General features: G+C 45.4%; 1 long non-coding RNA gene across 3 annotated transcripts; it reads right to left on the reverse strand.

Annotated features, from left to right (window-relative positions):
- Window positions 1-15,989: 15,989 nt before the first annotated feature.
- LOC308462776 lies at window positions 15,990-56,341 on the reverse strand. 3 transcript variants are annotated; one of them, XR_013979342.1, is made up of 3 exons: window positions 56,177-56,341; window positions 46,771-46,963; window positions 15,990-16,172 (listed from the first exon to the last, which is right to left on the reverse strand). It is a non-coding gene; the product is annotated as an uncharacterized lncRNA (long non-coding RNA). The 3 variants fall into 3 exon arrangements; XR_013979343.1 differs by having other exon boundaries at window positions 46,604-46,963; XR_013979344.1 differs by lacking the exon at window positions 56,177-56,341 and adding an exon at window positions 49,032-49,150 and having other exon boundaries at window positions 46,604-46,963.
- Between the last annotated feature and the right edge of the window lie 15,748 nt (window positions 56,342-72,089).

Raw genomic sequence — 72,089 nt, forward strand, 5'->3', positions numbered from 1 at the left:
CTCCACTACAGATGTGCAATTAAATACTAGTATACTGAGTGCCATAATACACAGTGGTACCTCAGGTTACATACGCTTCAGGTTACAGACTCCGCTAACCCAGAAATAGTACCTTGGGTTGAGAACTTTGCTTCAGGATGAGAACAGAAATCGTGCTCCAGCGGCGCGGCGGCAGCAGGAGGCCCCATTAGCTAAAGTGGTGCTTCAGGTTAAGAACAGTTTCAGGTTAAGAATGGACCTCTGGAACGAATTAAGTACTTAACCCAAGGTACCACTGTATCCAACTCAAACGACATCTCTTTTATTTTCCCACAGGAAAGCTGCTTTCCCCAGTCCCTCCCACCTTTAAACTAAACCTATAAGAGTTCTTCCCTTCCCTGTAAATGCATTTTTTGTTCTTTTATGGAAATAAGGTTCCACGTTGATTAATGTATTCTTTTTGTGCACTTCCTTATCATTTCCCACCCCAGTAAATAATCTTATTGAACAAAATGAAAATGTAGGTCCAACGAGCAGGATAAAACACAACGCACATATCAAAAACTGATTTTTCTTAACAAACAAACAAAAAATTCCTTCCAGTAGCACATTAAAGGTAAAGGTAAAGGGACCCCTGACCATTAGGTCCAGTATTGACTGACTCTGGCGTTGAGGCGCTCATCTCGCTTTATTGGCCGAGGGAGCCGGTGTACAGCTTCCGGGTCATGTTACCAGCAGGATTAAGCCACTTCTGGCAAACCAGAGCAGCACACGAAAACGCCGTTTACCTTCCCGCCGGAGTGGTACCTATTTATCTACTTGCACTTTGACGTGCTTTCGAACTGCTAGGTTGGCAGGAGCTGGGACCGAGCAACGGGAGCTCACCCCGTCGTGGGGATTTGAACTGCCAACCTTCTAATTGGCAAGTCTTAGGCTCTGTGGTTTAAACCACTAGAGACCAACTAATTTTGTTATTGGTATGAGCTTTCGTGTGCATGCACACTTCTTCAGATACACTGAAACAGAAATCTTAATTGCGGAAGATCTTCACGGGGTTAACAATCATACAAAAATCATGCAAAATCATGCAGAAAGTAAGCCCTTCTGAAGATATCCGTGCTGGTTTGGGAATGGTGTGGCAAAGAACAATCGTCAGTACAAGCAATTGTTGCTGCACCCATTCTTCCATTCCATCAGAGTTCCTTCCTTCCTGTTCATTTCCTCTTTATTCCCCCCTCCCCCGGCTTTCTAAAATCCTTTGTTACCTCCCACCCTCTCCTCTTCCTATGGCATTTCAGAACAATGGGAATAGCAATGTTTTATGTGATTAAAAAACCCCACCACACTACAGTGGTACCTCGAGTTACAGACGCTTCAGGTTACAGACTCTGCTAACCCAGAAATAGTACCTTGGGTTAAGAATTTTGCTTCAGGATGAGAACAGAAATTGTGTGGTGGTGGCACAGCGGCAGCAGGAGGCCCCATTAGCTAAACTGGTACCTCAGGTTAAGAACAATTTCAGGTTAAGAACGGACCTCCGGAACTAATTAAGATCTTTTTTAAAAAAAAACCACAACTTATTAAATTCAAAATTAAAACAAAACATATTATCCAGAAACATATCATCTTTATTTTTCCCCCATTTTTCCTCCCTCCCACACAAACCCCACCCCCACCCCCACCCCCCGGGCTTCCCTCAGTTCCAGTCTTTGATTTCTCTGAGAATGCTGTTTTCTGCATGTTACAAAGCTGTATAGATCCTCAAACTATTTAGCTGGTTATTATCAATAAAAAGTTTGTGAATGTTTATTTAAAGCCAGCCAAGGAATCCAGTTCGCTTTGTTGCATCTTAAAATACTTTGTAAAGGGTTCCCATTCATCCTTAAAGTCACAGTTCTCCATGTCCCGTAGCTTATATGTCAGTTTTGCCAGTTCTGCACAGTCCTCAATTTTTCTTGCCATGATTCTTTAGTTGGGCTTTCTTCAGTCTTCCATCCTAATTAAGTTCTTAACCAGAGATACCACTGTATGTTTTTTCTCCTAGCTGCCTGAGAACAGTGGCTACTAACCATGGCTGTGATGTTCTACCACATCTGCCAGAGGCAGTAGGGCTCTGAATCTCAGTCACTGAGATTCACAGGCAGGGAGAGTGCAGTTGAGCTCAGGTGCTATTGCTGGTTTCCCACGAGCATTGTTGGCCACTGTAACAATGGGTCGCTGGCCTGATCCTGCAGACTCTTCTTATGTTCTTCATAAATTGGTAAGCTTCTTCTGCGAGAGGGACGTGGGTGGCGCTGTGGGTTAAACCACAGAGCCTAGGACTTGCTGATCAGAAGGTCGGCGGTTCGAATCCCCACAATGGGGTGAGCTCCCGTTGCTCAGTCTCTGCTCCTGCCAACCTAGCAGTTCAAAAGCACATCAAAGTGCAAGTAGATAAATAGGTACCCCTCCAGCGGGAAGGTAAACAGCGTTTCCGTGCACTGCTCTGGTTCGCCAGAAGTGGCTTAGTCATGCTGGCCACATGACCCGGAAGCTGTATGCCAGCTCCCTCGGCCAATAAAGTGAGATGAGCGTCGCAACCCCAGAGTCAGCCACGACTAGACCTAATGGTCAGGGGTCCCTTTACCTTTACCTTTACCTTTACCTTTAAGGAAAAGCGGGACATTCCAGGATCAAATCAGAAACCAGGACGGCTTCTCTAATCAGGGACATCCCTGGAAAACAGGGATGCATGGAGGGTCTGTGTTTGTGTAGCACAATAAAGTCGGAATGGAATTACTTCCACTAGCTTTCCAGATCAGCATCTGTATCAATCTGTTGCACTATATTGTTCATAATAAACTCCCAGAATCAGGAGAGGTATGAAATGGGCAGAGCAATGGCAGGCTCTACACAGACGCAGTCTCTGATTGCTTGGAAAAAGCCCTGGAGAGGAGACATAGACGGATTGGGGAGGTGAAGACCTTTAGTCTCAGCAATTGATTTCATGGAGTCATATCTACAGGAAATGAGCTTCTGTGCTCATTAGGCCTGAAACTCAGCCAAGTCTGTGAAGATAGTGTTTTTTGCTAATAAAAAGGTAACTCCAACTTTGAACTGTGTAATTTGCTGAACAGCTCACTCTGTGACACTGATGTAGGACCACATCTGATAGTCCCACAGCACTTCTATACATGTCTACTGAGAAATAAGCTCCATGGGTGCTAGCTAACTAAGTTATTCTCAGAGCAATCCCATTGGAATTAATGGACACAAGTGAGTCATAATGGGTCTACTCTGAATAGGACCAACATTGGCTATAACCAACTGAATTCAATGGAACTTACTCCCAGGTATGTGTGTTTAAGACTGCAGTCTCTAATAACTGCATCACAGGGTCAGATTCTAACCCATTAGGAGTAAGTGGTTGCATGCAAGAACAATATATTGTTTGAAAAAAATGTGTTTTGATCAACAGTGTGAATTGATGAGGCTACAGTAAGAGCCCTACTATATGCTTCTATGATACTCTGGTTTCTCTTCAGATCGTATAAATCTTTCGCCTTTTACTATATGCTTCTATGAGCAACCGGGAGACGCAATGGTTTTTAACTTTTGCTGGTTCTGTCCTAATTTATTTCCTGCTCACCACCTGTCCTAACTCATTTTCTGCTCCAACCCAGACCCTGCCACCCACCAGGGCCCCAAACATCCCACAAATGCCATCTTGTATATCACAGCAATAATAAACACCCTGCTAGTATAAATTATGGATAAGGGGAAACTGGGATTCCCCACCATTACTGTTGCTAACCCTCCACCCAATTTAAATCCAATAGATTGCTGGGAAAGTCATGTTAAGTGCTGGGTAATCCACAATTGACTCCCAACTGGGTTTCTGTTGGGCCTCTGAAAGCCTGAGTAAGTTGATATCCACATGAAACGAATTCTTGGGCTGACCCTAACTCTTTCCATTTGGAAGACGGAGCGGGTGTGCTTGAGCATGACCTGCACATCCTCAAGGCACCGGGCTGAAGAAAAGCGAACATAGGAGCAACATATGCAGCTGGATCCAATATCCTCAAATGAGCTATTCATTAAACGTGACGATTTCCAGCTAGACAAGGAAAGATTGAGTCATCAGACTGCACAGGTTTTGTGCTCTCCTTTTTTCTAAATCAGAGAGGGAAAGGGGGCTTGAGGTGTGTGGGGTGTCAATCAACACAACAAGCAGAGACGCAGAATGACCTTGTGGGTGACTGCATTAGACTTACCGCAAGGGGATTAAGAGAGCAGGTTGGTAGCTTAACTCCTAGCTTGATCAGGGCAAAACCCAAGAATTAACCTAGATGGGGTCAAAGTGGAATGTGCATGGTCTCAAAGCACTTCACGTGCCTCCTTAGGGAAGCCCAACCAGCATCTGGAAAACTATGGCTCCTCTTACTCATTTTACAATATAAAGAAAATGAAAACGGGGGGATGGGATGGGAGAAAAGGGGCTTAGGGCCAGGAGAGCTGAACTGCTTATCTTTACATAAGAACATCAGAAAAGCTCTGCTGGATCCAGCCAATGGTCCATCTAATTCAGCAACTTGTTCTCACAGTGGCATAGCTGTCAACTTACAGATTTGAAAATAAGGGACCAGCAGCCTCGAAAATAAGGGATCAGCAGGCAAAATAAGGGATTTTCAGAGCACAGGTATGTTCAACTTCTGAGCCCCTCCGAGTCAAAGGCAGAAAGCCCAGCCAGCAGACAAACAAAGCCTCAAGCGGTGGTTCCCACAGCGCAGCAACCCGTCAAAGGGGATGCAGCAAGGAAAACCACCGTCACCTCTCCGCTGGGAAGCGCTGAGCAAAGGCGAGTCCCCAGGCAACGCGGCCAATTTGATTGGCACAAGGCATGCAAGCTCCACCCCCAGTCATTCTTAGACTCCTTATTGGGTGAGCAACGCAGCCAAGCAACACAGTTGGGGCCTCCCTCCTCCCTGGCCGGCAGGGAGGGAGGGAGAGGAGCTGCTTCCTGTGAAACCCGGGAAATTTAAGGGACATCATCAATAAGGGACAGCAGTGGGACACAGCGCTGGGATAAGGGACTTTCCTGCCAAATAAGGGACGGTTGACAGCTATGCACAGTGGCCAGTCAGATTCTTCCAGGAAGCCCATAGACGGGGCAGAAAGAAAGCAGCTCCTCTCTCACTGTTATTCAAAAGAACATCAGAACAGCTTTGCTGGATCTGGCCAGTGCCCATCTAGTCCAGTATCCTGCTCTCACAGTGGTCAATCAGATGCCCATGGGAAGCCCACAAACTGGACCTGAGCACAACAGCACTCTCGCCTCCTACATTTTCCAGAAACATACCGTCTTTGACTTTGGTTGCAGAGTGTAGTCATCATGGCAAGTAGCCATCAATAGCTTGAAAAGTAATTTTCCAGGAATGCTCAGGGTACCTGCAAAACCAAATATTGAAAGGGTTCTTCTGAAGGATTGGGTCACGACTCTGTCTGATCTGGTGGAAAGACACACCAGAAAGTGGAACTAGATGCTCCAATGCAACTAGGTGGCTTCTCTGCACCATCATGGGTCATAAGAACAGAAGAACATCAGATCAGTCCGGCTGGGTCACATCCATGTGTTTCCATTTAGTCCACTGACCTGATTCCCACAGTGAAGTGAAGACAAGTCCGTTCGGAGTATTTCAACAAAAGGCACTATGAAAAGGATTAAGTGAGATTGAAACATATCGATAGCTTACTTCCCCTTCTGTGTTTAATGGGACATTCATAATAGTTGGCGATTTGAAGAAAGATAATCATGGGTGAATTTAAATTACTGGGGAAAAGATTCCCCCAGAAGCTCCCATATTTGCAAGTGTATTGAATATAATTATGGGATAATGCACACCGTGACTTGCGATCTCGATCACATGCAGTCTGTAGTCCGCTAGCAGTAGGTGTACAATATGGGCATGTCTTTAAGTTAACATCTTACATCAAAAACCTGACAGTACCGAATTATTGAAGGCTTTTCACCAAAGCCAGACTAAACGTCTTTCCTTCTGCAGTGTTGGATGGCAGGTTGAGAGGAGTTCCCTACCAGGACAGACTTTGCTCGTGTGCTAAAGACATCGATTCCATAAAACATATTTTGTTGCACTGTGCAAAATATGAGTAAGCCAGGGCTGAACTGATACTACCCTTGCTGGTACCTTTCCTGGGAAAATCAGAGGCTCACTATGTCAGGTTCCTATTGGAAGACCGGACAAATGCTAGAACATTAGCAGTGGCCAAGTTTTTATCGGTGGTTACAAGAACCAATGATCCCTATATTCTGAACGAAATGCTTGTTTAACCTGGAGGTAGGCTGTATGAATTGTGTATTGCTTTGTAACCATTTGTTGGGTCTCTGGACCGTAATAATAATATTAATAATAATAATAATAATAATAATAATAATAATAATAATAATTTATATCCCGCCCTCCCCAGCCGAAGCTGGGCTCAGGGCAGCTAACAACAATAAAGTAGTACAACATTCTAAAATCATTTCATTATAAAATTAATTCAAATCAAATTGATGGCAACCATTGGACTAAAGTTCTCTGAAGATTGCCAAAGGAGGGAGTCAGGCTGTGCCCTGACCAAAAGCCTGGTGGAACAGCTCTGTCTTGCAGGCCCTGCGGAAAGATGTCAAGTCCCGCAGGGCCCTAGTCTTTTGTGACAGAGCATTCCACCAGATCGGAGCCACAGCCGAAAAAGCCCTGGCTCTGGTTGAGGCCAGCCTAACCTCTCTGTGGCCTGGGACGTTCAGGATGTTTTTGTTTGAAGACCGTAAGTTCCTCTGTGGGACATACCAGGAGAGGCTGTCCCATAGGAGGTTGATGATGATACTCTAGCATAGTATTGATGTCAGGAGCAATGCTATTTTAATTTTTTCCCCTGTGTGCTAGAGTGTATAACAGGAAGTGGGCCTGCCCTGGTTAGAGTACAGTTTGGGGGGCTAGATAAGTTTATATTGTACTGAGCATGGCAGCCCTGTCCACTTGATGGCAGAAACCAGAAGGTGCTTCCTTTCCATTCTGACATCCCAGAGTCACTGCCTGCATCAAGGAGGCAGGACCAGCAATGTGCAATCATGGTGGGTCCCAATCCCCGCTTTCTTCATATATTTAATGTATTCATGGAAGCAGTCTGAACAAGTCTAACACAGGGTTTCCCAAACTTGGGTCTCCAGTTGTTTTTGAACTACATTTCCCATCATGCCTGAGCACTGGTCCTGCTAGTTATGGGTGATGGGAGCTGTAGTCCAAAAACAGCTGGAGGACCCAAGTTTGGCAAACTCTGGTCTAACATGTGATGCACTTTTAACCCTTAAAAATGGCATAAATGTTAGAACTAGGAAAGTACCTTCTCCCAAGTCAGCCCATTGGTCCGTCTAGCTGAGTGTTGACAGCTAGAGATGGGAGTGGGGCAGAACGAAATTTGGTTCACAAGTCAAGCCACCTAAATTCACACTTTCTGAAAGGGGAAGTGAACTGAAACTCAGCCACCCTTTGAAATTCACACACCTGCGAATTTTGCACCGCACTTCCCCAGACAAGTAAAGTAAAGGTAAAGGGACCCCTGACCATTAGGTCCAGTCGTGGCCGACTCTGGGGTTGCAGTGCTCATCTCGCTCATCTCGCTCTGGAGGGCAGGACTCGAACCAAGGGGTGTTACAAGAAAGGAGGTTATGACTAAACCTTCGAAAAAACTTTCTGACAGGTAAGAGTAGTTTGGCAGTGGAACAGACTCCCACGAGAGGTGATAGACTCTCCTTCCTTGGAGGTTTTTAAGCAGAGATTGGGTGGCCACCTGTCATGGATGCCTTAGCTGAGATTCCTCCATTGCCAGGGGTTGGACTAGATGACCCTCGGGGTCCCTTCCATTTATGAATTCTATGATTCCATAAATGTGCATATCAATGTGCATGGTAGGAGAAATGCACACCAAAATGATGACTTTTCATGGGGACTATTTTTTTAATTATTTTTTTTTAAATAATGGACTGTGTTGTGGAAATGCTGAGAGCTAAACGTAAGATTGGGGGGGGGGAGAGAGAAACTGAAACTGCAAGAAGCCAAGTTATGGGGAACCAGGCAGAGGGCCTTCTCGGTAGTGGCACCCGCCCTGTGGAACGCCCTCCCGCCAGAGGTCAAAGAGAAAAACAACTACCAGACTTTTAGAAGACATCTGAAGGCAGCTCTGCTTAGAGAAGCTTTTAATGTTTAATAGACTATTGTATTTTAATATTCTGTTGGAAGCCACCCAGAGTGGCTGGGGAAACCCTGCCAGATGGGTGGGGTATAACTAATAAATAATAATAATAATAATAATAATAATAATAATAATAATAATAACAGATTCACCCATGCCTACTGACAACACTGACTTGCAGTGGCTCTCCTGGGTCTAACGCAGAAGTCCTTCTCAGGCCTACTTGCAGATGGCAGGAACTGAACCCGAGTCCTTCTTCATGCAGCTACCACTGAGCTTTGACTCTTCCCCAAGCAATTTGTTGCCGGGTCAAGGTCTCTGAAAGGCCATCATGTTTTCCTGTAGGATGGAATCTGCATCTTCTGTCTGTCTCTTCCTTCCAGTCCCCTTCCCTCATTCCACCCCCCCCCCAAAAAAAAATTCCCTCTTCAGCCAGCAGGATGAACTTGAAATCTGAACCATCTGCATTCATTGTGTCTGATAAGAGTAAATGAAAGATCCCTAAAGACATATACCCAGCGCTGTGAATTGACGGGAGTAATTATAAGCTTAACCAAGATTGGAGAAATGTTTAAGACAATGGGCACCATTACAGATGGACGGGCGGAGGGTTGGGTACACCGTAAATGTGATGGAATGAGCTTAAATTAATAACAACCTTCCAAAAGATATTTGCCAAGCGGCCGTTTAACAGAACTGCTCTACACTGAAGATTTCAAGCACTTGTGAATGGATTAAATTGGATTTCAAGGTCTCCAGCATCTGAAGTGGTTGAATCACAAATGTGACTTCTCTGGTGTTTGATATTTAAAACAGAGGTTTGAGGAGACATCCACAAGGATGCTTCAATGAAGGAAAAGAAACAGAGCAAGCACTGTACGTAGAGCAGCAAGCTGAGAAAAATCTATCTGTTCTGGCTTCTTTCAGCTTCTCATTTTATCCAGGCTTAAGCTGAGTTTGCCTTATTTCCAGTTTCTGATTATTATTTTTGGAGAAGAAAGTCTGCAATAACTGAGTAGCAACAGATAAGAGGAACTAAAGATGAGGGAGAGGTTTGGTTCCATACACTTTTTCTTATGAACCTACCTAATTTTGCACATTTCCAAACAATGCATATCCTACAGAAACGGCACTCCTATGAATTTTGTAACCACGTTGCAAAATTTGTAGGGGAAGGTGTGCATAACATGCATGTATTTGTAGCAGTGGACAACTCTATCAATTTCAGTTTCTTATCTTTCAGATTTTAAATTCAGTTCTCTTTTCACATCAGTTTCCAATTTTATTATTATTATTTTAAAATTTGCCAGCATTTTAGTACACATTTCTCTTAATATAAGCATTTTTTTTTTCTGCAAGCAGTTTCCCCTAATATGATGCATTTCTATATGCCATTTTGGAAATATTCAGCTGGGATTCAGCGGCAGGTCAACAAATTCAGGTTGTGCAGTTTGAATGGATTTGGTGTTCTTGTGGAACAAAACGCCTTCCAAAAAAAGCCCCAAACTCTGGCATTTTACAGTTAGGAAATTGGTGGGAAATGCACCGAGGATAAAAAAAATGGGATAAGTGAGAAAAAATCTAGATTCCAGATTGAAATATTAGAAAGTAAAACAAAACTCCTATCGAAAATGTATAGCCTGTTGCTCGAATGGGACACCAAAGATGAAGAAGTAAAGGAGGTAATGGTGAGATGGGCAATGGACTTTGGGTATAACATAGAGTTTGATAAATGGCAGGCACTATGGAATAAAGGTATGAGATTCTCGGCATGCACAACACTCAGGGAAAATATGTACAAAATGATGTACAGGTGGTACGTAACGCCCGTAAAACTGGAAAAAATATATAAAACTGGTGATAAATTATGCTGGAAGTGCAAGATTAAGGAGGGCGATTTTTATCATATGTGGTGGTTGTGCGAGCCTATTAGAAAATTTTGGGAATCTATTTACAATGAACTAAAAAAAATCTTTAAATATACCTTTATAAAAAGACCTGAAGCCTTTTTGCTGGGGATAATTGGAGAGGAAATCAAAAAGGAAGATCAAACACTCTTTCAGTACGCAACAGTGGCCGCCAGAACTCTAATAGCGCAGAATTGGAAAACACCAAGAATCCCAACCATAAATGAATGGCAATCGAAACTACTCGACTATCTAGAATTGGCAAAAATGACACAGAAAATAAGAAATCAAAAAGACACAAAGTTTAATAAAGATTGGAATAAATTCATGGCATACATGGAAACAGAGGTAAAAAAAACTAAAAAACACAGTAGGTGTGATATAACACTTGTGATGTAAAGAATTTTTTTTTTTTTGAGGAAAAGAAACTGCAGATAGAAAAATTTTATAACACATTCCGAAACCGAGATGAAGGGAAGTCAGTCAGTGTTGTGTGTTATGTAGTTAATGTAGTTAATTTGTTGTTGTCTTATGTCAGGACTATATATATATATTTTATATATATATTTTTTCTTTATTTAGTTTTTTTGGCGTGAATGTGTTGTGTTTGTCTTCTTTGTTTGTATGGTGTTATAAAATAAAATTTATTTATTTTTTTTTAAAAAAAGGAAAAGCACCAGAAAGTCTGGGGAAACACTTTTTTTGACATAAGCTCTCTGGAAACAAATCAGAATGCACGCTCAGTAAACAGTGGATGTTGTATTAACTCAGTGCAAACGATCAGGATGGATGCTGCATAATCAGACCATCTGGGTGTGACCTGAGACAATCCCTGGTCCGGATTAATTGGAGAATGTTATGTACTGAGTTGAATAGGATCCAAACTGTAGCAGTCTGATTGGTCCTAGAACAATAGGATCCAAAAGGCAGCAGTCTGATTGGTCCTAGAACAATAGGATTCAGAATGCAGCAGTCTGATTGGTCCTAGAACAATGCAGCAGTATGATTGGTTGGCAGGAACCACCCAATCCTGCTCCAGATAGAAGTGAATCCACAACCTGATTGGCTTACAGTAGAATTCCAGAATTAGCCAATCATGTGCAGCCCATTGTGTAAATAATGTATATAAAGCAGATACTGTGAGGGGACATTTTATTCATTCCTCCTCACCACTATGAGCTGAATAAAGAGCATGAAATCACTTTGCGACTCTGAGTATATTTCACTGGCGACGAAGGTGGGATCCCGCTGAGCTGACTGCCACACACAGCACCGCAGCACCGCCAACTGCCGCACCGCTGCCTCGCACCGTGTATCCAGGCTTCAGCTCCGGGGCACAAGGAACTCAGAATGGCAGCCAACAGCAGCTTCTCGCCATTCAACCCAGCATCTGGAGACTGGGAAGCGTACGCCTCCCGTTTCACCTTCCTCCTAGAAGCCAAAGGGGTCACCGACGAAGAAGACGCCAAGAAGAGGGCGATATTCTTCAGCGTCTGCGGAGAGGAGACGTTTGAAATCGCCCGGGCTCTCCTTGCGCCTGAAGACGTCGCTACTGTTCCATACAAAACAATAATGGAACAGCTGAAGGGGCACTTTTCGCCGCAGCCCTCAGTGGTGGCTCGTCGAAATGCCTTCTACGCAAAGCGGCAAGCCCCTGGGGAAACCATAACTGGGTTTGTGACCTCTCTCCGCCAAGCCGCCCGGTTCTGCAACTTCTCAGAGCTGGAGAACATGCTTCGTGACCGCCTCGTCGGTGGCCTGAAGGATGAGAAGCTGCAACGGCGCCTCTATGCTAAGAAGGACCTAACGTTCCAGGTCGCTCTGGAGGAGGCCCTGGCAACAGAAGCTGCCGAGAGGTCGACCCAAGAGGCACGGCCGAGCCTGCCATCCCAACCGAGGGTCCACCATGAAGACCTCACCGACGACTCAGGATCCGACAGGGAGGAGGTGCACCGAGTACAGCAGCGCACTCAAGCAGCGCACAGACCACAGCTGCCTCGACGAGAAGGAGGGAACTGCGCAAGCTGCGGGGAGAGTCACGAGAGGAGGACCTGCCGTTTCCGCAACGCAGAGTGCAGGCAGTGCAGAAAATCGGGACACATCGCCCGGGTGTGTCGGGCTCGGCCCACCCGACACCAGGCATCAGATGACCAATCCAAGAGCCCCAGGTCCCGGGGCCCAACGCACCAAGGCAACTCGACGGAGCTCACGGACTTCCAGGTATACCAGTTGCCCCACCCCAACGTAGAGAAAATTTATGTAGAGGTACAGATAGAGGGGGCCCCATGCCGCATGGAGCTTGACACGGGTTCAACTCTATCCATAATCTCGGCAAGGACCTTAAGGAAACTGTGTCCCACTGGGGGTCCCAAACTCAGGCCGGCCCCATTCACCCTCCGGGACTTCCAGAAACGTAAGGTCCCCACAATGGGGGTGGGGACCTTCAGGGTGCAATACCGAGGGCGGACGCGGCAACTGGACTTGCTTGTGGTCAAGGGCCCCTACATTAGCTTACTGGGATTGGCATGGTTTGGACCACTGGGGCTAGCTGTCACCGGGGTGAACCACACTAGCTTACAAGTGGACGTGGACGCCATATGCAAGGAATTTCCAGGGGTTTTCGATGGGAAATTGGGACAGTATACGGGCCCCCCCATTGCGCTACAGCTTGACCCCGCAGTACGACCGGTCAGGCTCAAGGCCCGCCGGGTCCCGTTCGCCTTGAAACCCCGTATAGACGAGGAATTGGACCGACTCGTAGAGCAAGGAGTGCTGGAGCCGGTGCCTAATGCTCCCTGGGAAACCCCAATCGTCACACCCGTCAAGCCTAATGGTTCGGTCCGCATCTGCGCAGACTACAAATGTACCATAAACAAGGCCCTCACGGCCCACGCATACCCAGTGCCAGTGGTCAGCCATGTCCTTGCCACCCTGGCTGGGTCGAAAATTTTTGGCAAGCTGGACTTGGCCCAAGCATATCAACAGCTGCCAGTAGATGAGGCCACAGCAGAGGCACAGACGATTGTGACGCACAGAGGAGCGTTCAGGGTAAAGCGGCTGCAATTCGGTGTCAGCGTGGCACCAGGCATATTCCAGAATATAATGGACTCTCTCCTTAAAGGGATTCCTGGCGTCACCCCCTTCTTCGATGATGTGTTGATTGCCGGCCCCACACCAGAGGAGTTTGAGGACCGCCTCCGCACCGTTCTGCACCGTTTCCAGACGGCGGGTCTCAAGGTGAAGCGGGAAAAATGTCTACTAGGAGTGCCTCAGGTGGACTTTCTGGGATTTATGGTGGACGCAGAAGGGGTCCACCCGACTGGGGACAAGGTACGGGCCATTTGTGATGCCCCAGCGCCCAAGAGCAAGACTGAACTTCAGGCCTTCTTGGGACTATTGAACTTTTACCATTCCTTCCTTCCCCACAAGGCGGCGGTAGCGGAGCCCCTACACAGACTCCTGGACAAGCGGGCCCCTTGGGTGTGGGGCCAGCGCCAGGAGGCCGCATTCCAGGCAGTCAAGGACTTGCTTGTCTCAAACTCGGTCTTGGCACACTTCGACGAGAGGCTGCCGGTGGTGCTAGCATGCGACGCCTCACCCTATGGCATTGGAGCTGTCCTGGGGCACCAACTCCCGGATGGAAGAGAGGTACCGGTGGCGTACTTTTCCCAGACACTCAACACAACCGAGCGGAACTACTCGCAAATCGACAAGGAGGGTCTGGCAATCGTAAAGGGAGTAAAAAAATTCCATGATTTCTTGTACGGGCGGCCCTTCACCGTGGTGACTGACCACAAGCCGTTGCTTGGCTTGTTTGCCCCCGAAAAGCAGACCCCCCAAGTGCTGTCTCCTCGCGTCCTCAGGTGGTCAATTTTCCTTGCCAGCTACCAGTATGCACTGATTCACCGACCTGGGAAGGCGATGGGCCATGCGGACGCCCTCAGCAGGCTACCACTACCGGAAACAGGCCCTGACCCAGCACCTGCACAAGAGGTTATGAGCCTGGAGCTGCTTCCCGACCGCCCCATTCAGGCACAAGAAGTTGCACACCATTCCAAGAAAGATAGGGTCATCTCCCGGGTCCTGGACTGGGTGTGGAGGGGATGGCCCAGCAGCAGCCCCGGGCCAGAATTCGCCGGCTACACAACCCGCAAACATGAACTGTCGGCCCACAAGGGGTGCCTGTTATGGGGAAGCAGAGTCGTTGTTCCCCAGCCCCTCTGCAAAAGGGTCCTCACAGCCCTACACGAGACACATCCAGGGGTAGTAAGAATGAAGGCCCTTGCCAGGAGTTATGTGTGGTGGCCGGGGATCGATGGAGAGATAGAGGCCTGGGTCAAACACTGCCAGGCCTGCCAAGAATCCCGCCCAGATCCCCCAAGGGCCCCAGTCCAGTCCTGGGAGTCCGCCCGAGCACCATGGTCACGCCTGCATGTGGATTTCGCTGGCCCCTTTCAGGGGAAAACATTCTTCATAGTGGTGGACTCCTACACCAAATGGCTGGAAGTCGCACTGGTACCGTCCACTTCCACGTCCGCAGCCATCCGGGTACTACGCAGGCTGTTTGCAACCCACGGGCTCCCTGACACTCTCGTCTCAGACAACGGGACTGCATTTACGTCAGGAGAATTCCAAACCTTCACAGCGCAGAACGCCATCCGCCACATCCGTTCGGCGCCGTTCCACCCTGCCACCAATGGCCAAGCAGAACGCATGGTGCGGACCACCAAGGACACCCTTCGCCGCATGACGCAAGGGGACTGGGAGTACCGCCTTGCCACATTCCTTCTAGCACAGCACAGCACCCCCAGCTCAACGACTGGCCGGAGCCCCGCTGAACTACTAATGGGTCGGCGCCTTGCAATCAGATTGGACCGCCTTCACCCCGATAGAGCTCAGGATGAGGTAGTGGTGGGGGAAGGCAGGAACCCCCGGACCTTCGAGGCCCAGGACCCAGTGTACGCAAAGAATTTTGGGGCAGGCCCAGCATGGGTACCCGCCACAATCACCAGGGTCACTGGCCCCGTGTCGTACGAGGTGCTAACGGATGGGGGGCAATGCTGGCGCCGCCACTGCGACCAGATACGGCGACGATTCCCGGGAGAAAACCAGGAGGAGGACAGGTCAGAGGAGTCCCAAGGGAACAGCGGGGCAGTGAGGCCCATAGAGCAGGAGGGGCCAGCAGGAGAGGCAGAATCAGTAAATACAGAGAGGACCCGTGAGGCCGAAAGGACACCGGAACCAGAACCACGACTGAGCGAGCCGGTTGCACCAGACCAAACAGCCGCATCACAGCCAGCATCCTTGGAACACGAGCCAGAACCCGGAGCCCGGACCAGGGAACACCCCAGGCCACAACGCACACGTAGGCCGCCGGCATACCTTGAGGACTATGAATGCGACCTCCCGGGCAGGACTGGAACTTAGAGGGGAGGGGTGTTATGTACTGAGTTGAATAGGATCCAAACTGTAGCAGTCTGATTGGTCCTAGAACAATAGGATCCAAAAGGCAGCAGTCTGATTGGTCCTAGAACAATAGGATTCAGAATGCAGCAGTCTGATTGGTCCTAGAACAATGCAGCAGTATGATTGGTTGGCAGGAACCACCCAATCCTGCTCCAGATAGAAGTGAATCCACAACCTGATTGGCTTACAGTAGAATTCCAGAATTAGCCAATCATGTGCAGCCCATTGTGTAAATAATGTATATAAAGCAGATACTGTGAGGGGACATTTTATTCATTCCTCCTCACCACTATGAGCTGAATAAAGAGCATGAAATCACTTTGCGACTCTGAGTATATTTCAGAGAATATGGCCAAGGCCAAGAGACCAGATGATGTTATGTCTGTACCAGCTCTTTGACTCTAGTGGGCCAATCTATACAATCAGCATTAGTGGACAGGTAAAGGTTTACTTTGAGTGTACCAGTTCGGCTTATGGGTGGAGGCAATAGGAACGAAGCTTTTGTTGGACTGTAGAGATGGGGTCAGTTTTTGTTTCTCTCCGTTTCTCATTTTTCCACTTCTCCACATTTCCACATCAGTTTGCTGCCTTTAAAAAGAAAAGTCCTCTTTAAAATTCTTCAGTATTTAAATACTGATTTTTCCTAATATGCATGCTTGTATGCAATTTTGCCTAACATACACATTTCCCCCATACAATTTCCCCACATATAATTTCACCGTTTGTATATTATTTTCACTAATATATGCATCTTTATGCAGATTTAACTTTACGTACTTTTGTACGTACACACTGGAGAAATGCATTGAAAAATTCAGTTAAGGGTACATTTCAAAGACTGGCTATGTTTCAGTTTGTGCATTGTTTTAAAAGGTGAAAGTTGGGTAGGATCACCTTTAAATGCAAACTGGATCAAATTTCTCCTCCATCCCTGCTGGACTATACCATTTCATACTGTAGAGGGAGGGAGCAAATTTCTGGTTTTGTTGCAGCTAAGCCGAACCATTCTTCCCAAAATGCTGTGGGTTTTCTTTTCAAGCAGTGTTTTGCTTTTCATAGCAGCACTATTACTGACACACACCTCTGCAGGGCACTCAAGGAAGAGTTTCTGACACCAGCTTCCACTTTAAGATCCGTGCTCTTGAATCATCCTTTGTCACTGTGAGGAGTTTGATGATAAACAATGAGGATTGATGAGGAAGATAAGTGTCAGAAACTATTCAGGAATGTTCAGTTGCTCATTCTGTGCATGAGTGATAACTGCACAAATGTGCTGAAGGAGGTTTTGAAACACCAGGAAAGGTGTAAAATAGGATTAGGATTTGGAAGCATAAGATTGATAGGGGGAGAATTGCTTAGGAGACTACAATGGACAAGATTTCCAAGTAGACTCACTAGAAGCTGATTTAAGACACCGTGAATTACAGCCTGAGCAGTATGTTATAATGTTCATTAAAAATCATGTTGTACAGGCCTCCCACTTCAGAATATAGGTGAGTAAAATTGCATGCTTAAATGTACTTTGAGTCACCATTCCTCCTCTGCCCAGACCCTGACAGTAAGAATAGAGTCCCATATCTGTGACAGCCAGGCTTCAATGGGATTTATTTTAAGAGTCCTCCAAAACCTGGCAATTGTTACTCTGGCAAATGGGTAAAAAGAACTTTTATAGGCATTCCTTGAGCATTTAAAAGAAAATAAGATAAGAGTGCTATTTTGGGGTAGGTATTTCCTAATCTGGTTTGTGGTCTGGAAAACTTTTCCCCACAAAGGGAACAAACTTTGGACACTACCACCATATGTGTGGTTCAGGAAGTTTACAATCTCGCCAGCATAAAGGAGAGGTATTTTGGCTGATTTTATGCAATTTTGCAGTGTGTTTGCGCCATCGGTGTACCTCTTTAAAAGCGTAAGTGGGGACAAAGCCAACTGAACTAGCATCTTATGTATTTGGGAAATTATTCATTTTCGTAGTGGGTTAATGGGGTCAACTATTTGCTCAAAGGTGGTTAAAGAGTATGTAGCTTGAGTGATTGTTTTTGGCCAGTTGAGAAAATGTATGAGTGGATGGATTTATAATCATCTAAAGCAGGCATGTCGAAAGTCCGCTCTGGGGGCCTAATCCGGCCCACCAGTCGATTTAATCCGGCCCCATGGCAGTATATGTCCTGGGGTAAAATCCTTTAAAAAGCTCAACAACTTTGGGGTAAAATTGTAAAAAAAAAAAAAAAAAAAAAGTTCAACAACTTTGGTTGGCCCTCACGCGTGTTCACTTCATCAGATCTGGCCCTCTTTGAAAAAAGCTTGGGCACCCCTGATCTAAAGGCTTTGTCTCCTAGTCAAAAGTTTAATTCTGGGACTATAAGTGGGTTGTCGTTTTTTCTCCCCCTTAAGCCATTTACTTAGAAGTGTGTCCTATTGAAATTGTAGCTGGATTTGCTTCCAAAACAAGATAGAGAGTGAGGGAGTAGTCCTAGCACCCAGTCCACATTCCTAAGATTTGGCTGGTGTACCCTTTCCTTGGCCCCAAAGGATAGATTCTGCATAATGTGCTGAAACTACAAAATGCCCCACTAGGGGAGCACCTGACTGTGGATCGTATCCTACTCATTGAAGGATACTACCACGATTTTATTGATTTCAATGGGTCCACTCTGAGTGGGACTAGCATTAACTATAATCACAGAATCGCATAATTGTAGAGTTGGAAGGGACCACGAAGATCATCCAGTCCAACCCACTGTGGTGTAGGAATCTTTTACCCAACATGGGGCTTGAACCCACAACCCTGCGATTAAGAGTCTCATGCTCTACCGACTGAGCTATCTCCCTTCCCCCCATTTGCTTTTAACTGGAGATGGCAGGGACCTTCGGCACACAAAGTATTTGTTCTGTTGCTAAGCTGTGGTCCCTCCCCAAGCTGTGAAAACGGTTTCCAAACATTTCAGGCTTGCAGGGTGCTGAAATGCAACATTTACATGGCGGGCGCAAAACTGAGATCAATAGGAGTTGATCAGATTATGCTGGCGCAATCGATCTAACTAACTGAAATGGATCGTTCCGCTCCCTTAACGGGGCTGTCGTTTCTACCCTGTTCTATTTCCATTCACTGGACCTTTGACATTACAAGCACTCCTGCCTCTTTAATTACAGGCATTTAAAAACCAGTGGCAGGGAACTTGTCACTTAATGCAGAAAATGAGCGTGCTGGCAATGCTAACACATTCATCTCCTGGCTCATTCCTGGAAGCAATAATCATAGCTCGAAAAAGCATAGAGGGTCAGAGAGAGACGGGAGAAGCCAGAAACAGAGGTGATAGGTGGCTGATAATATCTGTTTTGCTGGGAGCTGCGCAGGATTTTAAATTTCAAAATTGGTTGTGGGGAGGGAATAAATAGAGAGGAGCTATTCCAGCTTCACTGCGGAGAGAGGGGGATGCAGCAAGATCAAGCAAAGCGAGCAACGCAAAGCAAATGAAACATTTTCACACGTTACACCAGTTGACAGCTAGAAATACATGTGGGCAGCAAAGTTCTGGGTCCCAGTGGAAACTGGCCCAGTAGGGCAAATGGGGCACTGCCTTCAAGGAGCCGACGGGGCAGTGAAAGGGGTGGTCAGAGGCACCAGTGAGCACAGCAATGAGTGTCAAGTCGAGTGTTGAAACTAGTATGTTAGTTTATATACACTTTCACCCACCTCTCTCTATGCTCCACCCAGGGAAGCAAAAGATGCGATCAAGAGCTCAAGGGCACATTCCAGCCAGGCAAAGACACCCGAGGAGGGCCATTAAAGGTAAAGGGTGAAGGGACCCCTGACCATTAGGTCCAGTCGTGACCGACTCTGGGATTGCGGCGCTCATCTCACTTTATTGGCCGAGGGAGCCGGCGTACAGCTTCCGGGTCATGTGGCCAGCATGACTAAGCCACTTCTGGCGAACCAGAGCAGTGCACGGAAACGCCGTTTACCTTCCTGCCGGAGTGGTACCTATTTATCTACTTGCACTTTGATGTGCTTTCGGACTGCTAGGTTGGCAGGAGCAGGGACCGAGCGACGGGAGCTCACCCCGTCGCGGGGTTTCGAACCACCGACCTTCCGATCTGCTAGTCCTAAGCTCTGTGGTTTAACCCACAGCACCACCTGCATCCCTGGAGGGCCATTAGGCCACTCCAAATTTCAACAGTCTTAATCAGGGGTGGGTGTCATGGACAGGTTGGATGAAGAGGAGGAATGGAGGGAGTGTGGCGATCACACAGGGTCCCCGGTCGTTTCACCGTCTATTGATCCCTGTGCCACCACTTTATTTCTCGCTGCCACCACCCAGGCCCTACCTGGGACAATACTAAGTCTAGTCAGGGTTAAATTGAAACAAACTTTTGTTTATTTATTGCAGTTTAACAAGTGTGTGGTTTCATAAACAGTATCAGTCAATTACATTCATGGGGTGCCTGAAGTTCCCTATCGCTGCTCTTATGTGTGAAATAGAAAGCTGAACTTTTCATGCTGAATTGGAGTAGAGACTACATTAGATTAACTCATCCCACCTATGGTGGCCTTTGGGCACTGTGGACAGGTCAGGGTATCAGAAGGCTTCTTGTTCCACTTGAGCCTTACTTGAGCAAACAAGATACATCTGTGTTCCCACATCCTTGCTTTCTCTTTGATGCCTTGGTTGCATCTATGTGATGAGAAGGGATGTGGGTGGCGCTGTGGTCTAAACCACTGAGCCTCTTGGGCTTGTCGACCAGAAGGTCGGTGGTTCGAATCCCCACGCCGGAGTGAGCTCCCGTGTCATACCATAATGAAAGGTTAAGCATCTTTCTTAGAAGTGGAAAAGATGGGTTTCAGAAGAAGATGAAAAGAAACTACTAGAAAATACTATCAATGTTGATGTTTTCTGGGGTTCCATGAGATGTAAGGGGTTTTCTGGGGTTACATGAGGTGAGCTCCCGTTGCTCTGTCCCAGCTCCTACCAACCTAGCAGTTCGAAAGCTCGCCAGTGCAAGTAGATAAATAGGTATCGCTGCAGCGGGAAGGTAAACGGTGTTTATGTGCGCTCTGGTTTCCATCACGGTGTTCCATTGCACCAGAAACGGTTAAGTCATGCTGTCCACATGACCCGGAAGGCTGTCTGTGGACAAACGCTGGCTGCTTTGGCCTGAGAGCGAGATGAGCGCCACAACCCTATAGTTGCCTTTGATTGGACTTAACCATCCAGGGGTCCTACATGATAGGATTTCTGGAAAAAGCTACCTCCCCACTTCATGAAATGCATTCTGCCCCTTCTGTGCCCTCCCCAACATTTTTATGGTATAACCACTGCAACGACAACTTTTCTATAAATGACAAACTCAAATAACCCACTTCTTGAATATTCTTATTTCAAAGCTGTATTTGAGAGCGCTTAACAGTCAAGGCTATTTTTGTCAACACAGCTATGGTAGAGAAATTTGCACACACACACACACACACCCATTTCATTTTCTTATAAGCGCTATTAACTGTTACACGAGATGCTTATTTTCAAAGCTGCAATTGAAAGATTAGAAAGAAACTCAGTAAGCTGTAATAAGCAAGGAAAACATGCTTATTAGGAAAGGACATGAAGTTCAGCTCGGTTCAGGAGGGGTTGCGGAAAGTCTACTTCAGGTTACATTTGCCAAGTTCAAAAGATTTAAGCAACTCAGAAAGGAAACACACAAGGAGACACATATACACACCTGCCACACAACCTTACCATCAAAAATTAAGAAATATTGTCCAAGAGAAATATTGTTTCTATGTAGGTTAGTGATAGAGGGTCTGCCTAGCTTGCATAAGTTACCAGGTTCAATATCCAGATAGGGCTGTGAGAGACACCTGTCTGAATCTCTGGAGAGTTTTTGCCTGTCAGTGTCAACAGTGCTGAGCTAGGTGGATCATGGGCTTACTGTGTTCCCATACTGCAGGATTGGGAAACGTTTGGCCCTCCAGATATTGCTGAACTACAATTCCCATCAGCCCTAGTAATCAGGTAACCTTATAATGCTGCAGTCCCACCCAACCAGGAAGCCTTTGACAACTGGCATATGTGCAGATGTCAGGGATCAATAGCTTCCTCCCTGCAGACATCCCAAGGGAGTTTTCTCTCTGTATGTTTCGTTGAATGTCTGCCTGCTATGTACAAGGCCCGAACTAAAAAAGACAAAACCTTCCTGTGCCTTGCTCCTCAAATAATACAGTTTTGTTCAGTTTCCTCAGTAAAATGTTATAAGGATTTCTCTCTCTGTCATTTAAGTGACTTTGCTAACAGGGGTGCACCCTGAGAGAGAGGCCTAGAGGTCCACATTTGGATCTAGAGAGGCCTAGAGGTCCACATTTGGAGTCTCTTTTCTGCATTAATGAAAGGTCCCCTTGGGAGAACCGAGTGCTACCCATTGGCAGAGTTCTAAGGGAAATCCGAATGGGGGTTTCATAGCCAAGGTCAGCAGGAACCTGTGAAGAGCTGCAGCTTGGCAGAAGTTAGCTCAGAGCTAACATGGATTTCCAGGATGCATCTGTCACCGAGATGCACTGCTCAAGTCTACAGCTGGATTTTTCAAGGTCAGATGCTTGCAAAATACACCAGGAAGCTCATCTCTTCTATCGTGAATTGCCTGAAAGGACTTCAGAGCAAACGTTGACTCCTGACCTTCCCATTATACATCGTCCAATTTTTAGCGTGGCCTTTTGATTGTGGCCCTGGCTGAGCCGCTGCCAAGCTGCTGTAATCTTTCAACCTTCTCCTTTTGAACTCTGCTGCCCTCTTTGGTCTTCCTGAGCTGCGCTGCAGAGTCTCTTGATCTCCTCTGGGCCATTTCTACCCTAGCACAAACTTTTAAATCTTGCCTTTGTCAAGTCTTGTTTTCAGTCGCTTCTCTGGACGGCAGCCCTCGGTTGGTGCATCATTCCACCTCCTCCCACCCGGCTAAAATATTAGGCTTCTATTTTTAAAATCTTTCATTTATTGCTAGCTTTCTGTCCAAGCCCTGTGATGGAGCCAGACACCCTAAAGCAAGAAAAGTTTCTCTGTGCTCCAGAATTCCGTCAAAGAATTAGCCCTTTTAAATGCCAGATATCAAAAGGGCAGCTGCTGCAGGCAGATCATAGAGATGGAAGGGACCTCAAGGATCATCTAGTCCAACCCGCTGCAATGCAGGAATCTCAGCTAAAGCATCCATGACAGAGGGCCATCCAACCTCTGCTTAAAAACCTCCAAGGAAGGTTTTTACACAACCTTCCTGCCTTCTGCTGAATGGAGGTAGTGCCTGATTTATGTATAAGCTAAACAAGCTATAGCTTAGGGCCCCACTCTCTTGGGGGCCCCAGAAAAATTAAAGGAAAAAAAACCTGGTTATACATTTCCAAAATATAAGAGAAGAAACAAAATAAAACCCACATACAGCAACAGTGTTTTGTGTTGTGTAGGCGCCTATGATGTAAATAATGGGCCCCACCTGCTAGCCTGCTCCCTAAAATATCACTGGTTTGCTCATTTCTATATACAGTGGTACCTCAGGTTACAGACGCTTCAGGTTACAGACTCCGCTAACCCAGAAATAGTACCTCGGGTTAAGAACTTTGCTTCAGGATGAGAACAGAAATTGCGCAGAAGGCCCCATTAGCTAAAGTGGTACCTCGGGTTAAGAACAGTTTCAGGTTAAGAACGTACCTCCAGAATGAATTAAGTTTTTAACCCGAAGTACCACTGTATAGATTGGGACGCGGGTGGCGCTGTGGGTAAAACCTCAGTGCCTAGGACTTGCTGATTGCAAGGTTGGCAGTTCGAATCCCCGCGGCGGGGTGAGCTCCTGTCGTTCGGTCCCAGCTCCTGCCCACCTAGCAATTCGAAAGCACCCCTAAGTGCAAGTAGATAAATAGGTACCGCTTTATAGCAGGAAGGTAAACGGCGTTTCCGTGTGTGGTGCTGGTGCTGGCTCGCCAGATGCCGCTTAGTCACACTGGCCACATGACCCGGAAGTGTCTCCGGACAGTGCTGGCTCCCGGCCTCTTGAGCGAGATGAGCGCGCAACCCTAGAGTCGGACACGACTGACCCGTACGGGCAGAGGTACCTTTACCTTTACCACTGTATAGGGTGCCTGCATTCTGCATGTGCAAATGGCTTTAGATACCTATTAGGTCCATAAATTACCACATAGAATATATTCAACCCAAAACCCAGTGACAATTTGTTGTTGACAAAGGACAGCTGGACATGTAAAGGGCCCCATTACCTTCAGTAGCTTAGGGCCTCATCAAACCTAAATCCGGCCCTGAATGGAGGCATGTAAGGTAGCTTATATCCAACATTTTGGAGCTTCTGTTTTGCAAGATTCTACTCCCACATAGCAAGGGGAGGATATAATGTAGATCAGGGGTCAACATACGTTTTCAGCAGGGGGGCGGTCCACTGTCCCTCAGACCTTGTGGGGGGCTGGACTATATTTTGAAGAAAAAAACAATGAATTCCTATGCCCCACAAATAACCGGGAGATGCATTTTAAATAAAAGGACACATTCTACTCATGTAAAAACACTGATTCCCGGATCGTCCACAGGGCGGATTTAGAAGGTGATTGGGCCGGATCCGGGCCCCGGGCCTTAGTTTGCCTACCCATGATGTAGATAGTCCACTGTGAATGACTTGCCACAAAGGCAGCAACAGGGGTGAAGTTCCTGCAACCTCTCATGGGGAATTCCATGCATGTGTGCGCGCGCATGAGCTCTTTAACAATAATGTATAGATCCGAGAAACAGCCACAAGGCTGCTAACGTTCGGGGGGGGGGGGGGACGACAAAATTGGCAGTAGCTGCACCTTGCAACATGACGGCCGCTTTCGCTGCTAACAACCCAGCCCTACGTTCAAATCTTGGCAGCAAAATTAAGGCAGACTCTCCTTATCTTGCCCTGAGGTATTTCACCAGGTGCTGAATATTTAATTTTAATTAGGGTTTGAAATGCGGCCTCTAACAATCTCTCTCCCCCTCCCCTCTATATTGGATTTAGGCTCTGGTGTTTATCGGCTTAAGGAGATTATCAGAAGAGATCATAAAGAAAAAAGAGAAAATATACGAACAAGATGAGATGTGGAAACAGCAAGATAAGACTGGATAGCATTATGAAATTTGTTTGGACTGATTTGGACATTGATGCAGTAGCAAGAAGATGATCAGAATCCCCCTTCGGATCTTGAAATATGGGTCCCCTCAACAAAATTTAAATTTAAATTTGGCTTTGTAATTCGGAATTTATGTGATGTGATTTGATTTGATTCGATTGGTCGGTTAATAAAAATTATTTTAATATATATATATATATATATATATATATATATATATATATTGGATTTAGGCTCAAAGAGGAACTCAGCAAATTACATCCAGTAAAGAGGTAAGCATCTCTAGACGTTTTCACACAGCTGGTCGCCGGAAGACATTTCTTTAAATTGGGGCTGACAGTTGCTACACTGAGCACTTATGGCTGGTGGCTACTAGCTAGTCAATACCTCCCCACCAGCATGGTTGGCAGCGGGGCTAGAGAGAAGGAGTTAGAATGACGCCAGAGAAGGAGGGTATATCTAGGTGGGAGTTTATTGTGAGACAGAATTGTAGAATTGTAGAGTTGGAAGGGACCACTGGGGGTCATCTATTGCAATAATAATAATAATTTATTATTTGTACCCCGCCCATCCAGCTGGGCTTCCCCAGCCACTCTGGGTGGCTTCCAACAAAGATTAAAAATACATTAAAATTTCACACATTAAAAACTTTCCTGAACAGGGCTGCCTTCAGATGTCTTCTAAATGTCAGGTAGTTGTTTATCTCTTTGACATCTGGTGGGAGGGCATTCCACAGGGTGGGCGCCACTACCAAGAAGGCCCTCTGCCTAGTTCCCTGTAGCTTTGCTTCTCACAGTGAGGGAACCACCAGAAGGCCCTTGGCGCTGGACCTCAGTGTCCGGGCTGAACGATGGGGGTAAAGATGCTCCTTCAGGTATACTGGACCGAGGCCATTTAGGGCTTTAAAGGTCAGCACCCACACTTTGAATTGTGCTCGGAAATGTACTGGGAGCCAATGTAGGTCTTTCAGGACCGTTGTTATGTGGTCTCAGCAGCCGCTCCCAGTCACCAGTCTTGCTGCCGCATTCTGGATTAGTTGTATTTTCCGGGTCACCTTCAAAGGTAGAGCACATTGCAGTAGTCCAACCTCCTGCAATGCAGGAATCTTTTGCCCAAAGTGGGACTCGAACTCATGACCTGAGATTAAGAGTCTCGTGCTGTACCAACTGGACTATCCCAGCAGTTTCTTTAACAACCTCCACATGACATGGTTGGTATCAAAATGCCAGCCTCTGTTCCCCCTTCTCCAGATTAATAGTAATTTACCTTTTCCAGGGAAAATCCAATCCCACTGTCAACAATGGGAAACCAAAGTTAGTTGTGTCCATTGATGTCAATGGGTCTACTCTGAGTAGGACTAGCATGGGCTGCGACACAACTTGTTTATGATTTCTCAGTGGTGTAGTTGCATATTAAGCCCAAGTCCAGAAGAACCTGCAGGCGAAGGTCCAAGAGGTTTTTTTAACAATTATTGCTTTGTGTGCTAGCCGGCAAGAAGGAGCCTTGTCTGCCTGGGTAGCTCAGTTAGTTAAACCGTGGTGCTTGTAATACCAAGATTGCAAGTTCGAACCCCATAAGGGACAGTTGCATATTCCCGCATTGTAGCGGGTTGGACTACAGTGGTACCTCAGGTTACAGACGCTTCAGGTTACAGACTCCGCTAACCCAGAAATAATAATAATAATAATAATAATAATAATAATAATTTATTATTTATACCCCGCCCATCTGGCTGAGTTTCCCCAGCCACTCTGGGTGGCTTCCAATCAAATGTTAAAAACAGTACAGCATTAAATATTAAAAACTTCCCTGAACAGGGCTGCCTTCAGATATCTTTTAAAGATAGGACAGCTGCTTATTTCCTTCACTTCTGAAGGGAGGGTGTTCCACAGGGTGGGTGCCACTACCGATAAGGCCCTCTGTCTGGTTCCCTGTAACCTCACTTCTCGCAATGAGGGAACCGCCAGAAGGCCCTCGGCACTGGATCTCAATGTCCAGGCTGAACGATGGGGGTGGAGACGCTCCTTCAGGTATACAGGACCGAGGCCGTTTAGGGCTTTAAAGGTCAGCACTAACACTTTGAATTGTGCTCGGAAACGTACTGGGAGCCAATGAAGATCTCTCAGGACCAGTGTTATGTGGTCCCGGCAGCTACTCCCAGTCACCAGTCTAGTTGCCGCATTCTGGATTAATTGCAGTTTCCGGGTCACCTTCATTGTAGCCCCACGTAGAGCGCATTGCAGTAGTCCAAGCGGGAGATAACTAGAGCATGCCATAGTACCTCAGGTTAAGAACTTTGCTTCAGGATAAGAATAGAAATCGTGCTGTGGTGGCGCAGTGGCAGTGGGAGGCCCCATTAGCTAAAGTGGTATCTCAGGTTAAGAACAGTTTCAGGTTAAGAACAGACCTCCAGAACGAATTAAGTTCTTAACCCGAGGTACCACTGTAGATGATTCTCAGGGTCCCTTCCAGCTCTGCAGTTCTATGATTTTATGACTTTACTTTGCTTTGGGGGGAATGGATGTCGATCTACAGAGTAGCGTTGTCTTGCCTGGGCATAATTTCAGAGGAATCCCCCTGTTGGAAAGAGCTGCAAAAGAAGTGAAAACATGCATGCAGTTTGGCAGCGAAACCTCTTTCCATTCCTGCCCCCCTCCCCCCTTTTTTTGGATATAGTACAGGAATCCTTTTGTGGGTTCTGCATGGTGAAAACTGATATAAAACAGCTTGGGTTGGTTTTATGTATTCCCCTGCTCTCTCCCACCCCTCCCACGTTAAGCACTGGAACAAACTGGTCAGGAAGATTGAATGTTTATGCAGGAGGACGTCATGCAAGTGGGGCAAGCCAATTCTCTGTGAGTTTATAAGGAAGCCAGCCAGACGAGGTCTCCAGTCTGTGCTTTGACCCCTGGTCGCCTTTTAATTTTTCAAAGTTTATCTAGCCCCATCTCAGCAGTGCTTGAATGGAAAGCGATCTGCCTACTCCGGGCTTTTGGCAGAAGGAGACTTCCCTCACATGGAAAAGTGTTTAATACCAATTTAATGGTCTGTCTAGCCGCTGTTACATCCCTTCCCTCTCCATTTCTCTCTCTCTCTCTCTCCTACTGACAAACAATGCTGGAACAATTCTGTCAGGGGGGAGTGGGCCTTCTTCGTCCCCCTCGCTGCGATGCAAAAAGCCACCCGCTGCCCCCTACTTAAGCTTCCTTTAAAATTTGTTTTTACAATAAGTTGCGTAGCGAAAGACAAAAATCTGTAAAACGTCTTGAATTAGTCAGCAGTTTTATAAAAATATTGTGGGCTTGCGGTGAATTTGGGGGAAGAGGGGAAAGGAGAGAGAGAGAGAGAGAGAGAGAGAGAGAGAGAGAGAGAGAGAGGGATGGGAGGACAATTTGATTTAGTTCACATTTAAAGGCAAACCTACCCAATTCTCCCTTTCCAAACAAAACGAAATCCACTGGAAACACAGCCCTCCTTCAAAATGCGCACATATTCTGATTTTGCAGTTCGATTCTCCAGCCAAGAAATGTGTACAAAAATACATACACCAGAGTGAGAAAGAAAGTAGAAAGTAGAAATAAACTAACATTCAGAAATGCTTTCTATTAAGGGAAATTGCTTTGCAAAAATATGTGTTTTAGGCAAAATTGCATACCAATCTGTTTATATTCTGAGAAATCCACATGAAAATGCTGACGGATTTCCACAGGCATTTTTTTAATTAAAATAACACAAACTGATGTGGAAATGTGGAGAATAGAATTTAGGACTGGAAGAAATGAGAAAGTGAAATCAACAGATGTGCCTGTCTCTAACAGCTAATGATAAAAATTTCTCCCACTTTTTTTTTTTTTTTAAAAAAATAACATTCATACACATATTCTCTATCAATTAATGAGAAAAGAAATAGCTTTTGAAAATGATCGAGGGGTGGGACGAGGTGGCAGATTTCAGTGAACTTAAGGAAAGTCTCGTTTAAGGAAAGTGCATTTTTGTGTGTTCAAAAAATGGTTTTAAAGAGAAGCTCAGCTCATGCTGCATAAATTTTTGGGCGACCAAAATAAAGAACAACGCAGCTTTCAGAAGACAACTGAAGGCTCCCCTGTATTGGGAAGTTTTTAATCTTTGGCATTTTACTATGTTTTTATATGTGCTGGAAGCTGCCCAGAGTGGCTGGGGAAATCCAGCCAGATGGGTGGAGCATACATCATCATCACCATCATCACCTTTTCTCTAAACTAAAAAATCCTCAGTGCTTCAACCTTACTTTAAAGGGAGGTCTCTCTGTCCCATGGATCATTTTGGGTTTGGTTCTTTGGCTGCAATTGTTCTTTGGCTTACGGAAGTATTGGGTTGGTTTCACAGATTCCTGCTTCCAATACTGTCACATCTGCAAAACCGTAGAGGGAGGTCTGTTGCTTTGTCTCCAATCAGAGCATGTCCTGTGACTTCTCACTGAAATCCTGAAATTTTCTACACCACAGATGTTCTTGCATTAATGACACGTTGCAGATACAACTACAGTAGTACCTCGGGTTACATATGCTTCAGGTTACATCTGTACAGGTTACAGATTCCACTAACCCAGAAATAGTACCTCGGGTTAAGAACTTTGCTTCAGGATGAGAACAGAAATGGTGCTCCAGCGGCACGGCGGCAGTGGGAGGCCCCATTAGCTAAAGTGGTGCTTCAGGTTAAGAACGGTTTCAGGTTAAGAACGGACCTCCAGAATGAATTAAGTACTTAACCCGAGGTACCACTGTATGTACTTGCAAGGTTGGGGAGTCTGAAGGGGCCCCCCCTAACACACATCATAGGAAGCTGCCTTTTACTGACCAGCGGTCCATTTATGTTAGTGTCCTCAATAAAATAAATAAACAAATAAATAAATAAATAAATAAATTATTGTTTATACCCCGCCCATCTGGCTGGGTTTCCCCAGCCACTCTGGGCAGCTTCCAACCAAATATTAAAAACAATACAGTGTTCCACAGGGCAGGTGCCACTATCAAGAAGGCCCTCTGCCTGGTTCCCTGTAACCTCACTTCTCGCAGCAAGGGAACCGCCAGAAGGCCCTCCAAGCATCAGGTATACTGGGCCAAGGCCGTTTAGGGCTTTAAAGGTCAGCACCAACACTTTGGATTGTGCTCGGAAACGTACTGGGAGCCAATGAAGAGTTTCAGGTGAGCATCTATCTACCTGGATATGCCAAGGCATTCAACTTGGGACCTCCTGCATGCTCTGCCACTGCGTGATGGCCCTTCCTCAATCGGAGAAGCATTGCCAAACAACTAAGAAATAAAAAAGTGATGTATGGAAAGCACCATAGCTAGGTGATCTTGCGCCCCTGGCAGAACTGTCCAGATTGCGCTTCCTAGCCACAAATTAGCTCTTCTTTCTGCCTCTCTTCCAACCCCCCCCTCCACCCATTCAATTCATCCTCTATTTAAAACCATTTTTTATGAGGCAATAATCGCTATTTATATTTATGGACATATTTTTAAGCCGATTTTGTGCCCCCCAATCGCCTTCACCCCTGACGGCGGCCCACCTCACCACCCACTAGCTACGGCCCTGTGTATGGACTGCCCGGTAAAAACCTTCCACTAATGCAAAATACAACAAAATTGTATTCTGCCAAAGTGTGACCCATTGTAATGAATGCGCATGACTAACTTGGATCCGTTCATTTCAATGATACTACCAAAAAAGACAGACTAAAGACACCCATGTTGCAGATAGGCTTGCAACAGAGAGAAAAGGATGCCAAAAAACCCAAAACTGATATATTTGCTGATTATGTCTTCTTCTTTTCTTTTATTATTAAAAAAAATAAACTTTGAAAACATTGCCTAAGAGAGAGAAGGCAAGACAGCTCTGTGAATGTACAGTAGTGGTTGAACAGTACTCTCCACCAAGACCTTTTCCTTTCCAACCACCCCACAAAGTGTTTTTTCCCTACCCTTACTGATCAAAGGGATGTTTTCAGCTGTTTGATGTTCAATGTGTCCCCCAATTCCCCTTCCCCCTTCCCCCCTTCCTTTCTTCCTTCTGTTGTCCCCCTTCACTCAAATGCATCAGCCAGCCTCAGGCTTCCCTCACCTTACATATTATTCTATAGACAGGAGGAGCAACAAAGTCCTGTTTTGAATCAGATCATGAAGTTCAAATGCTGCGCTTTTTATTTCAGCAGCTCCTGGGCTTACTAACTTTGACTTTCTGGCTAACTTGGCAACGAATATTGTTGGGTACTTTAATGGGGAGTGAGAGGGTTGGAGACTCACTTGAAACCTTCAGAGTTTTCTAACTTCCCAACTGGTATGTCAGAATATATTATACAGTGTAATTTATCTGCTAATTCTAAGGCCCGCCTTTTGGTCTGACAAACTCACGAGATGGTTTACAGTAATCTCTGTGCAAAACCTTATTTTGCAAGGGTTTTTTTTTTTTACGAGTTTGTGGAACATTTTGTGCTGAGGCATTTTTAAATTCTTTGATATGGTTTTAATTGTGTTTTATGGCTGTTTCTTTTTTATTTTCGAGTCACTTTGGAGGGGGGAAATGTTTTTTAAAGTAATGATAAAGGTAAAGGGACCCCTGACCATTAGGTCCAGTTGTGACCGACTTTGGGGTTGTGGCACTCATCTCGCTTTATTGGCCAAGGGAGCTGGCGTACAGCTTCCGGGTCATGTGGCCAGCATGACTAAGCTGCTTCTGGTGAACCAGAGCAGTGCACGGAAACACTGTTTACCTTCCCGCCGGAGCAGTACCTATTTATCTACTTGCACTTTGACGTGCTTTCCAACTGCTAGGTTGGCAGGAGCAGGGACCGAGAAACGGGAGCTCACCCCATCGCGGGGATTCGAACCGCCGAAATTCTGATCGGCAAGTCCTAGGCTCTGTGGTTTAACCCACAGCGCCACCTGCGTCCCTCAGAGTAATGATATACATAACTAAAATAAAGAACAAAACATGAAACCTATATGGGGCAGTTATCACAAACCTGGGCTCAAAATTTTGGGTTCAAATGTGCGCTCATCTTCAGCCAAGTGTGCCCAGTCTTTCTTGTGTATATTTGGTAAAATGCTAGTGATTTTTTCCCCCCATGAGAAACTGAGAGAAACCGAAATAAACAGATTGGTCCTAACCTGAACCTTTAGTGACTACAATCAGCTGATGATGGGCCCATTCACAGTTTATTTGTTGTATTTGCTGGTAACTTTTCTCACAGGGTGCCCCAAAGTTTAGCAAACAGGTAACAGCTTGGCCAATGTGAGAACAGGATGCTGTACTAGATAGGACACTGGCCTGATCCAGCACGCTCTTCTTATGTTCTTAGACTGAGCAGACCCATAGGTCCCCTCACCTGAGACTTCCCCACAAGGTGAGATGTCTTGTATTTCTGTTTAAGTTATACTCATGCTTCCTGAATTGGCATCTTAGCATGCAAATTTTATGCAAATCTATACTCCCCCCTCTTTTTTATGATGTTGTAGCTGATGTATCGGGACGCGGGTGGTGCTGTGGTCTAAACCACTGAGCGTAGGGCTTGCCGATCAGAAGGTCGGTGGTTCGAATCCCCGCGACGGGGTGAGCTCCTGTTGCTCACTCCCTGCTCCTGCCAACCTAGCAGTTTGAAAGCACGCCAGTGCAAGTAGATAAATAGGTACCACTCCAGTGGGAAGGTAAACTGTGTTTCCGTGCGCTGCTCAGGTTTGCCAGAAGCAGCTTAGTCATGCTGGCCACATGACCCGGAAGCTGTACGCCGGCTCCCTTGGCCAATAAAGTGAGATGAGTGCAGCAACTCCAGAGTCATCCGCGACTGGACCTAATGGTCAGGGGTCCCTTTACCTATGTATGATGGAAGCCATCTGGAGTGGCTGGGGCAACACAGTCAGATAGCTGGGGTATATGTATTCTTATTGAAAATAATTATTAAATAGGACATCCCTATTTTCGTTGGAGAAATGTTGGAGGGTATACAAACCACATCTGTTGTTGGTACATTTTCTGTCAAACACACACACAGAGAGAGAGAAAGAGAGAGATATGAAACCACTTCCTGACCTGGGCAGAATCTGCCTTGCACCATCACTTCAAAAGTAATCTCTGCTGTCCCTAGAAAACCTCCCATTAATCCACATCAACCCTAAGGCTGCAGAGGAGTCATTTCCTCCCGGCACGCAGCACTGGGTTTCGCAACACGCCGGCCATTTGGCAGGAGGCTCCCAAAGCCACGAAAGGAAGAAAATTAGCCGTGTCAGCATCTTCTCTGCCTGCGGAGTGGAACCCGGTCCCCTTTCCCTTGCCAGAAAGCCGTTGTTAAAAACCTGCGTGAAAGCCTGGAGGAAAGTAATTCTCGCCAGCTGTTCCTCTGCCTGAAGCCAGCCGCATTGAGCAGAGCTAGCTGGAGCATGCAGCAAGCAATGCAGCGCTGTGCTGAAGGCAGAGCAGAATATATGTGGCCTGTGGTATATTGGACAGATGTCTCTAAGCCAGACACGTTACAAGGGAGGGGCTACGGGTGAAGTCAGAGGCCAAGGCCACATTCATCCCATCCATCTAAAGCACTATGACGCCCTTTTAAACAGCCATGGCTTCTTCTCCCAGAGAATTCTGGGAGCTGCAATTTGTTAAGGGAGCTGAAGGTTGTTAGGAGGTCCCAATTCCCTTCACAGAGCTATAACAGACCCACCAGTGTTCCTATTTTCCAGGGACAGTCCTGGATTTACAGAAGCCGTCCCAGTTTCTGATTTGATCCCAGAATGTCCTACGTTTCCTTAGGACGTCCCCAAGCCGAGGAGATAAGTAACTAGGCAACCTTTAGGAGACACCTGAAGACAACCTTGTATAGGGAAGGTTTAATGTTTAATGTTTTATTATATTTTCATATGTGTTGCAATCCGTCCAGAGTGGCTGGGGAAACCCAGTCAGATGGGCAGGGTATAAATGATAAAATTACACTGGTCAACAACAAATTTGTTGTCTGCATTTTTTCAGTTGATTTAGGACGAATCTGATGCGCTGAATCAAAAAATCACATTGGTTTTGCTCAATCAGGTCAAGTTTTTGAGCTATGGCCGCATGTCTTTTTTTACGTTTTTGTTCACATGTACTCTTGTGTGGAGCATTTTAGAAGAAGTTGGTGGGGGTAAAATGCCATGTCAAATAATTGTTTTGATTGGAAATGATTATTTTAATGACAAGAAGTATTCAGGTCCGATAGTTCTGGGTGGTTATGTCGAAAAGGGATCAGTTTGAAGTCATAAAACCTCGAAATCTTCCATAAATTGGTGCGGCAAAGCATAAAGTTGGGGGATCAAAACTAAGTTAATGGGGCAGCCGCCCCACGAAGTATCCTGATCTTCAATCAGCACGTCGTCCTGTAGCTCATTGTGATGAAATTCCAGTGCCTATCTTCGGAGAACTTCCTGACATTAGTGACGAAGATGCCTCCAGTGTTGAAAGACATGAAGAAGAAGAAGTGGTTCTTGAAGATGATGCTCCACATCCATTTTCCCCAAAGGAGTTGAATGATCTAGTTCACGACCTCAGCTTGTCAAAGGACTCTGCCGAACTGTTGGCATCCAGATTGAAGGAAAAAAACCTCCTCTCTGACAGTGCTCGCATCAGCTTCTTCCTCAACAGGCATCAAGAGTACCTCCGTTTTTTCTCGGAAGAGAAGGACTTGGTGTACTGTGCAGATATTGCGCAGCTTCTGCTCAAGCTTGGAGTGCCACAGTACGAACCCAAAGATTGGAGACTGGTCATTGACAGCAGCAAGCAATCACTGAAATGTGGTCTGCTACACAACAGCAACCAGTTTGCCTCTATACCCCTGGCTCACTCGAGTACACTGAAGGAGAACTATGAAGCGGTGAAGTATGTGCTGGAGAAAATTGGTTATGATCAGCATAAGTGGTTTATTTGTGTTGACCTGAAGATGGTGAACTTTTTGTTGGGACAACAGTCTGGCTTCACCAAGTACCCATGTTTTATGTGCATGTGGGATAGTAGGGACCGTGCTCAGCATTACACGAAGAAGGACTGGCCTGTGTGGGAGGAATTGGTGCCTTGCAAAGAAAGGAACGTCATCAACGACCCTCTGGTGGACAGAGACAGAATACTCTTCCCACCCTGCACATCAAGCTCGGCTTAATCAAGCAGTTCACCAAGGCTCTGGACAAGGATGGTGACTGCTTCACTTACTTGTGCCAGGCTTTTCCAGGATTGACCATGGAGAAGTTGAAAGCTGGCATCTTTGACGGTCCTCAGATCCGTCAGCTCATCAGAGATCCAGAGTTCAGAAACTCAATGAACGAAGTGGAACTGGAAGCGTGGAAGGCATTTGTTCTGGTAGTGAAGAACTTTCTTGGCAACAATAAGGCCAGAAACTATGCAGAACTTGTCAACAACATGCTGACTGCTTTCAGAAACCTGGGCTGCAACATGAGTGTCAAGATGCACTACCTATTTTCACATATGGACTGGTTTCCTGAGAACCTGGGTTCAATGAGTGACGAGCAGGGGGAGAGATTCCATCAGGACATGAAAGAGATGGAGACCAGGTATCAGGGTCACTGGGACGCAGTCATGATGGCTGACTACTGTTGGACTCTGAAGAGAGACCTCCCTGCCGCTGAGCATTCCAGGAGTTCCAAGAAACGGAAGTTCAAGCCCTGAAGTTTGAAAAATGGTGAAGCAACATGCAATTTACATGTACTTACCTTTATCAATGCCCACCATTCAGTTTACAGTAAACCTGACCTGATGGAGAGAAACGGGTGCCATTTCCTGATTCAGCAGTGCAAAAATACCCTAAATCAGTTGTAGAAATCTAGACAACATTCAAAAAGTAAAAAATTGTTGCCCAGTGTTATCGTTGTTGTTATGGAATAGGATGTCCCTGTTTTCACTGGAGAAATCTTGGAGGGTATGCTACAAATGATTTAACACTCAATCCCTCTCCACAGGGAATTTAGCAGGACCCGGGCGCAACAGCACTCTCTCTACTTGGGGTTCCCAACAACAGGAATTCAGAGGTTATAGTGTCTCCCACTTGGGCTACTGCAATGCTCTCTACGTGGGGCTACCTTTGAAGGTGACCCGGAAACTAGAAATAATCCAGAATGCAGCAGCTAGACTTGTGACTGGGAGCAGCCACTGAGACCACACAGCACCAGTCTTGAAACACCTACAATGGCTCCCAGTACATTTCCGAGCACAATTCAAAGTGTTGGTGCTGACCTTTAAAGCCCTAAATGGCCTCGACCCAGTATACCGGAAGGAGCGTCTTCACCCCCATCGTTCAGCCCAGACATGGAGGTCCAGCTCCGAGGGCCTTCTGGCAGTTCCCTCATTGCGAGAAGCAAAGTTACAGGGAACCAGCAAGAGGGCATTCTCGGTAGTGGTGCCCGCCCTGTGGAATACCCTCCCATCAGACGTTTAGAAGACATCTGAAGGCAGCCCTGTTTAGGGAAGTTTTTTATGACTGATGTTTTAATGTATTTCTAGTCTTTTGTTGGAAGCTGCCCAGAGTGGCTGGGGAGACCCACCAAGATGGGCGGGGTATAAATTGTTGTTGTTGTTGTTGTTGTTGTTGTTGTTGTTGTTGTCATTGTTTTCATCATCATCTCCAATAGTGGAGGGAGAACATAGCCACTGAAGCCACTGATAGCCTTATCTTCCATTTCCAATGCTCTTTCAAAGCTAGCCAAGTGTAGGGTTGCCATATTTCAAGTTGTTGAGCTTTCTTTAGGAAAACCCCAAAATTTGTCTAAAAAGCTTTTTTTAAAAAAAAAAAACAACTGCCAAAACTCCCACGAATTTTCAATTGTCAAAACAGCACCTTTCAGAAATTCCCTCTGGATATCAATTCTGCCTTTCGAAGTCCTGGGGACTTCAAGTGGCTGGGCATCCCCACATCAGATAGGAATGGATTCTATAATTTAACTCTTTTTGGGTCTGTCTTGTCTTGAATCTTACAACAGCCCTACATTTTGATTCAGTGCAGAGAAAAACAGAAGACAACAAGGCCTCTCCCGCCTAAGTCTTCCTTCCTTATGCTTTGACCAGTGGATCTGGGATCTGTTTTTACTTGCTCTGCTTATCCACTTAATACACACACTAGAAAGAACAAGAGCATTTTGTAGTGTTATTAGGCACAGAGAGGATGAAGGCATATAGCTGTCATCTAAATATTTTCCATTGAACCCGTAATTAACTATTTTTAAGAGCTTGGCTGCACTACAAAGATAGAGAGCCAAAGAACGAAAGCATATTAAATTTCCTCTGCTATCAATCAGTAGTTCTCCCTCAAACACAAAGTGTCCCTTTGAGGCGATTCTTGTCTTATTGCTGTTTTGCTCAAAGGAGGTGGAGGCAAAAACAACAAAACAGACTCAGTGGCGTTGGGAGTCCTTTGCATTACATACCTTGAGAAAGCGCAACGTTTTTAGGAGTGCTAACGGAGCCATTTTGCTAATCCGTTCAGATAATTGAATTTAATTAATTTGTAGGTATTGTGGCTTACAACCCGTGCCAGAATTCACCTCTTATTTGGGTGCAGAAACAGCTTAATTAGCACCAGGAAACACACCATTCTGTTCTTAAATTAGAGATGTTATCGCAAATATCACTTTGGGATAATGTGTTTCTTTCCATCCCCATCTAAGCAAATTGCACTCCTAGATTATATTTATTGTGCCTCTGATAACTCAGGAGTTGCCCTTCAGGGTCCAAACCTATAAGAACATCAGTGCTCCAGATCATTATTGTCTCACTTCAACATTTTCCATATGCCATGGATTCATACAGAGCAAGCTGTTTGGAGTTGTATAAACTTCCTTTGGAACAAGGATGGCAAACCAAACCTTGCTGAGGTCATCAATGTTTTTTCTCTTTTCACCAGAAGAGTAGATGTTCAGAAGATATAACTTCACCGGGCTGAATTTCATTTGTTATACAGTTGTAGGAGACATGCTGGACATGGTGGTGGGATAGAATTGTGCTGTTGTTTAGTCGTGTCCAACTCTTCGTGACCCCATGGACCAGAGCACGCCAGGCCCTCCTGTCTTCCACTGCCTCCCGCAGTTTGGTCAAACTCATGCTGGTAGCTTCGAGAACACTATCCAACCATCTCGTCCTCTGTCGTCCCCTTCTCCTTGTGCCCTCCATCTTTCCCAACATCAGGGTTTTTTCCAGGGAGTCTTCTCTTCTCATGAGGTAGCCAACGTATTGGAGTCTCAGCTTCAGGATCTGTCCTTCCAGTGAGCACTCAGGGCTGATTTCCTTAAGAATGGATAGGTTTGATCTTCTTGCAGTCCATGGGACTCTCAAGAGTCTCCTCCAGCACCATAATTCAAAAGCATCAATTCTTTGGCAGTCAGCCTTCTTTATGGTCCAGCTCTCACTTCCATACATCACTATGGGGAAAACCATAGCTTTAACTATACGGACCTTTGTTGGCAAGGTGATGTCTCTGCTTTTTAAGATGCTGTCTAGGTTTGTCATTGCTTTTCTCCCAAGAAAACTTCTCTGAGTTATTCAAGCCCCTTCGCCATGGCAAGGCAGTGATCTATGAAGGGGGGATAGAATTGTAACCACCCCAAACTTAGGACTCTCCTTCTTCCTAATCCTCCTCTATAGGGTTTCCTAACCCTGTTGAACTGGCTGCATCTCATGTCATTTGACTTAGGGAAACAGAAAGAGGACTTAGTTATAACACCCCTATTCTTATGCCAAGAATTACTGCCCAGCATTCCCTGCCCCCTCCCTACCCCAATAAGGCAGTGCTCCATCTGCCATTTCCTGTATTCATTAACTGTGAAATAGCCAACTTCTGTACAGTTTTAAGAGCCAAGTGGGTCTTTGTTCATTACATTGGAAAAAGCACTATTGTCCTGCAAGCTGTTATCAGCCGTTCACAACAGCCCACTTTGGATGATTGCACTACGGTTTATTAATCTGAAATACAGTATGTATGAAACTTTTGCTCATGCACCGAACCCATTGGAGTATGCTGGGATTAATTTTCTTAAAATTATATGTGTGTGTGTATGGTTCACAAGATAAAACTGTGAATCCCTTAAATAACATTAGTTTTCCATTTTGTCCCAACAAGGAAACCATGGTTACTAACTTTTGAGAAGGCAATAATCTTAAACTAACTTCAAACCATGGCTTACTCTCCTGACTTGTTCTGGAATCCATGAGTTAATCATGGCTTGACCGTGTCTTGCAGTAAAGTGAGGAGTGAAGGGTGAGTAAAAATTTTCAAACTTTCCAAAGCAATATGAGAACTGAAACACAGTCTTCTTTTTGAATTTTGCAGTGGAGCTGTCCACCCAAGTAGTGTGTTAAAAAAAAATGCATCAGAATGCTAATGTCAGTGAATATAACTTTACAAAACTGTATTATATTAGGAGAAATTGCTTTGCAAAAATGTGCATATTAGGAGAAACTGCATAGGAAACTTGTGTATACTAGGAGAAGATGCTAGTGAATTTTCATAATGACTTTTGCAAAATTCGCAAACTGATGTGAAAATTTGGAGAGCTGGAATTTAAGATTGTAAAAATGAGGAGCAGAGAGAAATTGAAATGCACAGCTTCAGCCATCCCTACCCTTGGTCTCCAAAGTCCTAGTCTAAAATTGTAACACTGGCTGATTATAAAATCAATTACTATTTACCATCAATCATTCTTCGTATAGCTGCCTCTTAAAAATTCAAATCAGAAGCATCATCAGAAATCATTCTTTGCTCATGATCATGACAGAAGTCTTTCTTTGCTCATGATCATGACAGCCACAGAAATATTCCATAGAGGCAAAACATAGCATTCCAGTCCCAATGTTTTCTTTTCTTATTATTCAAAATTGCTACCACCACACATAATAAGATTCCAAGTTAATGAACTGAATACAGAGGCTGGAGTGTATGTACCAAACATTCTATGTCTGAAATATGTATATCCTGGTGGTGGTGGTGGGGAGACCTAATTTTTCCCCTAGTGGCACAGTGACCTAGACAAGTCTGGACCTGCCTGGTAGCCTCGACAACAGGAAGAGTGATGAATGGGTCAAGTCTCCCTTTTGCTCTGGCTGAGCAGCCTCTGCCATGGCACCATCCATCAGCGTGACACTTCAAGAAATTCTGCTCAGATTTATCGACAGGGCATTCTGCAGGCAGAAGGCAAAGGCATATATCCCCAAAGCTGAAAGAGGAGATAACCAGTAAGGAGCATTATGCCATTTACTTATCCGAGAAGCAAATTGACAAATTCTACTTGGCTCAGACAGCTAAGTTCGAAGTGTAAGATTGGAAATGTATGCTTCCGCTTTAGACAAACCACAGTTGATTGTGTCCTCTTGACCCTAATCTCTGGTTAATCTAAAGCAGGCTTCCTCAAACTCGGCCCTCCAGATGTTTTGAGACTACAATTCCCATCATCCCTGACCACTGGTCCTGCTAGCTAGGGATCATGGGAGTTGTAGGCCAAAAACATCTGGAGGGCCGAGTTTGTTGAAACTAACCAGCAACTTTATACACTATGGTTTGTATTTGGTTTGTTTCAACTAACCACGGTCAAGACTAGTCACAGTTTGCCTGGGTTTGGTCAACAGGGAAGGCTATGGCTGATGAAAAATGGAAGCACATGCTTTTGATCTTCCCACCACCTTTCTAGAAAAGGTAAGAAGTGTGGAGTGCACAAATCTAAGGCTCATTCTCATAACCGTAGTTTATCATTATGAGCCAACAGGTCATTTCCTGCTTGGACATCTCTTACCGATTTATTTGGACCTTAACATTTAAATACCTTTGGTCTTGAACAGTGTTCTAGAATGCATTCTAGAAGCTGGTGCTGGTCCTGGTGTAGAAAGCCCTATACAGCTTGTGATCAGGACAGCAGAAAGATTGTTTCATCCCTTCTGTACTATACAATGCCAAAGTAAGGCCTTTATGGTGGTGGCACCAACTCCCTCCCTTTTCGTATCAGAAAAGTGCCATTTCTATTGTATTCTTAGCATCACTGATTTTAAAAACACTTAACTAAAAAGGTACCCAAGATTAAGCAGGTATGTTTTTAAAAAATGTTTTAATACAAGGTACGCATCATCTTAAGAGAGGAGTTCTGCTTCTCTCAGAGGAGGACTATATTTTCTAGAATAAAACCTACTACTACATGTTTTCACAATCTAAAAACAAAGTGTGTTCAGAAATAGTTTTACCCAGATGCAAGTTTAATTGATAGTCCAATTTGATTGACTAAAACTCACATTATTATATTTTTATATTTTAAAAAATACTCTAATCAGATTGCAATCTTGCCAATAGTATAATTCCAGTGAACACAAAAACTAAATCAGTACTATCAGATACTGCAATACCTTCCAAAACAAATAAAAAGCCTAACCTTGAAAATAAAGTGTATCTGGAAACCTGAGGTACTGTATACAGCCCTCCTCACCATTAGAATAGACTCGTAGATTTGGAAGGGACCCTGAGGATCATCTAGTCCAACTCCCTGCAATGCAGGAATATGCAGGTGCCCTAGAAGGGAATCGAACCTGCGATCTTGGCATTTTCAGCACCAGACTCTAGCCAACTGAGCTATCCACAAGTGTCATGACCCATGACTCAGAGACCATATGATGTGCAATGGATTCAAAAGGAAGAGGAGCCTTTGACTCTGTCCTTTTGCCGGGGGGAGTGGGCGACGACTTTCAGGACTGTCTTCAGTCCCCTCCCAACCAGAGGACACAGCCTTGCCAGCTTCTGATAGTTAAACAGGGGGGAAACAATGCTGTCCAGAGTTGTAAAGACTGCGGAGAGAATAACTGGGTGCACTCTTCCCACCTTGGATCAAATCTATGCTTCCAGATGCTATAAGAAAGCTGCAGAGATAGCACAGGATAGTGTGCACCCCGGAAATGATCTCTTTCAGCTTCTGCCTTCTGGAAGAAGGTACAGGGTTATAAAGACTAGGACTAGCCGCCTGAGAAACAGTTTCTATCCAAACACGATTTTGGTTTTAAATGCAGTGTAAAGAGTCTCTTGGGATGCCAGTGGCGCTGTGGGTTAAACCACAGAGCCTAGGACTTGCCGATCAGAAGGTCGGCGGTTCGAATCCCTGCGCCAGGGTGACCTCCCGTTGTTCAGGCCCTGCTCCTGCCAACCTAGCAGTTCGAAAGCACGTCAAAGTGCAATTAGATAAATAGGTACCGCTCCGGCGGGAAGGTAAACAGTGTTTCTGTGCCCTCTCTGGTTCACCAGAAGCAGCTTAGTCATGCTGGCCACATGACCCGGAAGCTGTACGCCAGCTCCCTCGGCCAATAAAGTGAGATGAGCGCCGCAACCCCAGAGTCGGTCACGACTGGACCTAATGGTCAGGGGACCCTTTACCCTTTACCTAAGGAGTCTCTGTGGGAGTGGATTGTATTTTTAAAATGGGGTATCAGAGTTTTTAGGGGGCTAATCAGGTTGGGATAGCTAGGATAGCAGGCTTGTTGGTTTTGAATGTCTTATGTAGATTCCCTCCCCCCCAATTTTGTTATTCTGTATGGGACAATGACAATAAAGATTATCGTATCGTATCGTATCGTTAGTTATTTCATTATTGCACTGCTGCTGTTGATGATGAAAGAAACAAAAAGAGAATAGGTTCGGGGCTGGATTACCCAACTGGCAAACTAAGCATGTTCTTACGGCACCATAATGCAGGGGCACCACAGATTTAAATTTAACATTTGATATTTCACAAAAAAAGAAAGGATCAAAGCTCAGTTGGTAGAGCCTGATACACTTAACCACAGGGTCATAGGTTTGAGCCCCATGTTGGGCAAAAGATTCCTGCATTACAGGGAGTTGGACTAGATGATCCTTGTGGTCCCAACTCTACTATTCTATTCTATGACATCTATGACAACAGACTACCTTAACTACCTGTACACAAACTTCCCCCATCTTTCTGTTCCTATTTTATTGCTTATCCTCACCTAAACCAGGAACCATCCGACTAATGTAGATGGAAATGATGTGAGGAAATCAGATCTTGTTATAATAATAATAAATAATAATAATTTATTATTTTTACCGCACCCATCTGGCTGGGTTTCCCCAGCCACTCTGGGCGGCTTCCAACAAAACACTAAAATACAATAATCTTTTAAACATTAAAAGCTTCCCTAAACAGGGCTGCCTTTAGATGTCTTCTAAAAGCCTGGTAGTTATTTTTCTCTTTGACATCTGGTGGGAGGGTGTTCCACAGGGCGGGTGCCACTACCAAGAAGGCCCTCTGCCTGGTTCCCTGTAACTTGGCTTCTCGCAGCGAGGGAACCGCCAGAAGGCCTTCGGCGCTGGACATCAGTGTCCGGGCAGAACGGTTTATGGGTTAGAATTGTAAGATTTGTGGAACTGCAGTTGGGAGAGACCACAAGGATCATCTATTGTAGTCCAACCCCCTGCAATGGAGGAATATGCAACAGTCTCATATGGGGATTGAACCTGCAGCCTTGGTCTTATCAGCACCATGATTTATCCAACTGAGCTATCCGGGCCATGACGTAATAAATCTGTTTTGTTTTATTTCTCTTTTTATGGTTTAGTGTTGTTTTTATTTTGAATCACATAGGGAGGGCACCATCATTTTTCATTGCTTAGGGTATTCATCCAGCCCTAGGTACATGGGTCCTAGGCTGCATAGGGCTTTAAAGGTGCTGGTTTTGACCTTTAAACCCCTATACCACGTACCTACGGGACCGCCTCTCCTGGTATGCCCCGCGGAGGACCTTAAGGTCCACAAATGACAACACTTTGGAGGTCCCAAGCCACAAGGTGGTTAGATTGGTCTCAACTAGGGCCAGGGCCTTTTCAGTACTGGCCCCGACTTGGTGGAACGCTCTGTCACAAGAAACTAGGGCCCTGTGGGACTTAACATCTTTCCGCAGGGCCTGAAAGACAGACCTGTTCCGCCTGGCCTTTGGTTTGGACTCAGTCTGACCCTCCCCTTATGGTCTTGATATTTCAGCTACTTTTAAAATGAGGCTGCATTTTAAATTGCATTTTAACCTGTATTTTAAATTGTCCCCCCCCCATTATGTTTTTATTGTAATTTTACTGGTGTTAGCCACCCTGAGCCCAGCTCTGGCCAGGGAGGGCGGGGTATAAATAAAATATTATTATTATTATTATTATTATTATTATTATTATTATTATTACTATTATTAATATTATTATTTAAAACAGGTAGGTTAAAATATTCAGTCATCAGGAAAACCAAATGAAAAATAGCCCAGGTTAGGTAGACAATTTAGAGCATGATGTGCAGAGGGGAGGAAGGATCCTCATATAGGCCTTAAATCTAGTCTGTTCTAGAGCGCAGTGCTATGTTGTCTTTTATGGGCTGACCATATGGAAATCGAGCTTTTGCTGTGTCCCCCACAGCCGTTTTCCTAATCCTGCCTCCTGAACCATATAATTATACTCCATCACAAAACCCAGAGCTGAGTCTTGACAGGAACAATGATCACCTTACTTCCATTGTGGCCATTGGGGGGCATTTCTATAGGCAACCGAGAGGGAGGGGGGAACCACACAAGCCTTCTAGACTTCTGGGGTTGAGGAAGAGAGAGGGGCAAAAGCATTTTATCAGTCACGTCACATCCCCTGCCCAATTCTAAGACCAAAGAATTGCATGCATGCGCATATATATATATATATATATATATATATACACCAACCCTCCTCTCACAAGGACATGTTCACAAAGAGGCCATTCATGGGAACTGTGCTGAGGCGAATGCAGGGCACAAAGGTCAGAGGGCCCTGAACTTTGATCTATGGTTTCGAATTTGGCAGGCTTTGAGAAGGCTCCTGCTTCACTGGGTTTCCTTGATTAACCCAATAAGAATGGCCGGAGAAGGGTCTGTGATCTGCCTCGGATTAGCGGCCTAGACGGTGTTCTGCGAAGCTTAAAAATCTCATCAAGCAGCATAATGAGAAATCAGGGAGAGAAAGGGTGAATGGGGAAAAGGGAGGAGGGACTCAGCTTTGGGTTTTAATTATGCAGGCACAGATCTGAAATGGAAGAAGTTACCTGGGAAGTTGCATCTGCGGAACAATCAGGGCATTGTCTGCCTGGCAGAAGTGATTTCTATTATTATTTATTTTTTATTTTTAAAAAAACTTGGAAGAAACTAGAATTGGACAAAAGGTATTGATTTGATGGGTATGTCTCGCCCATTTCAAAAAGGCCATCTCTTCTCCCCGCAGGAACACTCTCTATTGTTGATTTACCATTTAAAAGAAAGAGAACGGCATCCCTAAACTTAGGAGGAGAGCTTAAAAGAAAAGAAGACTTAAATAGGACAAAATTCTGCTATTACTTATATTCATAACTGACCTGGAAGGAGCTTGAGCTGACATGCAGGCTTGTCCCCTCCCCCCTCCTGTTTTATTCTCACAGCAACCCTGTGAGGTAGGTGAGGCTGAGAGACTGTGAATGGCTCAAGGTCCCCCAGTGAGCTTCTTGGCTTCCTTCGGATATGAACCCATGTCCTAGTCCAACAGGGACGAGGGTGACGCTGTGGGTTAAACCACAGAGCCTAGGACTTGCCGATCAGAAGGTTGGCAGTTCGAATCCCAGCGACGGGGTGAGTTCCCATTGCTCGGTCCCTGCTCCTGCCAACTAGGAGTTTGAAAGCACAAAGTGCAAGTAGATAAATAGGTACCACTCCGGCGGGAAGGTAAATGGTGTTTCTGTGTGCTGTTCTGGTTCGCCAGAAGTGCTTTAGTCATGCTGGCCACATGACCCGGAAGCTGTACGCCGGCTCCCTCAGCCAATAAAGCAAGATGAGCGTCACAACCCGAGAGTCGGCCATGACTGGACCTAATGGTCAGGGGTCCCTTTACCTTTACCTTTACCTAGTCCAACACTCTAACCAGCACATTGGTTCAATTATTCAGAGGGATAAAATCATCACAATTCACATAGCCAGACCATGCCCTGAGTCCTGGCATGGCTGTCCTAGAGTGGCAAAATCTGTTAATTTTGGTTTCTCTCGTTTCCCCCCTTTCCCCCCATCTTAAGTTCAGTCGTCCACATTTGCATATCACTTTTAGGTGTTCCCCCTCCTCCAAAGTCCTCATGAAAATTCATTAGCATTTCAGTGCAACATTCTCCTCATATACACGTTGTTATAAAGCAATTTCATGCACACTTTACCCAAGTATATGCAGTTTTGCACTCATCACTTGCAAAAGTTCGGATTGCAAAATTTGGAGACGTGCGAATGTCTAAGCATACGATTGCATACTGTTTCAGAAAGTATGGATTAGGTATTGTATTGTAATTTTATCTTGTGAACCGCCCTGAGACCCACGGGTATAGGATAGTAAACAAATTTAATAAATACTAATGAATAAATGAATGAGTGAGTGAGAACTGAATCAAATTTCTCCCTCACTCCTGTCTGTCCCACTGTTGGAACTCAGAGTCTAGTTCATCCTCATAGTGTGTGTGTGTGTGTGTGTGTGTGTGTGTGTGTGAGATTTTTATTAAGCTTTCTATTTTACAATTTAAAATATTCATTAAAGAGCCTTAAAATGTCAATGACTTCCCTTCTTCTCTTTCAATGGTTCAATTTGCATATCATAAATCCCTGCATATTTTACATAAACTAAACCATTCAGTATTCCATTAATACATCCATCAAAACTTGTTTACACTGTTGAATTTATCTTAATACTGCCAGCGTTTTCATGGACCTAGTTCATTCTTGATCCATTCTTACCAGGGGAAGTCTGCCTTTCAATCCTAAAGTAAGCTGGCGCCAGCCATAAAGAGCAGCCACTTGGGTACTGCAAACCTAAGGCCACACCCACCTCATTCCTATGTTGACAACAGCCTCTGTAGCTTGGTACTACCTGTGACCAACACGTTAACCTTTCAGGGTCTCAGGGTCCTCCATATGGCTCTTCCTCAATCATTGGACACTTGCTAAGGTGGGACAATGGGGAAAGCTCTCCTCTGCACCTCCCACCAGATGTACCTCTGAGAATGCTATAGAATCAGCAGGCCGTCATCTGTGGACTGCGGTGACCTTGACAGTGTATGCAATCTCTCAGATAGCTGTTTAGGGCTTTGTAGACCAGATCTTGGCTCAGAAGATAATCCCCAGCCAGTGCAACTCCCTCTGTACTGTTATCACATGGCATGGTAGGAATGCAAGTGGTCCATTGGCTCTGTAATGGGGAGGAGAAAGTCCAAATGGAGCAAATGTTGGCTGTTGACCCATTTTCTTATTTTAAGCACAATACTTTTCGACAGTTCCTTAAGTGTATTTTTAACATTTTCTGCATATACAAATTAACTTAGTTTGCTCATTTATTCATCTACTTTAAATATATACTCTCATAAAACTGCAGGTTCTTAGAATAATCCTACCAATGTTCTTATCAGTTTACAGTTTATTTATAAATATTCAATAAATCATTTCCATTCTTTTATAAAAAGTTTGTTATCTTGATTTCTTATTTTTCAGTAAGTTTCGCCATTTCTGCATATTCCATAAGTTTTTGTATCCATTCTTCTTTTGCTGGGACTTCTTCTTCTTCCCATTTTTGGGCAAGTAACTTTCTTGCTGCTGCAGTCACATACATGAATAAATGTCTAGTCTGTCCCTATAATCCTCAGATTATAGTCTGTCCCTATAATCCTCAAAAGGCAAACTTCTGGGTTGTTGTTTTTTTACAAACATTATTTTAAACATCTTTTTCCAGTATGGTGTAGTGGTTAAGAGCGGTAGTCTCGTAATCTGGGGAACCGGGTTCGCGTCTCCGCTCCTCCACATGCAGCTGCTGGGTGACCTTGGGCCAGTCACACTTCTTTGAAGTCTCTCAGCCCCACTCACCTCACAGAGTGTTTGTTGTGGGGGAGGAAGGGAAAGGAGAATGTTAGCCGCTTTGAGATTCCTTAAAGGGAGTGAAAGGCGGGATATCAAATCCAAACTCTTCTTCTTCTTCAATTCATTATATATCATTTCCCAGTAAGCTTTAACATTGCTACAAGACTGCCACATGTGATAAAAAGAACCTTCTTTCTCTTTACATTTCCAACACTTATTTGATTTGGATTTAAACATTTTTGCCAATTCACTCGGTATTATGTACCATCGATACAACATTTTCATATAATTTTCTCTTAGTCCATACCATGCTGTAAATTTTATATCCACATTCCACATTATTAGCATTATAAATTTAATTAATTACTTGCCCTTCACCCAAGGTGCCAGGGCAGTGGCGTAGCGTGGATTGCCAGGAAATGGATGGAGTACGCATGTGCATTCAACTGCCTAACAGCATCCATGTTACCCAGGAAACTGCAGCTGCAGAGATAAGAAATTAAGAGTTGCTCTGTTGTCTGGAGAGGCCACTTCCTGGTTTGTATGGAGAAGCTGTTTTCAGCGGAACCCAGCAATGGAAGTATGCAGCTGTATTGAGGCAGCACCGGGTGTTGAAAATTTGTGCCCCCAATAGTTTTGCACCCAGGGCAGCAACCCTGTGCCCCACACTGTGTCAGCGTGAGTCACAGGAATAGAAAAGGCAGTATTAAGAACAGCTTAAACAAAATCAGTCATGGGAGTAGGGTGGGTCCTAAGGCCACTATTCAGATAGCCAACTGCAAGTACCATGTGTTTGTTATTGTGTCGTACTCTTCATTATACAAAAGGATAAAGGTAAAGGGACCCCTGACCATTAGGTCCAGTCGTGACCGACTCTGGGGTTGCAGCGTTCATCTCACTTTATTGGCCGAGGGAGCCGGCGTACAGCTTCCAGGTCATGTGGCCAGCATGACTAAGCCGCTTCTGGTGAACCAGAGCAGCGCATGGAAACGCTGTTTACCTTCCCGCTGGAGCGGTACCTCTTTATCTACTTGCACTTTGACGTGCTTTCAAAATGCTAGGTTGGCAGGAGCAGGGACCAAGCAATGGGAGCTCACCCCATCATGGGGATTCGAACCGCCGACCTTCTGATTGGCAAGCCCTAGGCTCTGTGGTTTAACCCACAGCGCCACCCACGTCCCTTATACAAAAGGATACTCAAGACCTTATAAAGAGGGATGGAGGGGGGGAGGGAGGAATTGGGAGCTGATGGATGGGAAAGAAAAGGACACATGGGGGGGTGGGAGGGAAATCTCTATGAAATCCCAGTCGCGAAAACACAGCCGCACAGTCAGCTTCTGTAGTAGTCCCATCCATCATCAGGCTAATCCCTTGGCTTCAGCCATCGATGATGGAAAGTATCTGACCTGTAAGACATTGCCCTGACTTCTCATGTATCAGCAAGGGGAAGGTTCCCAGGAAAGAGCCTGAAACTATTAAGGGGAAGAGCAGGGAAAGGTCTCTTGTAGGTGAACAGGGTAGCAACAGACAGCATTCATAGAATAGAATCATAGAATCATAGAATCATAGAGTTGGAAGAGACCACAAGGGCCATCGAGTCCAACCCCCTGCCAAGCAGGAAACAATTGTTCTCATCAAGATGGCCAGGGCTGAACAAAACAGGAAAAGGGGGTGGAGATGCCAAATACCTCTCAGTCTCCATGAGAGAAAAGGGTTTATATTTAAAAGTAACTATTATGATTCGTTGGAATTCACCCTGGAGGGCAGGAAATTCCCTGTGAGAAAAGGGGAATTTTCCAATTCCACAACACTAGGCCTGACTGTGATGACATCCCTGAAGTCAACTTGTTTTAGAGATCACTAGACAAGTCTAATTGGTTCTTGCTTGGAAAGAAGTCAAGAGCTTATAGCTCCAAGCATTTTATTTTATTTTTTTAGTCCTCTTGCTGAACACATTATACTTTTAAAGCACTATGATGCTGTTTTACATGGCTTCCCCTAAATATTCACGGGAACTGTAGTTTGTTATGGGTGCTGGGAATTGTTAGGGCTTCTCCATTCCTATCACAGTGCTACAGTTCCCAGGGTGACAACTGCCCGTGCAGAGCTTATCTGAGGTCCGGAGCAGGAATCTTGTTAGAATAAAGTTATAAACTAAAAAAAGCAGCCGGTATCTGGTGGGGGGCCCTGATCGGTTTAACCCTCTGAGGTCTGGGGCAACTGTACCCAGCTGCCCACCTCCTCTGGGAATTGCAACTCCATGAGCAGAATATGGGACATCTCACAGCTATCAGTTCACATCATTCTTTGGGAGGAAGCCATGACTGAAATAACCCTCAGAGAGCTGCAATTTTCAGGGTTCCTTGGGAGGAGGGGTTGGTTATTAATCCACTTTGGGAACTGCAGTTTTGTGAGAGCAGTAGGAATCTCCCAATGATTCTCAGCGCCCTTAAAAGGTAAAGGTAAAGGGACCCCTGACATGAGACACCACTGCACTATTGAGTCATGGTTTAAGTTCCTTATATTTACAAAGCCCCAACAACTTGGGTCCTGGTTATTTTAAAGGCAAAGGTAAAGGGACCCCTGACCGTTAGGTCCAGTCATGACCAACTCTGGGGTTGTGGCGCTCATCTCGCTTTATTGGCCGAGGGAGCCAGTGTACAGCTTCCGGGTCATGTGCCTAGCATGACTAAGCTGCTTCTGGTGAACCAGAGCAGCACACGGAAACGCCGTTTACCTTCCCACCGCAGCGGTACCTATTTATCTACTTGCACCTTGATGTGCTTTTGAACTGCTAGGTTGGCAGGAGCAGGGACTGAGCAACAGGAGCTCACCCCGTTACAGGGATTCGAACCGCCGACCTTCTGATCAGCAAGTCCTAGGCTCTGTGCTTTAACCCACAGCGCCACCTGCACCCCCCTCAGCGCCCTTAAGAAATGACAATTTCCAGGATTTGGGTCTGGGTGTGAACTGTGTGGTATGATGATGCTTGAACTGCATAGGGTCTTTATACAGTTCTCTGCTTTCCCTGATGAGCAAGAAAAGTAAAAGCATACAAGGATCCAATAGGCCTCAAGACATTTGCCTAATGATGCTTGAATGAATTTTCTGCTGGCTGTGTGCAACGAGAAGGTGGCTCAATACCAAAGTGGCGAGGAGGCCAGCGCAGTGCACATGCAATGGTGGAGTCAGTCCACTGCATCTGCCAGTGTGTTTGCACCACACCAACCTCTCCTCCATTAGCCCCTCCCCTTCTTATCAGTAAGCAGCAGGAACTCAGCTATAAGGAGGTCAGGTGAGTGATGCTGTCCCACCTTGCAGTCTGCTACTGACAACAAGGATACCATGGAGAGAGGAAAGCGTCTAGCAGGTGAGGTTTACAGGCCTTCTGTTGCATACATACAAAAGTTCATATGCAGGGATGATGTGTGCATAAAAATGCATATATTGTTGAAAATAACACATACAAACACATTATTATTATTATTATTATTATTATTATTATTATAGTGGGTGGAGCCGTGGTCTAAACCACTGAGCCTCTTGGGCTTGCCAATCAGAAGGTTGGCGGTTCGAATTCCCGCAAAGGAGTGAGCTCCCGTTGCTCTGTCCCAGCTCCTTCCAACCTAGCAATTTGAAAGCATACAAGCACGAGTAGATAAATAGGTACCGCTGTGGCAGGAAGGTAAACAGAGTTTCCATGCGCTCCAGCACTCACCATGGTTTCGTCATGCTGGACACATGACCCGGAAAAGCTGTCTGAGGACAAATGCTGGCCCCCTAGGCCTGAAAGCGGAGGTGAGTGCTGCACCCCATAGTCAAATTTGGCTGAACTTAACCATCCAGGGGTCCTTTACTACTACTACTACATCATCATCATCATCATCATCATCATCATTGGAAAATGCTTTTCCAAAATGTCTGTGTTAGGCAAAAAAGTATACAAAAAAGGGTATAATAGGATTAATTCACACTAAAATGTGAATGAATTTTCAGGATGACATTTTTTAAAAATTGCAAACTGATGTGGAAATGTGGAAAGCTGCATTTAAGATTGGAAGAAATGATAAAATGGTACAGAAACTGAAACTGACAGATTCACCTATCCCTAGTGGAGACCCCCTAGAATTCTTTGAAGATCACCAAAAGAGTCAAGATAATTTATGTCCAAATGCACGTGCAATTACAAGAACCTTCTTTTCCCCCAAGTACTTCCATTCAGAAGCTTCTCCCGACATTTCACGTTTCTCTTTGTTCTTGCAAAAGCTTTCTGCAGGCCAGTAGGTGTACTTTTATGAGCCGTCTTAGGAAGAAAAAAAGTGTTTAATGCCTGCCCTTTCACAATCCAGGCAGGAAGAGTAAGTTCATATTTCAGGTTAAGGCACAAAGGCCCACTGGAAGTCATTATTCCCTGGATGTGAAATAAGAGTGATCTAATCAGAGTAAGACTGTGGAGGAATGGAAATTAGCTGATGCATAAAACTACTTGTGGTTCTTGATGAGGCAATGACATCTAAAATACAGAGCATGGCTATGCCCACAATGTTCCGCCCAATTCAAATTCCATCTTGATTTCTAGTTTGGAACAAGGACAGAAAAAATGTAGTATAACCCTTCCCCCCCCAAAAAAATATAGAGGTAGGAATAGATAAGTGCATCAGGGTATTCCCATTCCATGCACATGTTTCGTGTCTCCAGTTATAAACCTGTTCTGTCCCGTTTTCTGTAGTTTTGCTTTTACATCGCTAGTGAGGTTAAATTCTCGAGAATAAGCTTTTCTCAAGAATATTCTCGATTAATGAGGTGTGTACATTTAAAGCAGCTTGTGCTGGTCCCGGGGGCTAACCGAGAGGCGAGGTCCGAGTCCAGTCTGAGGTCGAGGGTGCAAAATGAAGGGAGTCCGTAGAAGTTGAAGCTGGTTGCAGGGCAGGGCATCGGGTGAGGTCAGGAGCTCCGGCAGGGAAGCAGGTCAGGGATCAGGCTGGAACTGACAACCAACTATGTTGCTCCCACAACTTGGGACTGGGACTGGCTGGCTTTTATCTTCCCCAAGGCATAGGGTGGCCCTGATCCTCTGGTAACTCGCCTCTCCTGGCCTGGAGGCGAGCACTCCTCCTGCGGGAACTTAGTTCCCTCCGCCTCTCTGCCCTGAGCCTCTGCAGCTCAGGAGAGGCTGGAGGGTTACCGGACCCAGAGGCAACCTCAGCTTCCTCTGACGGGGCTGAGGGTGGAGCACCTGCAGGCAATGAGTCCTCCATCCCCTCAGGAGCCAGAGCAGACTCAGCTGGTGCCTGCACCTGAAGATCCAGCACAGGTGAGGACCCTTCAGGCTCACGCCCCAGCCCCGGCTCAGCTGGTTCTGGAGGTGGGGACTCCTGTGCAGGCTGGGATTCCTCAGGTTCAGCATCCGAATCTGATTCCCAGGCCATCACACAGCTGTGTAGACGACACAGAATTTATAGTTTGTAGAGAATATTCTCCGGAGAATTTTCCAGTAGAGAATATTCTCACCTCACTTCGCACAGACAAAAATCGCATTTAAGTTGTACATCTTTTTTGTACTCACTTCCCTTTAAAATATGTAAAATATGTAGGTGTTTTAGTCCTAAAACATGCGTTTTAGTCTTTTCTATGCATTTCCCCCCCAAAGTGTGCATATTGTACACATTTTTTTTGATCCCAAACAACACAACTGAATTTGTAGACGTGGACAATCTGCTTGTGTTCCAGACAATATATACGCCAGGGAAGTGCAAATGTGGTTAATTTGCTTTAAAATTATATCCTCCCACCCACATTCCTGCACATGGTACTGTTCAACCTCTAGCAAGTCACATGTAATATTGACATTTAAGGTGGGGTTTGGGGGTTAAAAGGTCACATGGATCCAAGTTTTGCCACTGCAATAGCAGGTAGCAGTCACTGGAAGATATCTTGTAATTTAACTCACCAAAACTGTTGCTCCTTGTAAAAAGGGAATGCCGCGAATAATTATTTCTCATTCCGTTACACTGACATACGAAGAGGAAGAGGGGGGAGGGTTTCTTCTTCTTTTTAAAAAATTAATTTTCAGCCCTGCTGATTACCTTACTCTCCACGGGTCACTTAAAGCTTGGGTTGATTAATCTACTGATGAATCTGATTAAACGGATTGAAGCTTGCAGCATTGATTTTAAGCAGAGTCGGGGAATGTATTTCAGGTTGAGGAATGCTGGAAACCTTTCAGGGGCCACATGCATGTGTTGGGTGGGGCCAGAAGCAAAAGTGGTCAGAGCAATGAATTTAAACTTTCCCTTTGTACAGCAGGATCATTTCTACACGCACACAAACATATCCCATACCCTCCAACATTTCTCTGATGAAAACAGGGATGTCCTATTCCATAACAATAATATTTTTATTTATACTCCACTCTTCTGTTTGGGTTGCCCCAGCCACTCTGAGGGCGGCTTCCAACATATATAAAAACATAATAAAACATTAAACATTTTAAAAACTTCCCTATACAGGGCTGCCTTCAGATGTCTTCTAAAGGTTGTATAGTTACTTGTCTCCTTAGCTCGCAGGTTGCATAACTCCATGCCCTCCAACATTTCTCCAATGAAAATAGGGACGTCCTAAGGAAAAGTGGGACATTCTGGGGTCAAATCAGAAACTGGGACAGCTTCTGTAAGTTCCAGAGTTTACCTGGAAAATAGGGACACTTGGAGGGTCTGACATACCCCTCCATTGTCCATAGGGATGCGGGTGGCGCTGTGGTCTAAACCACTGATCCTCTTGGGCTTACCGATCAGAAGATCAGTGGTTCGAATCACTGTGATGGAGTGAGCTCCCGTTGCTCTGTCCCAGCTCCTGCCAACCTAGCAGTTCGAAAGCACACCGGCACAAGTAGACAAATAGGTACCGCAGTTTCTTTGCGCTCTGGCTTCCATCACAGTGTTCCATTGCGCCAGAAGTGGTTTAGTCCTGCTGGCCACATGACCCAGAAAGCTGTCTGCAAACAAACGCCAGCTCCCTTGGCCTGAAAGCGAGATGAGCACCACAACACATAGTCGCCTTTGACTGAACTTAACCATCCAGGGGTCCTTTACCTTTACCCACTGTCCATTCAGGCAAGCAAGAAGCATTATCGGAATCCAGTGACATATTCCAGCCAGGTGAAGGATGGGATGTAAAACATTCACCTTCCTGGTGACTCAGGAAGGTGTGTGGCTTACAGAGGGACCTGAGAGCCAGATGGAGAGAGCTGAGAGCCACACTGGGCGCACTGGGCCCAAGGTTCCCCACCATAGCTGTCAACTTACAGATTTGAAAATAAGGGACCAGCAGCCTCGAAAATAAGGGATCAGCAGCCAAAAAAGGGGATTTTAGTCAGCCCGCTGAAATACGAAGTTAAAAGGGACCAGATAATTTGGGAGAGCAGCGCCAGTTTTTAGCCCTTTGTTACCAGAGGTTGCTGCTCAAGACACCAGCCGATGAAACACTGCAATTAAATAACTACAAGCAGCAACCACTTTACGTGCAAAACGAAGTCCAAGCTATGAAGATGCTGCTGCAGTTCTGTATCTTTTCTCTCGTGCTCCATCTGCAGCTCTCAGTTCCATCAGGCGGGGCAGGAGGAAGGGGGGGGAATAGCGCCCGAAGTAAACCCGCAGATCAGACCATCTATGCTAGTCTACCACTACAAATCTATGGGAGAAGCGCTTGCAGTCCTTCCCCCACTTTCCCCCTCTATGGTTAGCCCTTGGAACACCTGCCCGCGCCTCCGCCTCCACCTCCTCTCTCTGAACTGCTTTCTCTATGGTTGCCCTCGCTCTCCTCTCAAGGCTTCTCAGCAATTCATAGGCCACGCCAGGCTGCCCATCTCATCCGGGTCCTTCGGCAGCGCAGCCACAGTACGGCCTAGAGGGAGCGGCGGCGGCAGGCAAAGACGCTCAGTTCGGCGGCCGCAAGGAGGATGGCGGTGGAAGGGCCCGAGTCTCCCGCCAGTCCCGGCGGGGAGGGGCTCCCGGGGGCCGAGGCTGGTGAGAGGAGGCCGGAGGGGGAAGGGCCGGTCAGCCAAGCAACACAGTTGGAGCCTTCCTCCTCTCTGGCCGGCAGGGTGGGAGGGAGAGGAGCTGCTTCCTTTGAAACCCGGGAAATTTAAGGGACATCATCAATAAGGGACAGCAGCGGGACATGGTGCTGGTATAAGGGAGTTTCCCGCCAAATAAGGGACGGTTGACAGCTATGTTCCCCACCTCTGTCTTAATCAAACATTTCAGTAAGCCTTTTGTATACATGTGACTAATACAAAAAAATAATAATAGAGAGGGAGCAGATCCGAATAGGGAGCATATTGTACTTCTCAAACAAGTTAAGCTGGCAGCTTGGTAAATAGGAACTGTGAAGCAGTATCACAGCCTCTGCTTGGATTTTCTGGTTTATCGCTAACAAGCTGAGATTTCTGAAAACAAGCCTTTGTAGGCATAGCGGTGCCCTCCCTAAGTCCGCACGAATAAAAGGACTCATTCCAGACACATCTGTACTTAAATACATAGGATGCAAATACCTTATATAGTTAAGCAACCTAACAAACTGGCCCATTTGCCTCATGTTGGCTCCTTTAAATGCTCTTGCAGGAGACTCTGGTGTTGGAAAGACAAAGAGGAGAGACTAGTCAGGATTATATTTTTCAACAGGCAGCACAGTTGTAAGTAATCCTCTCTGCACCCACAGTCTTTCTTGGATTTTTCAGTCTAGAGGAATTGCCTATGACCAGCCAAGATGACACACAATGTGTGATTGTGATGTGCTTTTGCATGTTCTGCGTGTCTGCCTGGTCCTCATCACATCTTGCCAGCTGTCCCAGTGGGGCCCAGGCACCCCCAAAAGCTTGGTGGCTCCTGGTCTAACCACTGCATCACACTGTCTCAATCCATAACTAAAGGAATAGGTACTGCATATAGTAACCACTAGGTGGCTTCCTCTGCAAACATTGACGTACTGGCAGAATGTTTGCTTCAAAATTAAAATGCACATGCACTGCCTTCCTTTGATGCCATGGGTTTTAATGGTGCAGGAAAGCCTTAAAAACTCTTGAAGTGCTGCTCATAACTAAAGCAATGTGGGGTTGCCTTCCTCGATAAGCCTGAATAGACTATAACGGTACACCTGTTCAAAAATGGGAATTAAAAGGGCATATGTTGATTTCCAGCACAGTTTAACTTGCTATATGTGTGGCAAAATTGTTATCTGAAATTTGACATATTCATAGACCTTACCAGATGCACCATGTGGGCCGTGTTTCAAGTTATTAGTTTAGCAGATGCATTTTTATAAGCTACAGAATTTTGAGGCTTATTACACCAAAGCCTTTTATTTGAGTATTCTCCTTAACTGAAGGGTCTCTCTCTCTCTCTCTCTCTCTCTCTCTCTCTCTCACACACACACACACACACACCCACACCCACCCCTGAACAACAGTGCTTAAAAAACAACATGTCAGCTACAATTCCTCATCTAGCTTGCAGCAGAAGAGCAATGACTGAGTCTCAATGGACCCAGAGTTAAGAACATAGCAGAGCTGTGTTTATTAATTTACTCAGTTTGAATCTTGGTGTCTTAGCCTCTACAATACACCAACTCTTTGGCCAGGAATTTGCATGCCCTTAAAGAAAATCGGTACCAGCAGGAGTGCCAGAACCACTCTGCTGATGTCCCTACATAGGGCCAGCCGCTTTGCCACCTCATCTCTCCCGATAAGTGGCAGTCATTCTGCTGCCAGGAGGCCAGGTGTGGTGGTGGTGACTCCTTCCTGTGACCCACTCTTGATCACATGTGGTCTGAAACACAGGCCATATTCACACCATGTTTTTAAAGTGCTATGGTACCACTTTGAACAGGCATGGTTTCCTGCAAAGAATTATGGGAGCCTTAGTTTCTGAAGGGTGCTGAGGGCTACCAGGAGACCTCCCTATTCCCCTCCCAAAGCTACAGTTCCCGGAGTGGTTGAGAAATCAACCCCTCTTCCCAGAGAACTCTGGGAATTGTAGCTCAGGAAGGGGAATAAGGGGTCTCTTAACTGCTCTCCACACTCTTTAACAAGCCACAGGAACCAGAAGCCATGAACATCAAAAAAACCCCGAAGATCATGGCCACTGGTCCCATCACCTCCTGGCAAATAAAAGGGGAAGAAATGGAGGCAGTGAGAGATTATACTTTCTTGGGCTCCATGATCACTGCAGATGGTGACAGCAGTCACGAAATTAAAAGACTCCTGCTTCTTGGGAGGAAAGCAATGCCAAACCTAGACAGCATCTTAAAAAGCAGAAACATCACCTTGCCAACAAAGGTCCGTATAGTTAAAGCTATGGTTCTCCCAGTAGTGATGTATGGAAGTGAGAGCTGGACCATAAAGAAGGCTGATTACCGAAGAATTGATGCTTTTGAATTATGGTGTTGGAGGAGACTCTTGAGAGTCCCATGGACTGCAAGAAGATCAAACCTCTCCATCTGTCATAGAACCCATGCAGCCATCAGGGCAAACCTTTGTTGTTATCTTTCTGAACAACGGTCCACCAGCAACGCTGCCATTTTTAAGATAAGCAACTCCTGACCTTGCTTCTAAAGACCCAGCCTTCATTGCGCATCCCAATTGCCTGGGCACCAGGGACACACTGTAAACCGGAGGCAAAGGCATTGTGCCTGTTTGAAGGAAGCTTAAAAAGTGAGCCAGAGACAGGTCTTTCTGCTGTGATGAAAGTTGGCCTACAAACCTTGGCTCGATGCCGATGGTTGACTGGGAAACTGGAATTGGCAGACACAGAGTCTTTGAAATGAAAGGCAAGATGGAGGACTGAGAGCGTCTCTAAATAATTAATTTCAGGTTACTGTGCAATCCAGGAACCCTGTTGATTTTAAAGCCATTAATTGCTTGTTAGGCTCCATTAAGTCACTGGGAAAAGCACGTTGGATTTTTATTTTTTTTAATGCAGAGATTAAACGGCAGCTTTTGCACTTTGGCTAAGCCCCCCCCCCCCCCGAGGAAAACATCTAAAGGAAAAGGAAAAGACGGTATGCAAATATATTTGTCCATATGTATGAATTTTGGAAATGACCTATTTTATTTTGAAAATCGTATCTTTCTGGGTCCTCGAACATTGTAAAGTCAGAGCCCTGTACAAGTGTCCCATTACTTACAATGGATTGCTAGGTGCAGAGCTACAGCCCAAAGCTGCCATCCTACCCCCAGTTACCTGGGAGTAAGCCCCATTGAATTTGCTGGAGCTTATTTCTGAGTTGATGTGTGCTGCAGCTGCACAGGCCAATTTAAACAAGAGTGGCTGCTTAGAAGCAAGTCCCTCTGTTCAGTGGGGATTACTCCCCAGATTAAGGGGAGAGAGAAGGATTGCAGCCTATATGAGACACTGGAATGTATGAGTGTATTTATTAGGTGTCCGACTCCCTTTTCAGACAAAATAAAAATCCCAAAGCTACTTACCACAGTTATTAAAATTCAAATAGGCAATGCCGGTGGCAAATGTGTATAAATGTTCACAAATGGAAAAGAAAGGCATGGCGGCTTACACGTCCAAAGACAAAGGGAAAGGCAGAAGGTTTGAGAGGAAATGCTAGAGGAGGAATGTGAGATTGACAAATCTAGAATTGGTGAGTTACTTACAGGTGCAGCAGCAGCAGGAGAGGAGGCAGTCACTGTAGTTCTTATTTCTATCCCAAATTGGGATTCAAGGCGGCTTGTTGTTGTTGTTTAGTTGTGTCCAACTCTTTGTGACCCCATGGACCAGAGCACGCCAGGCACTCCTGTCTTCCACTGCCTCCCACAGTTTGGTCAAACTCATGCTGGTAGCTTCGAGAACACTGTCCAACCATCTCGTCCTCTGTCGTCCCCTTCTCCTTGTGCCCTCCATCTTTCCCAGCATCAGGGTCTTTTCCAGGGAGTCTTCTCTTCTCATGAGGTGGCCAGAGTATTGGAGTCTCAGCTTCACGATCTGTCCTTCCAGTGAGCACTCAGGGCTGATTTCCTGAAGAATGGATAGGTTTGATCTTTTTGCAGTCCATGGGACTCTCAAGAGTCTCCTCCAGCACCGTAATTCAAAAGCATCAATTCTTCGGTGATCAGCCTTCTTTATAGTCCAGCTGTCACTTCCATACTTCCATGCATCACTACTGGGAAAACTATAGCTTTAACTATAAGGACCTTTGTCGGCAAGATGATGTCTCTGCTTTTACAATCTTTGAAAACAATAAGTAATAAAAAGGAACCAGTTGAAAATTAGAATACACCAGAACATTTAGAATTGGCAATTAAGATACAGCTCAGTGACCAGCATCCTCTGCACCTTGGTTTTCAACGGCCCATCTGCATAGGAAGGATTTAGCCCGCTGGTGGAAGGATAATCACAGAACTGGAGAGTTGGAAGGGACCCCGAGGCTCATCTAGTCCAACCCCCTGCAATGCAGAAATCTCAACTAAAGCATCCATGACAGATGGCCATCCAACCTCTGTTTAAAAGCCTTCAAGGAAGCAGAGTCCACCACCTCCCAAGGGAAGAAGAGTTTGGATTTGATATCCCGCTTTATAACTACCCGAAGGAGTCTCAAAGCGGCTAACATGCTCCTTTCCCTTCCTCCCTCACAACAAGCACTCTGTGAGGTGAATGAGGCTGAGAGACTTCAGAGAAGTGTGACTGGCCCAAGGTCACCCAGCAACTGCATGTGGAGGAGCAGGGAATCAAACCCGGTTCCCCAGATTACGAGTCTACCGCTCTTAACCACTACACCACACATGGAGACTGTTCCCCTGTCAAACAGCTCTTACTGTCAGAAAGCTCTTCCTGATGTTTAGTCAGAATCTCCTTTCTTGTCATTTGAAGCCATTGGTACGAATCCCAGCCTCCGGAACAGGAGAAAACAATCTTGCTCCATCTTCCATGTGACAGCCCTTCAGATATTTGAAGTTGGCAATCATATCTTTCCTTAGTCTCCTCTTTTCCAGGCTAAACATACCCAGCTCCTTCAACCTTTCCTCATAACATAACATGAGCCTTGATGGATCCAATGAACAGGTCTATCTTAGCCCAGCATCCCATCGCCTGATTGGTGGCTAATCAGGTTTCAATGGAGAGCCCATGGGCAGGACACAAGAGGAACAGCTCCCTCCGAAGTTGTTCCCATCAGTGGCTTACTGCCTCCTAACCTCAAGGATGACTATAGCAGCCATGGCTAGTTGCCACTGAGAGACTTATCCTCCGCAATGGATCTGCGGATCTGCACACAGAAAGATTGTCCAGAGAAGCACAAGCCCCCTTTTCATGGAAGGCAATTTAACTGCTGAATCTGGGCATCTTAAATGAATATACTTAATTCAAGAGCCGTTCATTTTATTTTCTTTAAAATATGATGCTGCTTATACTGTCACGAGTGCATCTGCATTTGCAGCTAACCCTAACTTAGAATTCCTGTAGGCAGTCTTTTCCTTGACAGTTTTATTAACATATGCCCTGCAGTGACATAAATCTAATGGGGTTTTTTGTAATTAAATATTTATAGGGATCAATAAAGCAATGAGTTGCAAAAAAATTACAAGGGGGAACGCACACATAAAATGGTTATTAAGGGATCTCAGTTTTACTTTCGCTCATTCTATTGTTACTACTAATGAAGAAAATGTTCACCATGGTAGGTTGAAGGAGGTCAAAAACATTGCAGGAGTCTTAATTTGTCCATTCTCCACCCTACAAAAGATGCATTTTGCAAGTTCCCTGTCAATTTTCTTTTATTTATCTATTTATTTGTTTACTTACTTACTTACTTATAGTCCAAGTCCTGGACACTGAGAAGTTCTCAAAGAGCTATGCAAAACCTATTACAGCCATACTTCTTGTTACATTTGGTTCAGGTTACGTCTTTTCAGGTTGCGTCCTGCAGCGACCCGGAAGTACTGGAAAGGGTTACTTCCAGGTTTTGCCACTCACGCATGCGCAGATGCACAAAATGACGTCACACGCATGCACAGAAGCGGCGAATCGCAACCCACGCGTGCACAGACGCAAGTTGCGTTCCTTTCAGGTTGCGAACGGGACTCCGGAACGGATCCCGTTCACAACCAGAGGTACCACTGTACTAACCCCCAACTGTGGAAGCAGACCATAGCCATCATGTCTTGTAGATATGAATAGTTCTCTCCTCTGGGGGAGCCACACAGCAGACCATAGCTCAGGTCACCTCCCTGACCTTTGGAGCAAGGATGCTATCTGGTCCACAGTATTCCAGATACCTTTGTGCATGCATGTCTGTTCACCTGTAATAAATACATAAGAAGGGTCTGTCTGCTGGATCAAGTCAAAGGCCCATCTAGTCCAGAGTTCTGTTCTCACTGTGGCCAACCAGATACCCCTGGGAAATCTGGAAGCAGGACCTGAGAACAAAAGCACTCTCCCCGGTTTCACATTCTCATAGTGGAGGAAATACATAGCCATCATGAATGTGCCCAAGCTTCTTTTGAGCCATCCAAGTTGGTGGCCACCACATCATCTTATGGGAGGCATACTGGACCATCAAAGCTGCTCATTTCCCACAGGTTCAGGTTGCTCGATCTGGGCAGTTAGAAAGATGCTTTTTAACTACAAAATGGAGGGTTTGGGGTGTGATGCCTGGGACTCGGGCTTGGACTTGGAACCAGAGGAGACTCAGTCTGCACCGGATCCTTTGCCTCAGGCATCATCTGAACCAAGTCTGGGTCCTGATCCTGAAGAGTCCCAGTCTGCACAGGTTCCCCTGCAACAAACACCAGCTGGGCCAAGTCAGGGGCCTGAGCCTGCCCTGGCTCCAGATGTGGGGATTGCCTTGTTGCCTTCAGCTGGGCCATCACTTACAGCTGCTCCACTACCGGCTTGGTCAGGGGAGGCTGAGGCAGCCCCTGGGTCTAGTAACCCACCGACGTCTCCCGAGCTGCAGAGACTAAGGTCTGAGAGAAGGAGAGACCTGAGTGCTCGCAGGAGGAGTGCTCGCCTTCGGGCGAAGCAGAGAGGTGAGTCACTGGGGGATTAGGACCAGCCGCTACCCTGACAAAGATAAAAGGCTGTCGGACCCCGCCCCAGGTTGCGGAAGCAACATTGCTGTAGGCTAGTTCCTGCCTGAGATCTTGTCCCTGTCCTTGCCAGGTTTCCTGCCTCGTGTCCTGCCTTGGCCCTGTCAGACTGACTCCTAGTGGAACCTTTGGATTTTGGGCTGTTCCTGGACCGCATTTCACGGGTTACCCCCGGGCCCAGCACAGGGGGATTAAGGTGGGTGGCTTGCTGTTGGGTATCTCCTGGCAGAGCTGGGAAAGTTGCCATGCCCGAAATCCCAGAGCATGTCAGTCAGTGTTCATAATTCCTGCAGTTGATCTTGGCTATTGAGCTGGGATATAAGGGTTTAAACTGTCCCTAAAATAACCTGGACCCAAGTTGTTGGGGCTTTGTAAATATAAGGAACTTAAACCATGACTCAATAGTGCAGGGATGTCTCACGTTATCGGCCGTGTGCCCCCATCAACAGCCCAGCTGCCACATTCTGTACCAGCTGGAGCATCTAAACCAAACCCAAGGGTGGCCCCAGGTAGAGTGCACTGCAGTAATCCAGACTTAAGGCTACCAACTGAGGGATAACGGGGGTCAGTCTACCCCTGTCCCAGAAGAGCCATAGCTAGTGAACCAGATAAAGCTGGTAAAATGCACTCCAAGCCACAGAAGACATTTCAAACTATGACAAAGATGCCAGCAGGGCCCCTCTCACCTAGCGCCAACCTTGCTGGAACGACAACTGTCTTGTCTCAGACCCAGTTCCAAAGATCCTTTAATAAGAGATGTTGGGGTGTGGCTCTCAGGCTCCACTGCCACTGAGCTGTGCTCATAGGAAGCGGGTGGTGTTGTGGTCTAAACCACTGAGCCTCTTGGGCTTGCCAGTCAGAAGGTCGGTGGTTCAAATCCCTGTGATGGAGTGAGCTTCCATTGCTCTGTCCCAGCTCCTGCCAGCATAGCAGTTTGAAAGCACACCAGTAAAGGTAAAGGGACCCCTGACCGTTAAGTCCAGTCGCGGACAATTCTGGGGTTGCAGCACTCATCTCGCTTTACTGGCCGAGGGAGCCGGCACTTGTCCGCAGACAGATTCCGGGTCATATGGCCAGCATGACTAAGCTGCTTCTGGCAAACCAGAGCAGCACACGGAAACACCGTTTACCTTCCCGCCAGAGCGGTACTTATTTATCTACTTGCACTTTGACATGCTTTCAAACAGCTAGGTTGGCAGGAGCAGGGACCAAGCAACGGGAGCACACCCCGTCGCGGGGATTCACTACCAGTGCAAGCAGATAAATAGATACCGCTGTGGCGGGAAAGTAAATGACATTTCCGTGTGCTCTGGCTTCTGTCATGGTGTCCCGTTGCGCCAGAAGCAGTTTAGTCATGCTGGCCACATGACCCAGAAAGCTGTCTGTGGACAAACGCCGGCTCCCTCAGCCTGAAAGCGAGATGAGCGCCGCAACCCCATAGTCGCCTTTGACTATACTTAACCATCCAGGGGTCCTTTACCTTTTAACCTTTACCATAGAACATCCTAGCCAAAATCTCCTAATTGATGCCGTTACCCTGTAGGTAGAGCTGGTCAGTGAGGATCTGGTTTCAGGGAATCACTGCTTTGCCCTTTTAATTATTATTTTGAAGCCCATGAGTCATTCCTTCTCCATGTGTGTTTTGCAAGACATTCATCTAAACTTTTTAACAGCTTTCTAAAATTAAAAAAAGGGAGGGGGAAGCAGGCCTCCCCATCATGCCTTAATGAAAGTTCTCTATTTGCATTAAGATGCAAATTAACCACAGCCTCTGGCATATTGCCAGTTTTATTTCTTGTTGCCAGGAAGGCTGTGCTGTATATAAATCTTGCCCTTAGGAATTCCTTCTTGAGATCCAGACTAAAAAAATCTTCTTTGCTTAATTTAATCTCTTTATTACATGTTATACACTTGATTGGCAATTACCAGCTACTCGGATGACTGTATATTTTAATGACATATTTCGTCTTGTAATTAAAGCAAGAAATTAACATTTCAGTTGTTCACACCTTTTTATTATTATTATTGTGTAGGCTTACGAGTGTAAAAGTATGCCAGCTTTTTCATATAAAAACAGCAATGATGAAAAGAAATGTGAGTCCTGGTTGCTGTGGTTTGTTGCCTGCCACTTGGCTTGCAGCGAGCACCCAATGGATGAGTTCTGTTTTCGTCTCCTAGGAATGGGTCATAGGGTCATTGCTGTGGGAATTCTGATTCCCAATATCACATAGGAAAGTGTTCTGAACTGCATTCTGTCTGGGATCTGTTCCATTCTGACTGTCCCTTGCTCTTACCTTATGGCTTAGTGACATGGTGGCCATTTGAGCATGGCAAAAAAAACCGGGGGGGGGGTCAGAGAATCATAGAATTGTAGAGCTAGAAGAGACCCCGGGGTCATCTAGTCCAACCCCCTGCAATGCAGGAATCTCAGCTAAGCATCCATGACAGATGGCCATCCAAATTCTGCTTAAACACCTCCAAGGAAGGAGAGTCCACAACTTCCTGAGGGAGACTGTTCCACTGTCAAACAGCTCTTAACATCAGAAGGTTCTTCTTGCTGTTTAGTCAGAATGTAATGGCAGAACAACGGCAGTGCCTGGGGGTAGAATCCTCTATTTGAAGGAGTCCTCCTTCTGAAGGACTGTCCAATCAAAGCCTGGTTTAAGAATAAAGAACCATGGACAAGACCTGCCAAGGAAAACAAAGAACTTATTTATGTATGCTACAACAGTGGCAAGAGCCTTGATAGCACAAGGATGGAAGAATGAGGAAACCCCGACAAAAGAACAGTGGCAAGAGAAATTGATGAACTATGCAGAACTGGCTAAACTGACATACAAACTGTGAGACAAGGACAACAGTGACTTCAAGGAAGAATGGGAACTTTTCACAAATTATTTAAAAAGACAACAAAATGAACTGGACTCCTTGGCAGGTTTTGAATAAACATACAAAAATTTATTGTTGATAACAGGATGGACAGATATGTAAGGATATATACAATTTCATAATATGCAGAGAAAATATGTGCAGCGAAAGCAGGGAGAGGAGCTGAGGGAAGTCCTTGGTGGGGGGGAAGGGGGGAAACTTTGTAGGTGATTATATGGTTTGATAATTTGTTATGTGGAAATTGAGCAATAAAAAATATTTTTTTAAAAAAAGAAAAAGAATAAAGAACCATAAGGAAGAGGGGGGACCTGGAAGATGGACGGCCACATTGAGAGACCGCTGGACCACAGGCACACTAGTCTTTAGGCCTTCCCCAATATGCTGAGCTGCGCTGCATTTCTATGTAAATTATAGCAATTATATCTAAATTTGCATCTATACATATAAATCAGCATGGAGAAATGTTATGCAAATTCATACTCTCTCTTTTTTTTGCAGGGGTAGGTGGGTGGGTGATAGACTTGTTTTCTCCTGCTCTGGAGGGTAGGACTCGAACCAATGGCTTCAAGTTACAAGAAAGGAGATTCTCAGTGCTCACCTGGCTTCTGCTTAGCTGGGGGCAGGGGAGGAATTTGATTCAGTTCACAGTTAAAGGTGAACGTCCCCAGTTTGCAAATTCCGAAACAATACGCAAAACACAGCCATCCATGGATCAGGGTCAGTTGGTTAGAGCATGGTGCTGATAACACCAAGGTTGCAGGTTCGATTCTAGTGTGGGACAGCTGCCTATTCCTGCATTGCAGGGGGTTGGACTAGATGATCCTCAGGGTCCCTTCCAACTCTACAGTTCTGTGGTTCTATGATCCTTCAGAATTCACATTTCTCTGAATTTTGCAATGCAGTTCTCCAGGCATGTGACATGTAGTGTACTAGTGAAAATAACCTCAAAAATATTAGAGAAGGTTAATAGGGGGGAGTTTGTTTTTTTAATTAGGCCTAATTGTGTGCAAAAATGTATATATTAGAAGAAATTCACTGAATAATTTTCAAGAGGACTTTCAAAAGAATGGCAAATAGGTGTGAAAATGGGGAGAACTGAAGGTTGGAAAAATGGAAAAACAAAATTGACATATTCCCCCATCTCTGCCAGGGACAACCCCTATAAATTCCCCATTTTGTCCCTAAACTTTGCCTTTTGCAGTGGATTTCGGACACAACTTTTAATGGTTTTTTTAAAAATTAGTTTCTGTGTTGCTACTATTGGCATTATTCCTGTTTTGGACACCACCACCCCCTGCCCTTTAACTCCTGTTAAATCTCTGAGTTGAGACTTGCTGTTTTGCCTCCAGTACAGACTCGTGCAAAGGCACATCATGTACTGAACGCTAAGGTACCATCTGCACTATCCCTTTAAAGCAGTGTCTTGCCACTTTAATCAGTCACGGCTTCCCTCAAATAATTCTGGGGACTGGGAATTTGTTAAGGTAACTCAGAGACCCCATTTCCCTCACAGTGCTACAAAGGAGATGTCAGGGATTGGCTGGATGAAGAGTTGTGGTGGGAGGCAGCAGCCTCAAGGAAGCCTCAAAGGAAGAATGCTCAGAGCCCAGGCTGTGGTGGTGGGACACTGGGGACAGGTCAGGGGGAATGGTTGGTTGCGGAAGAGGCAACAGGCTTTAGTGAGCAAGAGGAGCCAGGTGGAGAATGCAGTTCAGACTCAGCTGATGAAGCACCCCAGGAGCTTGTTGCTCCTACTGTACTAAACTCCATCCCACCTTGTCTCCAAGAACGTGGAAGGCTATTTGTGTAGCAAAACAATGGGGACAGATTCCACCCCAGGGAAGTTAGAGCCTGCTTGGAAAACACAATCTAGGGAAATCATGGCATCACACCCTATAGAATAACGTGGGCATTTTCTGCTGTTGCCCCTGAGCGGCTCCCAATATAACATTAAAAACACGATAAGACATCAAACATTAAAAACTTCCCTGAACAGGGCTGCCTTCAGATGTTTTCTAAAAGTTAGGTAGTTGTTTATTTCCTTGACATCTGATGAGAAGGTGTTCCACAAGGCGGGCACCACTACCGAGAAGGCCCTCTGCCTGGTTGTAAAGACTTACCTTTTTTTTTACTGGATTTTCCCTGACCCATAACATTGGACTCTAGTTTAAGTGTATGGATCCACTGAATCTGTTTCATTTGTGTGTAGAAATATTTTATTTTAAAAATTGGTTTTTGATATTTATTTATTTTACTTTGTTTTCATGGATATTGTTTTTCTACTGTACATAGTGTAACTGCATGGAGATTTTTAAAACACTATGTGCTTTAGAAGGGGTTTTAAATAAAATAAACAATTTCTCTGCCCCGGCCCCAGACAGATAGAACATCTTGGACCATGTACGGAAAAACAAAATGGCGCCTGCCAGCCAAATTGAGGTCACAGGAGCTCAGTCATTCCAGAGTACGAGTCATTTTGACATACATAATGCATAAGTATGAACAAGTCTTTCCATTTAAGAAAAATTGCACTGAATCTTAACAATAATAGCAGCTCTGTGAATCTACAAACATCATATGCTCTACATTAAGGGTACCATATTTTACAGATGACCCAACGGGCTTTTTTAAAAAAGGCATTTGCTGCTCATTCTATTGGCAGTTGCAATGACCTTTCTGCTGAAAAATCTTAATGATGGCAGGGAAAATATTACCATGGGATTCCAAAACCTCTGGGTAGTTGCATAGTTTTCAGAAGGAAGCGTCTGCAGTTATAAAGCTTCCAACCACTTTGCAAATGTGAAATCTTAGATTTGTTCTCAGCAAACTGTACTCTGCCCCCAAAGCCTACACTTGCATGGCAAGTCCAAAGATCCATCACACACCCACCCTTGTTTATGGGATGGTATGCTGTTCCTGCTGTTTTTTGCAGGTAAGATATGAATTTTGGAGACAGCATCCATTCACATGCCAGTACAAACAAGGTATAATCTAATGCCATTTTTGTGGGATTATACCCTAACATTTTATTACTCTAAAGCAGATTTATGTGAACTTTTGGAGTTCATTGTTGATGACTCATTAAAAAAAAGAAAAAAAGAATCAAGAAACGAGGTTAGGTCAACATGAGATCTAACTGATGTTTTGCCAAATTCTGCTTCTGAAAATTACGATGGGTTTGTGCATACAGATAAGGGGGGGAAGAAAGAGGGTTGGTGGAAGAGAGAGGTTTCTGGCTTTCTGGTTTCTACACTCAATCAACACAAAGCCAGCCAAACAGACAGATAATAAAAAGCATTAGAAATAAAAGCCACATTGAAAAAGAAGAAAACCCTTTACAGGCTATGTTCCAACATGAAATGTTATTTTTAGTGGTGGTTATAAACCCTAGAAAATTGGAAACTAAAGTCGAAATGCTGGCACTACCTTCAGTATAATAACATAGAAGCCATTGCAATAAAACCAGGTACAATATTAAATAATGCACTTAATCAAGTGAATTTCTCAAGGCCTTTTGACTCCAGAGAAGTGGGGGCAGTTTTCGTTGTTTGGCTCCTTGATCTCCTGTTGCAAATAGCTGGATCTTCCTCTCAGCATACAACTGTCTGCTAATCTTTTGCTTTTATAGGGTGGACTTTTGCATTTTGTATTATCAGTTCCTTGATTTATAGCTATTTTATGACTGTAGTGAATTGCTACAAATTGGTGGGAGTGGGGAGTCTCATGAAATGGCAAGAGACTCCTGTCCTGAAAAACACAAAGTTAGGGTTGCCAGACCCCCAGGGCTGGCCTGAAGTCTCCAGGTTTGCCTTCCCCACTCCAGGTGGCAGGTAGAGGTCTTAAATCTAAAGGTAGAGAAGAGCCCTTTAAAAGAAAAAAGAATTATGATGATTGTGCATGCAGCTTACTTCAGCCTGATGAGAGCCAGCCGTAAATTACTGCGTAGTCAATAATTTAACCTCCTCCTGTCCTTTCCCCCTCCCAATTAACCTCCATCTCCAAAAATTGCTGCATAGACTCCCTGGGAGGGGTCTGTCCTCCTTTCTCCCAATTAACCCCCATCTCCAGGTCTCAATAGTAGGAGGGCATGCAGAGGAAGAAAAATAACTGGATTGGGCTCAAGAGGAGGAGGGGGTTGTGAATGTGCATGCACACTTAAGGCAAGGGGTAGGGTTCCAGAAGTGAGAGGAACATGTGAAAAGCAGGCACCAAGCCTAGCACACTGCTGCAATTATGGAGCAAGCAGCACACCTACTGTACTTTCCCCTGCTGTGCAGCCGTTGAAAGTTGGAAATACAAACTGCCAAAGCATCAGACATCTTGGTGCATAAAAGAAAAGCCTACACAGGAGTTCCATTAGGGTGCCAATCAAATGCTTAACTCTGGGAATACAGGAAATCTGCCCAAGGATTGTAGAATGATTGTAAATTGTCTTTAATCTGTTTAAAAGAACTCACTCTCTCTTTCCTAAATAGCCCCCTTTGAAGAATATATTACATAATCAACCCAGGGGAATATTTCTGGATCTGTTGTTCTTCAGGAAGAGCATTCAAGATCTTCTGTGCGATTATTCTCAAGTGTTTTTAGACATAACCCTCTTCTCCATGTGCAAAGGCTCCTGGCATCTAATGGAGTGGGGAGAGGAATCTTTTTCAGGTATTCCCCTATGGGCAGGTTTTGGGGAGGTCACATGTCACTGGTGGGCAGGGCAGAACTGGGTGGAGAAAACAATGCAAATTTTTGCCCTCTTGAAATATACTCGGAGTCGAGTGTGGATTTCATGCTCTTTATTCAGCTCATAATAGTGAGGAATGAAAGTTCCCCCAAAATATCTGCTTTATATACATTATTTACACAATAGGCCACATGTGATTGGCTAATTCTGGGATTCTCCTGTAGGCCAATCAGGTTGCGGATTCACTTCCACCTGGAACTGGATTGGGTGGCTCCTACGGACCAATCATACTGCTGCATTGTTCTAGGACCAATCAGACTGCTGCATTCTGGACCCTATTGTTCTACGACCAATCAGACTGCTGCCTTTTGGATCCTATTCAACTCAGTACATAACACCTCTCTACAGTAAGTGAGTTTCTACACATTCATGCACCTCTCTATCCTCCTTGTGGACAAGCAAGAAGCATTAACCAGAGTTCAAGGACACATTTCAAATGCTCAAGGAGGCTACAAAGCAAGGTCAGGGAGGGTGTGGCCTAGGGAAAATGTGTGTGGGAGGTGAATTTTGAAAGATTGGATGGGTGCTGTGTTTATGTTCATGTATTGTTTCAAAAAGTGTGATTTTGGTAGGTTTACCCTTTAAATGCAAATTGAATCACCTTTCTCCTCCCATTCCCTGGCTGGGGCTGATGGGAGTTGGAGTCCAACGACATCTGAAGGGCCATAGGTTCCCCTTCCCCCCTGGCTTAGGTCAAGGGGAATGGGCAAGAAAAGAGGACTGGGTTAAAATGGGAAGCTCACAGTTAATTCATTGTGGGGCTACCTTTGAAGGTGACCCGGAAACTACAACTAATCCAGAACGCGGCAGCTAGACTGGTGACTGGGAGTGGCTGCCAAGACCACATAACACCGGTCTTGAAAGACCTACATTGGCTCCCAGTACGTTTCCAAGCACAATTCAAAGTGTTGGTGCTGACCTTTAAAGCCCTAAACGGCCTCGGTCCAGTATATCTGAAGGAGCATCTCCACCCCCATCGTTCAGCCCAGACACTGAGGTCCAGTGCCGAGGGCCTTCTGGCGGTTCCCTCGCTGCGAGAAGTCAAGTTACAGGGAACCAGGCAGAGGGCCTTCTCGGTAGTGGAGCCCACCCTGTGGAACGCCCTCCCACCAGAAGTCAAAGAGAACAACAACTACCAAACTTTTAGAAGACATCTGAAGGCAGCCCTGTTTAGGGAAGCTTTTAATGTTTGATGTATTACTGTATTTTAATATTTGGTTGGAAGCCGCCCAGAGTGGCTGGGGAAGCCCAGCCAGATGGGCAGGGTATAAATAATAAATTATTATTATTATTATTATTATTATTATTATTATTATTATTGTCTGACTACAACATGGGTGGAAAGCAAATGGAATAAAGAGGGAGCATGCTGGTTCCCTTCTCCATTTTGCATGCCATTAAAAGAGGGGGGGAATTCACAGTGATTTTGTGTGAGCAGGATTTACTTTCACGGAGCATTCTTGAATTTCATGCTTCGGAACAGTTCTCAGGCTGGGTGGACTTTATGCTTCATATGGGCAGGGATTTTTTTCAGCCAGAGCTCACTGGAGCTCAGCTCCGGCACCTCTCAGGTGGGCACCATTGCCATTATAAGAGAACAAGAGAGAAGTTCATGGTGAGTTCCAGCCCCTCTTTTTCTAGATAAATAGCACTGCATATGGGCCTGCTGCAGAAAATGGCAAGCCCATGGTGCACTATCCTTTCCCCACCAATTTTATTAAAACATCCCTGTTCTGATACATCACACTA

The sequence above is a fragment of the Podarcis pityusensis genome, assembly GCF_964106645.2.
Source record: "Podarcis pityusensis genome assembly, chromosome: 14".
Taxonomy (NCBI): domain Eukaryota; kingdom Metazoa; phylum Chordata; class Lepidosauria; order Squamata; family Lacertidae; genus Podarcis; species Podarcis pityusensis.